General features: G+C 41.9%; 1 protein-coding gene across 1 annotated transcript; it reads left to right on the forward strand.

Annotated features, from left to right (window-relative positions):
- The first annotated feature begins 15,997 nt into the window (after positions 1-15,997).
- On the forward strand, positions 15,998-58,179 carry LOC140197074 (reelin domain-containing protein 1-like). The gene is made up of 7 exons (XM_072256994.1): positions 15,998-16,175; positions 34,916-35,138; positions 38,471-38,640; positions 45,935-46,217; positions 47,901-47,976; positions 51,589-51,723; positions 57,529-58,179. The coding sequence occupies exons 1-7, from the start codon at positions 15,998-16,000 to the stop codon at positions 58,177-58,179; spliced, it is 1,716 nt and encodes a 571-aa protein (XP_072113095.1).
- The last annotated feature ends 2,769 nt before the right edge of the window (positions 58,180-60,948 follow it).

Here is a 60,948-nt window from a genome sequence, read left to right on the forward strand (position 1 = left end):
GCATCTGCAGAATTCCTGTTGTTTACTATTGTAACATTGCCCTTTTTACAAGCCTTTTCTATCTCCCATTGTAATTTGTATCCTGGCAACAGTTTGGAGGCCAGTATATAACTCCCATCAGAGTCTTTTTGCCCTTGCATTTTCTTAATTCTATCCACACGGATTCTACATTTTCCAATCCTATGTCATCTTTTTCTAGCCATTTGATTCAGTAATATAGCCACCCCAGCCCCTCTGCCTACATCAGAATCAACTTCATTATCACTGCCATGTACAGTGAAATTTGTTAACTCAGCAGCCCCAGTTCAATGCAATACATAATATAGAAGATAAATAAATAAGTAAATCATTTATAGTATATGTATATTGAATAGAATAAAAATTGTGCAAAAACAGAAATAATATATATTAAAAAAGTGAGCTAGTGTTTACAGGTTCAATGTCCATTTAGGAATCGGATGGCAGAGGGGAAGAAGCTGTTCCTGAATCGCTGAGTGTGTGCCTTCAGGCTTCTGTATCTCCTACCTGATGGTAACAGTGAGAAAAGGGCATGCCCTGGGTGCTGAAGGTCCTTAATAATGGACGCTGCCTTTCTGAGACACCGCTCCTGGGTTTGTTGCAGGCTAGTACCCAAGATGGAGCAGACTAAATTTACAACCCTCTGCACTTCTTTCGGTCCTGTGCAGTAGCCCCTCCATACCAGACAGTGATGCAGCCTGTCAGAATGCTCTCCACGGTACGTCTGTAGAAGTTTTTGACTGTTTTTGTTGACATACCAAATCTCTTCAAACTCCTAATGAGGTATAGTTGCTGTCTTGCCTTTATAACTGCATCCATATGTTGGGACCAGTTTAGTTCCACAGAGATCTTGACACCCAGGAACTTGAAACCACTCACTCTCTCCACTCTGATCCCTCTATGAGGATTGGTATGTGTTCCTTCATCTTACCCTTCCTGAAGTCCATGATCAGCTCTTTCATCATACTGACATTGAGTGCCAGGTTGTTGCTGCGACACGACTCCACTAGTTGGTATAGCTCACTCCCGTACACCCTCTCGTCTCTATCTGAGATGCTACCAACAATGGTTATATCATCAGCAAATTTGTAGATGGTATTTGAGCTATGCCTAGTCACAAAGTCATGGGTATATAGCGAGTAGAGCAGTGGGCTAAGCACACACCCCTGAGGTGTGCCAGTGTTGATCGTCAGCGAGGAGGAGATGTTATCACCAATCCCCACAGATTGTGGTTTTCCAGTTAGGAAGTCGAGGATCCAATTGCAGAGGGAGGTACAGAGGCCCAGGTTCTGTAATTTATCAATCAGGATTGTGGGAATGATGGTGTTAAACGCTGAGCAATGAAGAGCATCCTGACATAGGTGTTTGTATTGTCTAAGGCCGTGTAGAGAGCCATAGAGATTGCGTCTGCTGTTGACCTGTAGTGGCAACAGGTAAATTGCAGTGGGTCCAGGCCCTTGCTGAGGCAGGAGTTACAGTCTTGTCATGTCCAGCCTCTCAAAGCATTTCATCACTGTCGACGTGAGTGCTACCGCGTGATAGTCATTAAGGCAGCTCACATTATTCTTCTTAGGCACTGGTATAATTGTTGCCTTTTTGAAGCTAGTGGGAACCTCCACCCATAGCACAATAATGTTCTTCTTTCATCCATGACTCAGTGATGCCCACAACATTATGCCTGCCAATTTCTAACTGTGCTACAAGTTCCTCTACTGCACCATTCTGTATATATCCGTATACTGAGTGCATTTGAATATATACTCCTTCAGCCCTGTATTTATCGCCTTCTGCAAATTTGCCCCCTTGTTACCAGAAGTTAAATTATTTTCCCTTTTTAAACTTTTTTGTCTTTTTCTTATTCTGGAGACTTTTGTAAACTCTCCTGCACTCTCCTTGCCTTTCACTTTATCCACACTTTTCCAAACTTTTGAACTACTCTTTCATTTTAAAATACACTTGCTCCATCAACTAGCTATCTTTCCTTATAGTCTCATTCCATACTGCATCTACTTGTTACCAACTGCTCAATCCTCAGCCCCATCACCTTGGTTCCTATCCCCTCCCAAATTAGTTTAAGCACCCCCCCACCCCACCGCCCATCAGTTCTAGCAAACCTGCCCACAAGAATATTGTTCTCTCTGGAGTTCAGGTGTAAACCATTCTTTTTCTACAGGTCATACTTTCCCCAGAAAAGATCCCAATGATCCAGAAATCTGAATCCCCGCTCCTTGCACCAGCCATGCGTTCATCTGCCAAATTATTCTATTCTTACTCTCAGTGGGGTGTGGCACAGACAGCAATCCAGAAATTACTACTCTTGAGGTCCTGCTTTACAACTTTCTACCTAACTCCTGATCTCCCTTCAGGATCTGATCCCTTTACCTACCTTTTGTCATTGGTACCATTATGTATATCTGCCTCTGACTCTTCATTCTCTCTTTTAGAGTGCTATGGACTGACTCTGGCACTTGGGAAGCAAGTTGAGTTATTTCTGAGCCAAATCTTACAAAATCTAGAACTGTGTATCAGGTCATGAAAGAGGTTAAAACATGCCAGAAAAAAATATTTGGGAAAGGAATTGAAACTCTTGAACAGGCTCTTATGTATTTACATACTACTGTCAGTGACTTATGTACTGGTGTCCCAGCTATTCGTTTTTTTTTTAATAAATTACTTTGATGGAGAAATAAAGATTGGAGAGGCATTAACTTTGGTGGCAAAGTCAATAATATGGATATAGAAAATTGCAAAGAGGCAAAAATAGATGAATATAATATGTGTAACTGGCAAATAGATTCAATGTAAAGAATGTATTTGGTAAAGAAGACAATTAATCAGTATTTTTAACAGGTGGGAATTGGGAATGGTGAGATCCAAGTACAAAATCGTTAAAACTAATGGACGGACACAAAGAATAAACTGACAGTCGGGCATTGTCCAGAGAGAGCTGGGATACAAAGCCATGGGAGCTACAGCTGGACAGAACTCTGGCCAGACATCACTGAAGTGATGTATTTAGATTTGGGCAATACCTCAGGAAGGATATCCTGGCCTGGGAGTGGCCGCAGCACAGATTTTGCAGCTGTAAAAGGTTACACAATGGGGATTGATTTTACAGGATATAAAAGATTAAATGGTTATCCTTTTTTTTTGGTATACAATTTGATTAAAGGATTGATGGGGAGGTTTCGGACCAAGGGCCCAGAAGTAGGGTTGGACCATTGGGGTTGCTACACATTAAGCCTGGTGGAAATCTGGAACTCTTTCCAACCCCAGAGAAGGCTGAAGTAAAGCCAAATGAACATAACAGAAAAGATTGTTAGATGTGAGCCAATGAAAGCTTAATTACTTTATGGGAGTTAGATATTTCTTACAAGAAATATGTTATAACTCTCACCCAAAGAAACTTGCCCAACTATCATTTAGAGTGGATTTGTTTTTTGCAGGGTAGCAAAGGAAGTGCTTTAGTTGAGTAACTGTATTAGTAAAAGGACTCGTGCACTGTTTTATGCACTAATTAATTGCATGTAAAAGTTGTCTTCCATATATTTCAGTCCTTATAATTATTTCCTAACAGAGTTTCCTGCCAATCTGGAAAGTGGACCAGGCATGTCCTGTTGTAATTTACCTTGTCTTGGTTATCATTTCCTTAATGTATTTTCCACCTGATGACATCACCAGCATCTGCAGTGTGTGATTCTGACTTACGGACAGATATTGGGCAGAAAACTCATGACCTTCCACCTTTGTTCTTCACTCACAATAAAACAAGCAGCATATGATGGGGAAGGTTGGGAAACATCTGTGATTTAAAGTGACCTACTGAGGCATGTTTGATTTTTTTTACATTCTCTCACATTCTGCTTTCCAGAGAGTGCTGGCAAGAACATACAGTAGATGCTGCAATCTGTGGTCCTGACCTTTGATGAAAACTGGGCAATGACTAATACGAAAGAGCATTGCGTTGAACTTCTGAACTCATGTGAAAAGAGGTATAAAAGCACCAGAAACATTGTAAAAGGCATGAGGATGTTACCAGACAATGAGATTTGGAATACCTCTATCTGGACTTTAGTGTGCATTTATTAGATTGAATAGGCCAGGTGTCTTTCTCAGGAAAGAAAGGCACCTGGCCTGAACAGATTAGATATGGCAAAGTTATTCTCCATGGTAGGGGAGTCTAGGACAAGAAAGCACGACTTCAGGATTGAAGGAAATCCATTTAGAACAGATACGTGGAGAAATTACTTTAATCAGAGGGTGGTAAATCTGTGGAATTTGTTGAAATGAGCGGCTGTGGAGGCCAGCTCATTAGGTATATTTAAGGCAGAGATAGATAGGGTCTTGATTAGCCAGGGCATCAAAAGGTATGGGGAGAAGGTAGGGGGGTGGGGATGACTGGAAGTATTGGATCAGCCCATGATTGAATGGCGGAACAGAGTCAATGGGCTGAATGGCCTACTTCTGCTCCGATATCTTATGGTCCTGAAGAACCTCGGAGCTGATAAAATCTGCAACTGGCTACTGCAAATTGACCCAGGGCTTCAAGCCAGAGAGAACAGCTACTTTCCCACAATTCGGATTCTTGGACTGACCAGCACAATCTTTTTCTTCTTTTTCCTTCTCTGTCTTTTTAAATTTATGTATTATAAATTCTGGGGTTAAGGGCATGATCACATAAATGGTCAGGAAAAGGGAATTCAACAATCAGGTAATTAGCTGTAGTAGGTGGGGTATGGCTCTTATTTGGAGACTGGTGCCTTCAAAAGAGGGCAATGGAGGCTCGGAGGCTTCCTGGACTGTAAATTAACTGTACATTTACATACCTCAGGGGGAATTGTGATAATAATTATTTCAGGATTGTGTCAAGTCACTCCTGAAATTTGACTGGGCACCTTCTGGCATGAGTGGTGCCTCGCAGGAGTGGGGCTGGGGAAGGAGACGGTAAGACCAAAGGATAAAAAATATTGAGTAACAATGTAAATTCCAGTTTAGAAAGTGCTGTTATTCCAGGAGTCCCAAATAGTTGTCGCTCCTCGCTTATTGGGGTCTAATGTAACTTGTTGTAAGTGGAACTTGGATCAGCTGTTTGAGCATTACTCACATGTGATTACAATTCAAATGGAAATAGACTAAGAAAGTGGAAGGACTTACACAACCTTGGAGTCCTTGCATACCAGTCACTGTAAGCAAACACTCAGGAAAACAAATGTTATGTTGGTCTTCACTGCAGGAGGAGCAAGGTTAAATTACTGCCGATGCTCAAGGCTTTGGTGAAATCTCACCTGGAGTTTTGTGTGCAGTTTCCCTCTCATTTGTGGAAGAATGCTCTTGCTATGGAGAACATTTGACAAAGATTTACTTGAAAAATCCAAGATCCTGCAGAAGTTAGAAATCAGAGTAGCACACACTTCTGGTCAAGATGGCGTCCACGTACAACGCTCCCTCAATCAACATCTTCCAGATAGCTCACAAAGAACTTTTTTACTTCTTTTATGTCTGTTTTTCACCTTAAATGTGTTTCAGGGACTCTAGTTTGGAGATCGTCTGAGTGATCCAGCGCTTTGATGTCTCTGAGAAGATTCTGGGAAGCAAGCGCTAACTCAGAGGGCCTCGATGTGAAGAAACTTCGAGATGGGGAGCGAGCTGATGTCCAACTCCATTTTGCCGGTTAAAGCGTCCGTTAATCTCCGATTAAAGTGTCAAGGGAGACTGAGACATCGAGGCAAACGCAGAAGGCGAGCGTGAGTTTCATCGCCAACTGCCTGTCTTTTGATCGTTGCTGGAGAAGGAGACTGTGAGTGGCAGGTGGGTAGGCCTCTCGGCCTCGTGTGGTATGTCTCTCTTTCGATGAATGTCGGTGATATCACAGGCTGGTATCATGGCTCTGCGTTTTTGGATTGGACTGTTGCGTTTATGGACTGTGGATTTTTTTCAGACTTACCGTTTTTATCGCTGGTCCCTTTCCCGTCTTGTTGTGTGAGGGGAGGGTGTCTGGGGGTTGATGTTATGTTGTATTCTGTTAGTTTATTTGTGCAGGGGAGGGGTTGTTTTTTGGGGGTTAATGTTCCTGTTCTGTTTTGTGCAGGGGGAGGAGGGTTTTGGGTTGGGGGGGGGAGGTTGATGATTGGGATGCCATTCTTTTTTTGTGTTGGGGGGGTGATGTTGATGTTTCTCTCTGAATGATTTTCATGTTCTTTCTTTGTTTCGTGGCTCTCTGGAGAAGACAAATTTCAGAGTTGTATTTGGATAGGTGCTTTGTTAATAAATGAACCTTTGATCAAAATACCAGAAGAACTCAGCAAGTCAGGCAGCATCTATGGAAAGGAATAAAGAGTTGCCGTTTCAGGTCAAGACCCTTCACCAGAACCTGGGATAGCAGGCCTGAGCAGTGAGAAGAGATTGGGTCAGTTAGATTTATATTCACTGGTGTATTGAAAAATGGAAGTGGATCTAACAAGAACCCATAAAATTATTACAAAGCTAGACTATCTAGATACAGGGAAGATGTTCCTGATAGCTGGAGAGTCTACATTCAAGATTCATGGCCTCAGGAAATAGGATATGCCACTTAGAACTGAGTTCAGGAGAAATTTCTTAGTAAAGTGGGTCAAAGCTGATCAAGTATTAGCACCAGAAATACTGGTTTCGTTCAGCTCACAGTTACTGTAAATCTGATGATTGTAGTGCTATGATTTCCTGCTTGCTGCATCACTTTTCAGAAACTGAATCCTCTGTGTAAAGGGAGACTCCTAAGGGAAGTCAATGTAAGCTAGACATTTCATCAAAGCAAGGATTCTGCCTCAGATTTGTCTGCCTCTGGTCCACTGGAAGTAGTCATATTAGTAATTCTAGGTGCAAAACAAGAAGAAGAAAGGAATCAAAAGATATAATTAAAAATGTTATTTACTCTAAATGAGAATGCTTCTGCATATTGCAGATGCCTTGAAAAATCTAATAAAGTTACATCAAATGACCCAATAGTTTAAAGTCTTATTGTTGCCCTACATGAATGTATTATTTGGTACACAAAGACACTAAGGTTTGTAACCTTTCAAGGTCCTAATATTACTCTGTAAAGTCACACACCGTAGTGCTTTTTATGTTCCGCAGCTTAGATGGTGGGTTTTGACGTCCCAGTGCTACACCTCAGCTCCCCTTTTTGCTTGTGGTTCAGCCACATGCAGTCAGTCACTTTGAGTCCACAAGGATGATCCATCCTCTTGCCGTAAACGGGCTGGCTTCAGACACTGCAATCCAATTGGGATGGGTGCTATGGGATACATATGAGGATGCTGCCTCATAGCTAGAGATGAATTGGTTTCTTGTGGGGGGGGCACCGATATTCTACACTTGTGCATTGAAGAGTTATTGAGGCTCTGAGAATCTACTAGTACTCAGACTGCAGCCGAGCTCTGCACCATTAGAGGTACAGTTCCTTAACCTGGATTCACACGCTCCGAAGCTAACACTCATACACAAACTTATCACTATATTAATACACCCTGCCTTTCCACCATCTCCTTGGTAACTTATCCCTTCAAGCACCACTGTAAGGTCATGAAAATCCTTTCAGCATTGTGCCACCACCCTGTCCTTTTCACTCCTGGAGGGTACATTCAGCCAGGTTGCTCTATTGATGGCTCTGGTGGGTCTCATACCCTCCCTTCCAAGGCATACAGCCTCCTTCAGACGTGTATTTCACATACCGGAATTCTGTGCCTTTCTGGAAACTTGGGGATCTCCTCCCACTCCCATGGAGATGCCCTTTCTTCAATGGCAGCCATCATTCGCTGCTGGTACTGTAAGTCTGTAGTGGGGAGTGTGACTTTAAAGTTTAAAACCCCTAACTGCTCCACAGCAAAGTGTTGTCAGATGCATTCAGTTAAGGCTGGTCCGAACAAGAACCCATTGAATGTTTTTCTGACCGATTTCTCCATTATTAGAGAATCTGGCAGAAGTGCAGAATCTGGCAGTAGAAATCCCTCAGTGCACCAAAATGCCTTTTTGAAAATTGCAAAAGTCACTCAACTTTTTAAGGTGGGAGGGAGGAAGAAGAAAGGAAATTATAGGCTAGTTAGCCTGACTTTAATGATTGGGAAGATGTTGGACTCTATTATTAAAACAGGCCAAAGTCAGCATGGTTTCTTTCAGGGGAAATCTTGCCTGATAAATCTGTTGGAATTCTTTGAGGAAGTAACATGCAGGATAGACAAACAAAAGTCAGTGGATGTTGTTTACTTGGATTTTCAGAAGGCTTTTGACAAGGTGCTGAACATGAGGCAAGATAACAAGATAAGAGCCCATGGTATTACAGGAAAGATACTGGCACACTCATGGTTAATAACAATCAAAAAAGAACAACCACCGTTACCAAAATAAACCGAGGCCTCTCCCAGGACGACTCTCTAAGCCCACTATGGCTTTGTCTAACTTTAAACCCACTCTCTAATGTACTGAATTGGATGAAAATAGAGTATCAAATCAGAGACAACCCAACGAATTATACCTTGACACACCTTATGTACATGGATGATTTGAAATTATACGCTCCTTCACCAGTAAAGCTAAAGCAAGTAATTCAAATAGTAGAACTATTTTTGAAAGATATAAACATGAACTTCGGACTAGATAAGTGCAGAACACTAACCATAAAGGAAGGTACAATAGAGCTAATAGAGTACAAAACAGAGCAGCATACCGATGGATGAATACGAAACATAAATATCCAGGATATCAGCAAACAAGGAAAATAGATTATATTATGATGATGGGAAAACTTTCAACAGAATTTATTTCAAGGTTTAAGACAATCTTCCAGAACTCAATAGTAAAAATATAACAAAGGCAATAAACACTTTTGCTATACCCCCCTTTTGTTATAACATCTTAATCCGAAACCCATCTGGAAAATTTACCAAGAAAAATAAAAACTGGAGTGACAAATTTTAGAAAACATTATGTACGCTCAAATGCACTTAGATTAACATTACCCAGGGCAGAAGGAAGAAGGGGGAATACAGACATTAAAAAAAATACAACAGCCAGATAAAACTTTTAAGGATATACTTTCATCAACGAAACCAAGATTCAGTGCTCCACACAAGCATATGCAATTCTGATAAGATGGCCACGCGACTAAACTTGAAACCACAACTCAGAAAAATGAAGTAATTATTACTACAGGAGAAAAGGTTAATCAATAGAAGAGCATGACCCTCCACGGAAGACATCTCCGCGACCTGAGCAGACTAGATATCAATAAGGAAGCACTGAACGCCTGGCTCAGAGTTGGAGATCTCTTCCCAAAAACAGAGGAATTCCTTGTGGCAATACAGGATCAGGTGGTGAACACACAAAAAAATTCAAAAATACATAATAAAACACCAACAAATTCAAGATGATAAATGCAGAAAATGCCAAGACAAAACCAGAAACAATCCAACACATTACAGGATCCTGCAGCAGTTTAACTCAATCTGATTACTTACAAATGCGCAATCAAGTGACAAGCATCTTTCATCAAAATCTTGCTTTAAAATACAAACCCATAAAAAATACCATAGCTTACTATAAATTTGTCTGATTCAGTTTAAGAGTCAGAGTCCAACGAATTATATTATGACCGATCCGTTATTACAGATAGGACAATTCATAATAACCATCCAGATATACTAATACACGATAAACAAGAAAGAACAATGTACTTAATAGATTAAGCCATTCCAAACACACATAACACAGCAGTCCTTAACCACCGAACCGCAAAGCATGTGCTACCAGGCTGCGAGGAAACGATATGAGTCAGCTGCACTTTTCCTCATTCCCTGTCACGCACTGTTGAACTTGAACATAGGGTTGCCACCTGTCCCGTATTTGCCGGGACATCCCGTATCTCGGGCTAAATTGGTTTGTCCCATACGGGACCGCCCTTGTCCTGTATTTCCTCTGCTAAGGTAGAGCATTCTTATGAAACTGTTCGTGCTGAAAGGGCGTGACGCGAAGAAGCAATTACCATTAATTTATATGGGAAAAATTTTTGAGCGTTCCCAGACCCAAAAAATAACTTACCAAATCATACCAAATAAACCTAAAATAACACTAACGTATAGTAAAAGCAGGAATGATATGATAAATACACAGCCTATATAAAGCAGAAATAATGTATGTACAGTGTTGTCGGGAAGATTAAGCTAAAACCGATTTGTGGGAAAAAAAATCAGCGCGTATGCGCATGCGCACGTCACACATGCGCACACAGGTGCCCGTGTAAGGCTTCATGGTCATGGTAGTCTCTCTCGGGGGAAACACAAATGTCCCATATTTGACCGCTAATTTTGTCCCTTATTTGGGAGTTAGAAAGTTGGCAACCCTAACTGTAAAAGACATGTTGAGGTGAGTTTAACCCTACTTGAACACCCTCCCCCCCCCCACCCCGGTCGGTCGGTCTGCAAGAATATTGTCAATATTAAACTGGTCCGCGGTGCAAAAAAGGTTGGAGACCCCTGACATAACATACAGAAATCAATAAGTGAAAAACACCAGAAATATGATGAATTAAAAGAAGAAACTGAAAGACTATGGGACGTGAACAGGGTAAACATTATCTCAATAGTAATAACTACGTATGGTGTCATCGCAAAGTCACTACCCAATAACATTAAACAATTAGGCCTTCATAGCAATACCTATGTAAATCTTCAGAGAGCCACAATACTAAACACCACTAGAACAGTCTGAAAGTTCCTAGCAATTGACAAATGAGCATGCTTGGCTATGCCCGTAGCTCAGGTTTTACCAGCTTGATCTAGGAAAAATAAAAATAATAATAAAGGTTGTTATAGCTGCTGGGAGGTAATAGGGATTGCTCCCAATAACGTGTGTCTCAAATAGCCTCTGACAACCAAATCCAGCTCCTGGGCTTCACAAGTGGCTTAGCTGCTAAGACCAACAGAGTGGTTTCTACTGACAGGAGAAGGGGCAAAGGCTGGCTATTGGTGCCCTAAAACCAGTCACTTTGGCTCAACAACTGTGGTTGTTAGCTCATCTAGGAGAAGGAAAACTCTGACCTTAAACCTCTGACTGCTGCCTTGCAGCCAAACCCACCCAGGGGGAGGTCTTTGGGAGCAAACCCGAGGAAAAATCCAGAGCTGGAGTCAACAAGGCAATCCTACATTGAGTTCTACACTGGCAAGTAACCCTCGTGACACTGCTGGTGCCAAACTGTGTCGGTCTCCGCTGTACCTTTTGTTTCCTCAGCTGTGTGGAGAGGGGAAGCCTGATACATGGTCAACAACCTGCTCTCCATATGGTACTGCCCTGGCTTGTGTGTCACATAGACAGCTGGGACATAACAACCATGGTCAACTCCGACCGATGCAGGGTCTCAATAATAATGATAAGTAAGCAGTACGTAACACGAGATGAAGAGTCTACTTTCGGGTGCTTGGACTCCCATGCCTTTGTTTCCAATGTATTGAACTGAAACATTGCAGAATGAGAAACAGAATACAAGAAGGAAACAAATGAAGAGATGGCAACAAAATAAGAAAAGCTGTTGAAACAGAAGAATTATCAATGTGATTTTTTAGCATGCACCCATGTTTAAATTCAAAACATCATGCATGCTTTCCCAGTTAAAGTAAGTTAGTGAATCTTTTGAATTGAACTTTAACAAATGGCACTATTTCTGAAGAACTAATAACTCGTTTGAAAAATCCTGTCTGGAACTTTCACGGTTTTTTCCCAGAATGAATATTAGAGGCAGGTATTTCTAAGACAAATGAAATATATTCATTTTTATTGGTAAGTTTGAGGGTAAATTCTTTCCTGAAAAATTAACAATAGAGGTATTTGCTGTTAAAAGAAGAACTCCACTTCGCTGTTGGGGAAACAGTATTATCGACAGTATTGTGATCTACAGTGCACATTGTCTGTGATGAGAATGGCATGAACCAGATGTACTGATTTCATTGGAAGACAATAAAGAATTTCAACCCTTTAATAAGAGATCAAACAACTGAAAACTATAGCCCACAGGAAAGGAACATAGAGATCAAAAATTTAACCAAATCTCCTTTCTTTATGCAACACGGATAAGACAGACAGAAAGAAAAAAGTTTGCTCTCAGTGGGATTAAAGAGAGAGAGAGAGCAGATTCACAAAACGTTTCACTGTTATTGAAGCGACAGCTGCTGGGCTTGCCATTAGAGGGAAGATTTCAGTCACTTTTTGGAGATGGGCTTTCCTAATCAGAACCTCTCGCTATATTACATGTGGCTAATACACAGCTCGCCTCAGAGCAAAATGCCCACCAAGGTCAGTCTGTTTAATGATCACGCTTTACTTTTCATATGTATTAATAAGGTAAGTGATCAGTAACTGTGATCAGTTCCATGGATTGTAGGAGGTACGTTGTTTCAATAGGTTGCACATCCGCCCCGAGGCGGATCTTCAGTTTTTTGTTAAATGGATGAGATGTGGGCTGCTGGTGGGGGCAGGGTGCTGAAGCTTGTGATACTATGTTGGCATAATGAATAAAGATTTACTGCCATAATTTGCCTATGTTTATAAAACAAGTGGAATGTAAAACTGGTAGCACTAAATAGGCAGCAATAAATTTGCTGCCCAGTTTAGATCTTAACAGATTTTCATCTCTGTTGAAGAAATTCAGGTGGTTGGGATATTGTACCATGCTTTACAATGTACTGAACTGAGGTTCGGCATTTGTTGTGATCTTCCTTTATTTTTTAGTATTTAATTAAAGCTCTTTCAGAGCACTGACTCCTGCAATATCTTCTGCCTTTCTGAACACAGCTTTATATGGCAGAGATCATTGTTGTGGCCTTTCTTTGCCTTGCTCTTTGATTCTGCAGCTTTAAATTGCAAACGTGTAAGTGAACGATAGGCTGAAAACTCACACTGTGAAAGCATGTTCTTCTACTGAGACCAAACATCTGGCCAAGTTACTGAACATGGGAACATGTCTGACAGCGTTTTCAGGGGATCTTCCGACGAGTAATGTATCATTTATGTTACCTCATTAATGGACTATATTTGAAATATGAATAGATCTAGTTTTAGATGCAAATGAATCAAAGGAAAGCTAAATTCTTACTTGGAAAAACTGCTAGCTTGACGTCTTGCTCACTATGATGTTTTCTGCGCTCCCTTCAAGCAGATCTTGGCCCTATTTCCCATGCTTCCCTTAAACTCACCAGGGACCTTATTCGTCCAATAGTTTTCTGACGATTACCATTGTCCCTTCAGACTCATTAGGTGATGGTCCTTTTGCTCTCTTTAAACTCACCGGGGCCGTGTTTCCTGTACTGCTTCCTTTGAAGCAGCTGGGGCCCCATTTTCCACACTCCTTTTATTCACTGGGATTTATTTGCAGCAGGTCCCATTAAACCAACCAGGGGCCTGTTTCCCATGCTCTCTTTAAATTCTAGCACACATTGAAAAAGAGAAGTGTGGTGGGGTATCAACACAGCCCTGAAATCTGCTTGAGCTGCATCACCAAAGTCCTGACAGTATTGGATTAACCAAGTTCTACTGTGGTGTATGGTTTCCCTGATGGTCTCAGTTTGAAAAGCAGTAAGTAACGGAATGAGATGAACGAGAGGTATCTCACACCCTGACCCTGATTTCTGCAATGATATTTGAGCTTGGTGGAAATGTGAAATTAGCCTTTGCCAAGGAGAGTACTTTGGCCTGGTTGTCCTTCCTGTTAGGAATGTTGGGAAGTCTGGGAATGAGGACAATATTAAATGGCTCTAATGCCACATATAGATAAATAGTCTGCCAGCTAGGTAAAACTCGAAGATTGTCCATTTGAATACCCATAAGACCATAAGACATAAGGGCAGAATTAGGCCATTCAGCCTACTGAGTCAGTTCCACCACTCAATCATGACTGATTTATATTCCCTCTCATCCCTATTCTCCTGCCTCTCCCCATAACCTGCAGCAATGGATTCTGGTTAAAGAAATTCGTTTGCATCTCTATTCTAAAGGGAAATCCTTATACTCTGAGGCTGTGCACTCTTGTCTTGGGATCTCCCAGTATTAGAAATATCCACTCTACGTCCACACTATATAGGCTTTCACCCTTCCACAGGTTTCAGTGAGATTCCCCTCTCGTTCTGCCAAATTCCACGAGTGCAAGCCCAGACCCATCAAACACTCCTCATATGTTAACTCTTTCATTCCCAGAATCATTCTCGTGAACCTCCTCTGACCCTTCTCCAATGCCTGCATATCCTTTCTCAGATATAGGACCCGAGACTGCTCATAATACTCCAAATGTGGTCTGACCAAAGCCTTATAAAGTCTCAACATTATATCCTTGCTTTTATATTTCAGTCCTATTGAAATGAATGTTAATATTGCATTTGCCTTCCTTATCACTGACTCAACCTGCAAGTTTAGAGAATCCTGCACTAGGACTCACAAGTCCCTTTGCACTTCCAATTTCTAAATTTGCTCCCTGTATAGAAAATAGTCTACAGCTTTACTCCTTCTACCAAAATGCCTAACCATACACTTCCCTACACCTGCCATGTCTTTGCCCATTCTCCTAATCTGTCCAAGTATTTCTACAGTCTTCCTGCTTCCTCAGTACTACTTACCCCTCCACTTAACATTATATCCGCCACCCAATTGCACAAGGGTGTATCGAGGCCCAAGTTTTGGAATTTACTAATTAGTTTAGAGGGGATGATGATGTTAAATGCTGAGTTGTAATCAATAAAGAGCATCCTGATATACGCATTAATGCGGAGGTTGTCACACCGATTTATATTCAAATATCTATTTCTAATCTAAACCATATTTCAGCCAAGTAAAATTACTGCTCCTCCACTTTACAAATTTCATTTTTGCTCTATTGTTATCCTTTTCCTTAATTATACTAAATGTAAATGAATCATGATGTCTCCTTCCAAAATACCATAATCCTTCCCATTTGTTACTAAGTTTGGTACTGCCACCCCGTTACTCATCGTGTACGTACTGATAAAAAAGAGTCTGCAGTAGATAATTCAGCATCTTATTTTCCTTTATTTCTGTCCTAGTTAATGTAGTGTAGATGAAATCTCTTGCCATTATTACAGGTACTATGTTATTTTTGCACCTCAGAAAATTACCAAAGTTTTTATTGTTTTTCTCTCTCTTCTGGCTACTTGTGGTCCTTTAGTGCATTTCCAGTAACATTTCCAGCACATCATTCCTCCAAAAAGCTGTACTCGTACTTATAACCAGTAACCACAGCCCTCTCTTTTGCCCACGCAGCCCCCAAGACCATTTTGTCTGCAAACACCACAACAGGAATGCCAGAATCCCTGTCCAGCCCATCATTCATGTGATGTTTCAGTCATATTTCTATGTCTATCTATGTCTTCAATTCATTGATCTTATTTCCAAGATAGGCATTTCCTTTGCCTTCCAGTCCCATTTACAAAATGCCTCTTTGTGCATGACAATTTGCTTGTTGTCCTTCTGAAACAGTTAGGTTTCTTTCCTCTGCCGGCCCCACTTAATCCTTTCCCAATGGCACAAGCAAAGTTCCCCACGAGGACATTAGTTTTGGTCCTCTTGAGATGCAGGTGGTCTGGTCTAAACACTTCCACTTTCTACAGAATAAGTCCCAAAGCCCCAATCCTCCCTGCAGTCACAAACCCATTTATGTAACTCACTGAACTCACTACTGCGTGGCACTGGTCATAATCAGGAGATTATTATCAACTCTCATCTGTTAAAATGAAACAACCTAACTAAACAAACCTGAGTAACAAGACAACTTGGAGGAGAAGATCTGAGACTGACTACCTCACTCGACGGTCCAGTCCAATGTCACTTGGGGGAAGTTGTGCCTTGATTGATTTGCTTCCTGTTCCTTACTTCCTTTTTCTTTTATGTTTCCTGCCTAATGCAGGTAACTTTGAAATTGTTAAGAGACTGGGACACCCTGCTGGCGTGGATGCTAGGTTCACTTTGCCTGGTCTCCTTCGTCAGTGGATTTTCACATGGTGCCAGTCCATCTGCTTGTGCTGACATGAAGCCGAACCACATCAGTGCTCACTCCCAGGACCCGCGCAGCAGCTTCATCACAGTGCACACCAATAAGTCTACCTACCTCCCTGGGGACCAAGTACCAGGTAAGGACATCCCATTATCTGTTGCTTTAGGATACATACTGTTCCATACTGAGGCTTTAGGGTGGCTCCAGAGAAAGGGAATGCATTGTTAGTAATCTTACAGTAGTTAATGGATTCTGCAAAGGTTCCAGTGAATTCAGAAAGCATAAATGTAATGGCCCCTCTATCCCTATTCGAGAAAAGAAGAGAGAATGCAGCAAATTAGGTGCTCAGTGGACACTTTACCAGATGCCTTCTGTACCTAATAAAGTGGTCACTGAGTAGTCTTCAGGGTTCAAGGTCCGATGCATTTTGCATTCAGAAATGAACTTCCGCACACCACTGTTGTAATATGTGTTTATTTGAGTTAATGTTGCTTTCCTGTCAACATGAACTAGTCTAGCCCTTCTCCTCTGATCTCTCACATCAACAAGGTTTTTTTCATCCACAGAACTGCCACCCACTGGATTTTTGTTTTACTTTTGTTTTTCACACCATTCTCAGTAAACTCTAGAGGTTGTTGTGCATGAAAATCCCAGCAAGTCAGCAATTTCTGAGAAACCTAAACCATCCAGTCAGGGATCAACAATCATTCCATGATCAAGGTCACTTGGATCACATTTCTTCCCCATTCAGATGCTTGATCTGAACACCAAATGAACCTCTTGACCATGTCCGCATAGTTTTATGCATTGGGTTGCTGCCACTGAATTTTTCAGTGACCTTAAGAAAATATACAGTTGTGTTTTTCAGGGATTATCTCTCTGTCTCTTATTTTTCATGTATAGATCAATGACCTGCACGAACATAAGGGGCATGATTAAGAGATCAAGATATTTGCAATTGATGCTAAATTGGACTTAGGGTTGATGGTTTGAAAGAAACTTGCAGACAGGAAGATATTAATGAGTTGACTTGTGGGTAGGAAGTTTCAGCCTATGTCCTGATCATATTTGCCAAAAATTGAGCTTCAGAATCTTTTCAATCAATGAGAAACTGGATGCACAACACTAGCATCTTTGATGTCAACTACAATTGAACTGATAAAAGCATTAATTACAGTAAAGAAGCACATTTTTTCTCACAAAATTAAAAAATTTATTAAGACGACATTAGAAAAAAGATCTTTCTTGACAGTTCGAGCTTCAGTTTCATTATTGGCCATTGTGTCAGATGTGATCTTCTAGTGTCCTTTGGCTATTACCACTAAGTTTCCTCAAGCTGGACTCAGTGAGATATTGCTTTTGTTGGACTTATGGCAACATCTAGAAATAGATTCTCACCTGTGAGTGAAGTGAAATATCTACCAATGCAAGAATCTGAGGATTGGAATTCTAATATCTCCTCTGCTGATAGGACAGTAATATTGGATTTGGAGTAGATACTAAATCCCAGAACTGTAGGTTTCTTCTCCATTTATACAACTAAGCAAAATTCCAGTGTTGAGTAGAAAGGCAAGCAGGTCACTTTATTTGCTTACTTCTTCCTTGCCACAGTTTCAGCCATTCCCATTGTCACCTGTGGAACACAGGATATTGTGACGCACAGGATGTGGCAGAAGGTGTGTAATTGGAACTGAGGCTTTCATTGGAATTATCTGGCTCAATGCAATTGCATCTGATGGAGTCTGAGCAGCAGAGTGGACATTCTAACAAGTTGAAAGTGTTGGGGACCCTCAAAATTTTGAGAGTGCAGAGTTTGTATGTTCCTGTCAGGATTAAAAGCAAATTGAATAGGAATAAGGGACCTTGGTTCTCAAGGGATATTGCAACTCTGATAAAGAAGAAGACAGAGTTGTATGAAATGTATAGGAAACAGTGGGTAAATCAGGTGCTTGAGGAGTATAAGAAGTGCAAGAAAATACTTAAGAAAGAAATCAGGAGGGCAAAAAGAAGACATGAGGTTGCCTTGGCAGTCAAAGTGAAGGATAATCCAAAGAGCTTTTACAAGTATATTAAGAGCAAAAGCATTGTAATGGATAAAATTGGTCCTCTTGAAGATCAGAGAGGTCGGCTTTGTGTGGAACCAAAGGAAATGGGGAAGATCTTAAATAGGTTTTTTGCCTCTGTATTTACTAAGGAAGCTGGCATGAAATCTATGGAATTGAGGGAATCAAGTAGTGAGACCATGGAAACTGTACAGATTGAAAAGGAGGAGGTGCTTGCTGTCTTGAGGAAAATTAAAGTGGATAAATCCCCGGGACCTGACAGAGTGTTCCCTCGGACCTTGAAGGAGACTAGTGTTGAAATTGCGGGAGCCCTGGCAGAAATATTTAAAATGTCGCTGTCTATGGGTGAAGTGCCGGAGGATTGGAGAGTGGCTCATGTTGTTCCGTTGTTTAAAAAAGGATCGAAAAGTAATCCGGGAAATTATAGGCTGGTGAGTTTAACATCAGTAGTAGGTAAGTTATTGGAGGGAGTACTAAGAGACAGAATCTACAAGCATTTGGATAGACAGGGGCTTATTAGGGAGAGTCAACATGGCTTTGTGCGTGGTAGGTCATGTTTGACCAATCTGTTGGAGTTTTTCGAGGAGGTTACCAGGAAAGTGGATGAAGGGAAGGCAGTGGATATTGTCTACATGGACTTCAGTAAGGCCTTTGACAAGGTCCCACATGGGAGGTTAGTTAGGAAAATTCAGTCACTAGGTATACATGGAGAGGTGGTAAATTGGATTAGACATTGGCTCGATGGAAGAAGCCAGAGAGTGGTGGTAGAGAATTGCTTCTCTGAGTGGAGGCCTGTGACTAGTGGTGTGCCACAGGGATCAGTGCTGGGTCCATTGTTATTTGTCATCTAATTCAATGATCTGGATGATAATGTGGTAAATTGGATCAGCAAGTTTGCTGATGATACAAAGATTGGAGGTGTAGTAGACAGTGAGGAAGGTTTTCAGAACCTGCAGAGGGACTTGGACCAGCTGGAAAAATGGGCTGAAAAATGGCAGATGGAGTTTAATACTGACAAGTGTGAGGGATTGCACGTTGGAAGGACAAACCAAGGTAGAACATACAGGGTTAATGGTAAGGCACTGAGGAGTGCAGTGGAACAGAAGGATCTGGGAATACAGATACAAAATTCCCTAAAAGTGTCGTCACAGGTAGATAGGGTCGTAAAGAGAGCTTTTGGTACATTGGCCTTTATTAATCGAAGTATTGAGTATAAGACCTGGAATGTTATGATGAGGTTGTATAAGGCATTGGTGAGGCCGAATCTGGAGTATTGTGTTCAGTTTTGGTCACCAAATTACAGGAAGGATATAAATAAGGTTGAAAGAATGCAGAGAGGGTTTACAAGGATGTTGCCGGGACTTGAGAAACTCAGTTACAGAGAAAGGTTGAATAGGTTAGGACTTTATTCCCTGGAGCGTAGAAGAATGAGGGGAGATTTGATAGAGGTATATAAAATTATGATGGGTATAGATAGAGTGAATGCAAGCAGGCTTTTTCCACTGAGGCAAGGGGAGAAAAAAACCAGAGGACATGGGTTAAGGGTGAGGGGGGAAAAGTTTAAAGGGAACATTAGTGGGGGCTTCTTCACACAGAGAGTGGTGGGAGTATGGAATGAGCTGCCAGACGAGGTGGTAAATGCGGGTTCTTTTTTAACATTTAAGAATAAATTGGACAGATACATGGATGGGAGGTGTATGGAGAGATATGGTCCGTGTGCAGGTCAGTGGGACTAGGCAGAAAATGGTTCGGCACAGCCAAGAAGGGCCAAAGGGCCTGTTTCTGTGATGTAGTTTCTATGGTTTCTATGGACCCATTATATCTTTAGGTTTTTGATCCTTCCCTTGAAGTGGTGAAATGCCATTTCCTGACTTCTTTGGGGCGGTGGGGGGGGGGGGGGAGGGCTCCTTTGTTCTCTACTCATAATTGATTACCTTGCCCCTGGGATTAGGTGGCAGCAAAGCAGTCAGGGGAGCCTGTCCTCATCACCCAGGCAGCAGAGCAAGTGTGTACAGTCCATGGTCAGAAGCAGTTTCTCTACATTGTTAGATGGATGTCACTTTCAGTTAATTAAACATAAATACCAAATCTTACATATGAGTGGAAAGGAAAGAAGCAACTGGGTAATGCCCTGAAATCTACCACAGCTCAGTGAGCTTACAAGATAGAAAAGCATGTAAAAGGGGCAGTGTTGTGGTGGTCATGGGGAATTTCAATATGCAAGTAAATTAGGAAAATTGGATTGGTATAGAATCTCAAGGGAGGGAATTTGTAGAATGCCTATGATATGGATTTTTTAGAGCCGCTTCTAGCTGAGCCTACTAGGGTAAGGGCAATTTTGGAATGGGATTGTGTAATGAACTAGATTTGATCAGGCTGCTGAGGGTAGAGGAATTCTTAGGAAGCAGTGATCATAATATGATAGAATTCACTCTGCATGTTTGAGAGGAAGAAGCTAAAGATGTGTCAGTGTTATAGCGCAAAGGAATAAGAGAGGTGCTGGCCAGCATTGATTGGAAGGGGACACTAGTATGGATGATGGCAGACCAGCAATGGCTGAAGTTATGGGAACAATTTGACATGTGCAGGATAGATTCATCCTGAAAAAAAAAGTATTCTAAAAGGAGGATGAGGCAACCATGCTAACAAAGGAAGTTAAAGACAGCATTAAAGCAAGAGAGAGGGCACAAAATGTAACAAAAATTAGTCAAACCTGGAGGATTGGGAAGCTTTTTAGAAACCAACAGAAGGCGGCTAAAAAAAGCAATAAGGAGAGAAAATATGAAATGTGAAGGTAAGCTAGCCACTAATAGCAAAATGAATACTAAAATTTTTTTTCAGATATATAAACAGTAAAAGAGAGGCAAGATTGGATATGGGACCACTGGAAAGAAATGCTGGAGTGGTGTTAATGGGTGACAAAGAAATGGCAGACAAACTCAATAAGTATTCTGCGTCATTCTTTACTGTGGAAGATACCAACAGTATGCCAGAAATTCAAGTGTTGGGAGTAGAAGTGAGTGTAGTCATTATTACAAAGGTGCTTGGGAAGCTGAAAGGTCTGAAGGTAGATAAGTCATCTGGACTACACCCCAGGGTTTTGAAAGAGGTAGCTGAAGAGATTGGGGAGGCAATAGTAATGATCTTTCAAGAATTCTGGGAGCGATTCTGGAATGGTTCCGGAACACTGGAAAGTTATGAATGTCACTCCACTCTTTAAGAAGGGAAGGGGGAAAAAGACAGAAAATTGTAGGCCAGTAAGCCTAACTTCAGTTGTTGAGAAGATATTGGAGTCCATTATCAAGGATGAGATTTTGGGGTACTGTACTTGGGGGACATGATAAAGTAGGCCGTAGTCATGGTTTCCTGAAGGGGCAATCTTGTCTGACAAATCAGTTGTAATTCTTTGAGGAAATAGGCAAGAGAGTTATTGGATGTTGCTTACTTGGATTTTCAGAAGGCCTTAGACAAGGAGCCACACATAAGGCTGCTGAACAAGATAAGAGACCATGGCTTAACATGAAAGCTATGAGCATGGATAGACGATTGGCTGACTGGCAAGAGGCAAAGAGTGGGAATAAAGAAGACCTTTTCTGGTTAGCTGTGACTAGTGGTGTTCTGCAGGGGTCAGTGTTAGGACTGCTTCTTCTCACGTTGTATGCCAATAATCGGATGATGTAATTAATGACCAGGTTTGTGGACGATAAAAGATCGGTGAAAGGGCAGGTAGTGTTGAGGAAGCAGGGAGTCTGCAGAAGGACTTGGACATATTGGAAGAATAGTCCAAGAGGTGGCAGATGGAACACAGTATAGGTAAGTGTGTGGTCATGCACATTGGGAGAAGGAATAAAAGTGTAGACTATTTTCTAAATGGGGAGCAAACTCAGAAAACAGAAGTGTAAAGGGACTTGGGTGCCCTTATGCAGGACTCCCTGAAGATTAATTCGGAGTATGAGTCGGTAAGGAAGGCAAATGCAATGTTAGCATTCACTTTGAGAGAACTAGAGTATTGAAGCAAGGATGTAATGTTGAGGCTTTATAAGTTATTGCTCAGACTGCACTTGGAGTATTATGAGTGGGTTTTGGGCCCCTTATCTAAGAAAGGATGTGCTTGTTCGTGAGTGTGATCTAGGAATGAAAGGGTTAATGTATGAGGAACGTTTAACGCCTTTGGGTCTGTATTGGTTTGAGTTTAGTAGAATGAGGGGGTGAATCTCATTGAAACTTGAAAGACCTACAAAGAGTGGACGTGGAGAAAACGTTTCCTATAGTAGGGAGTCTAGGTCCAGTAGACACAGACTCAGAATACAAAAATGTTCCTTTAGAACAGCGACGAGGAGGAATTTCTTCAGCTCAAGGGTGATGAATCTGTGAACTAAAGAACTGATTGTGGACTTCAGGAAGCGTAAGACGAAGGAACACAGACTCGTCCACATGGAGGAATTAGAAGTGGAGAGAGTGAGCAATTTCAAGTGTCTGGGTGTCAACATCACTGAAGATCTGTCCTGGGCCCAACATATCGATGCAGTTACAAAGAAATTATGGCAGCAGCTATATTTCATTAGGAGTGTGAGGAGATTAGGTATGTCTCCGAAGGCACTCACAAATTTCTACAGATGTACTGTGGATAGCACTCTAACTGGCTGTATCACCATCTGGTATGGGGTGGGGGGGGGAGGGGTTATGTGGCTACTGCACGGGATCGAAAGAAGCGCAGAAAGTTGTGAACTCAGTCAGCTCCATCATGGGCACCAGCCTCCCTACCACCCAGGACATGCCCTCTTCTCATTGCTGCCATCAACGAGGAGGTACAGGAGCCTGAAGGCACACATTCAATAATTCACGAACAACTTCTGCCAATCTGCCTTCAGATTTCTGAATGGACATTGAACTAATGAACACTAAGTCACTTTTCTGCACTACTTATTTAATTCAACTATTATATATATGAGACCCGGCTGGAGGCGTAGTGGCATCAGTACCAGACTTCGGGACAAAAGGTGCCGAGTTCGAATCCAGCCGGCTCCCCTGCACGCTTTCCAGCCGTGCTGGGTTATGAGCTGGTGATCTCTTTGGAAACTCATCCGGCAGAAGGCAATGGCAAACCACTGCTGTAACTTGCCTCGTACGCGGTTCGAGGGAAATCGTCTGCTATCCGGAGAAACTCCGGATGCGATGTACCTTTCCTTTATTTTATATATACATATATTTTTACTGTAATTCACATTTATTAATTATTATGTATTGCAATGTACTGCTGACACAAAAGTAAAAATATTCATGACATATTAAACCTGATTCTGATTCTGAATTCATTGCCACAGAGGCTAGGTCATTGGGTATATTTAAGCAGAGGTTGCCAGGTTCTTAATTAGAAAGGGCTTCAAAGGTGACAGAGAGAAGGCAGGAGAATGGGGTTTAGGCAGGTAATAGATCAGGTAAGATGGCAGCGTGTTCGAACACAGCGGCCTCTTAGGGGCCAACCAAAGGTGTATTTTTCTTTGTTAATTATGTTTTTTTATGATCACAAGCCAATACTGGACTTCAAGAACTTTGGGTACTGCGGGTCTATCCCATCAGTGAGCTGCTCATTGATCGGATTATCTGGCTGGGGTGTCGGAGGAGCTGGTTGGTGTTTCGCTGGAGCCAGACTGGGTTCGGAGGAGCTGGCTGCCACTCGAAGACATAGGAGTTGGTGCATGAAGGTGATCTACAATGTAACTACGGATGATTGTCTTGGATGTTTCTCTCGTGATCGCAAGACCCCGTTGGACATTAATAATGTAAGATGCCACAGGCCTGTTTCCCTTGTTTGGTGTGCAACAGGCAGTGTGGAAGCTGCATAGTCTTGGTTCTGGTGAGGACTAGGCCTCAAGCTGCGGGCTAGCCTGCTGCTGCATTCCAGGAGAACAAACACAGGGGGTGGTGTAAGTAGCTCAGGGTCTTGGACTATATATGTGTTTTTTTGCCTGACTATTTTTTTTGCTTGCTATTTTGAATGTGCTGAGTATGTTTTGCACCTTAGCGCCAGAGGATTACTGTATCATTCGGCTGTGTCCGTGTATGGTTGAATGGTAATTACACTTGATTTGATTTGAGTTGATTTGATGATGGAATGGTGGATCAGAATCGATGGGCCAAATAGCCTAATTATGGTTCTATACTCCCCCCCCTCTCAGGACACCAGTCCAGGTGCCGGCACCCAATACTCCCTTAACATCAAAGTCTCCCCTCCTCCCTCCCCCCCCACCCCCCAGTTCAACATGTAGATGAACAACACAGGTTGCCACTGTCTACATTCCCTCCGTGCCCTACACCTACCATCCACGCCTCCACTTACCAACTGCTATTGTCCTGATCTTTACCTTCTCCAGCCCCACCTTCCATCAACTCCCCAGTCATCATGGACTCACCTTCACTACTGAGCAGGTGAGAAGGACCCTGGAGAAGCTCAGACACGTCAAAGCATTGGGACCAGATGGTGTGAACCCCAGGGTCCTGAAGGAGTGTGCTGAGCAGCTGTGTGGAGTTCTCCAGCGCGTTTTCAATCTGAGTCTCAGCCTGGAAAGGGTCCCGACTGTGTGGAAAACGTCATGTCTGGTCCCAGTACCCAAGAAAGGCCAACCGAAAGACTTGAATGACTACCGTCCAGTGGCCCTGACCTCACACGTCATGAAGACTCTAGAGAGGCTGGTCCTGGCTCACCGCTGACCCCTGGTCAGATCAGCCCTCGATCCCCTGTAGTTTGCCTACCAGGAGCACGTTGGAGTTGATGATGCCATCGTCTACCACTGAACAGAGTCCACTCCCATTTGGGTAAGCAGGACAGCACTGTGTTTTGCTTTCTCAAGTGCCTTCAATGCCATACAGCCCTCATTGCTGGGGAAAAGCTCAATTCAGTGCAGGTTGGCACTTCCATTGTATCCTGGATAATGGATTACCTGACTGGCAGATCACAGTTTGTGCGGCTTCAGAGTTATGTGTCAGACATGGCTATAAGCAGCACTGGGGCCCCACAGGGCACTGTATTGGCTCCCTTCCTGTTTACCCTGTATAGTTCGGACTGTAGATACAACACTGAGTCATGTCATCTGCAGAAATTCTCTGATGACTCAGCAATAGTTGGGTGTATAAAGGGAGGACAGGAAGATGACTACAAAACCCGGTGGAGGACTTTGTCAAATCATGCAAGTTGAATCATCTGCAGCTCATTGTCAGTAAAAAAAAGGAGATGGTGATAGACTTTAGGAAGACTAAGTCTGTACTTCTCCCTGTTACTGCTGATGGTGAGGACCTATAAGTACCCGGGATACACCTGGATGACAGACTTGAGTGATGACAGAGGCTGTGTACAAGAAGGGCCTGAGTCACCTTTACTTCCCAAAGGGACTGAAGTCTTTAGGACCACGCAGGCTTCTCCTCAACATGTTCTACCAGTCTGTTGTCACCAGTACAATCTTCTATGGGACAATAGCATCAACACTGGTGAAGCCAATAGGCTGGACAAATTGTTTAGAAAGGCTGGCTCTGTTATAGGAGTCAAACTGGACATACTGGAGGCTGTGGGAGAACAAAGAACCCTACGGAAAATCCTGGCAACTCTGGACAATGTTTCTCACCCTCTGCATGCCACCTTGGCTGAATGGAGGAGCCCTTTTGGTAATAGACTAAGACAACTGCGCTGCTCCAAAGCGTGCTATATGAGGTCACTCTTACCCTCGACCATTAGGCTCTATAATAGAGTCAACCTACAGCCAGGGAAGTGATGACCCCCTCCTGTTAGACTGTCTGAGGTAACTTATTTTCTATTCTTTCTTACTTCTCTTTTAATATTTGTATACTTACATACCCGTGCACGCGTAATGCTGGTGTGACACTGTAATTTCCTTTGGGATCAATAAAGTATCTATGGTCTTAAAAGGTGTCTTGGATTTTAATTCTGCAGAGAAGGCTGAAGTTGAGAGCCACATGTATCCTCAGATAAGGAACATTGTGTGGGGGAATATGGTACGCAGTAAAAGTGAAATGAAGGTTAGAACTTTAATAATGAATTTCACTTAGAGGGAATCCTGTGCAACACTGATTCTTGCCACTAGATGTAGATGGTCACCTTGGAAATATAATTGATTTCAAATTATGGACAGCATACTGTATGTGAACGTCTCTGCATGTTATTTGGGATTTCATGGTGACAAAAGGGGATTATAATCTTGACCTTAAGTGATGCAGAGTTGAAATTATTATTTTTTTTGTAGCTTGATTTGATAGGAAGTTAATTCCTTTTCATTCACGCGGTTCTGCCATTTCACAAATTAGCCTGCCACTTTACGCTTGTGGTTTTTATCTATAGATGCTTGGGTTGGAAATGGCCACACAGTTATAAAGTACACATTTTTAGAGACCAAGGAAACAAAACTGCAATGTCTTCCATTTATATGGCACCTTAAATGTAGTTAATTCTCAGAAATACAACCTGAAACTCTTAACAATTCAAAGTATTAAGAGGTGTGAACAAAAACATTCCTGAAAGGGATCAGTTTTATAGGGGATCATAAAAGAAGAGAGATTTATGAAGAGGGAATTTCGAAGTGCAAGGTTTAAGTCATCTGATGGGGGAAGCAACAAATAAAAGAGAACTGAAGACTGCTAAGTATTTGTGCTCAAGGCAATTAGGTAATTATGTTTTCATGAAAAGCTATGTGCAAAGGAAAACCTCGGCTTACTACAATTTCTGGAATATTCCTTTCAAGTCTGTGTACCTGACACAGAAATAAGTTGTCGACTCAGCCAGCTCCATTGTGGGCTCTAGCGTCCCCATTATTGAGGACATTTTGAAAAGGCAATACCTCAAGAATTTGGCAAACATCATTAAGGTCCCTCACCAAACAGGACATGTCCTCTTCTCATTACTACGTCAGGACAGAGGTAGTAGAGCTGGAAAATGTGCACTCAATGTCTGATTTCTGAATGGTCAATGAACACATGAACTTTACCTCATTATTTTGTTCCCTTTTTGCTCCAATTTTTTCTGTATTTATTGTAATTTATGGTAACTTTGTAGTGCATTCACTGTCCTGCCGTCATAAAGCAACAAATTTCATGACAGATCAGTGACAATAAATCTGATTCTGATGCTAACACATGGAGCATAGATGTACACAGTGATGGTCCAAATGTCACATCTAAGAGCAACGAACGCAAAATGCTGAGGAACTCAGCAGGCCAGGCAGCATCTGTGGGAAAAGAGTAGAGTTGACGTTATTCTGTCCCGTGAACTCTTTTCCAGAGATGCTGCCTGGCCTGCTGAGTTCCTCCAGCATTTTGTGTGTGTTGTTCTGGATATCCAGCTTCGGCAGACTTTCTCGTGTTTGTCACATCTAAGACTTTATTTTGTTTACCATACTTGCTCCACTTGTAGAAAATCGTTCTTTCACTGCCATTGTGAGTTTTACCTTGTTGATTCCAAAGGGGAAATTGCCTGAATATTTCCCAGCAACTCACATCACCCCCTTCCCTCTCCCACCCTCCTTCATCCTCACCTGCTCTCACATGTCACCCCTCAGACTATACCCCCTCCCTCCCCCGCCTTATTCTGGCTTCTGCCCCCTTCCTTTCCAGTCACGATGAAGGGTCTCGGTCTGACGTGACAACTCTTTATTACCCTCCATTAGGTGTGTCATCACAACAGCACTCCTTCGGGCCCATAGGAACTCTTTCCTGACCCACACACTGACCCTGACCTTCCACCCAAGCTGTACCCACACCATGTATTTCCCAATCTGCATGCGATGTCGTGCTGAACTCATTAAACTAGTAATTAAATGCCAAACGAAGCAAATCTCTTCTGCCTCTACAATGTCCACCTTCTCGCTCCCTCAGTAAGGCAGCCGATGTAATCAAAGACCCCACACGCACTGAACATTCTCTCTCATCAGGCAAAAGGGACAAAAGACTGAAAGCATGCACCACTAGGCTCAAGCTTTCTATCCTGCTGAAATAAAACAATTGAACAATCCCCCAGTATAATAAAATGGAGTCTTGACCCCCTCAGTCCATCTAATCATTGCCTTGCACTTTATCATCTGCCGGCACTGCACGTCCTTGGTAACCGTGACTCTTTATTCTGCACTCTGTTAACGCTTTCTCTTGTCTTACCTCTAAGCATTGTTGTAATGAAATAGTCTGAATGGATGGTTTGCGAAACAAAGTTTTTCACTGTGACATGCCAGAATCAGGTTTCATATCACCGGCATGTTGTGAAATTTGTTAATTTTATGGCAGCATTACAATTAAATGCATGATAAATATAGAGAGAAAAAAAGAATTACAGCAAATATATATATATATATATAATGTTTATTAAATAGTTAAATTTAATAAGCAGTGCAAAAAATAGAAATTAAAAGGTAATGTTCATAGATTTAATGTCCATTGAGAAATCAGATGGCAGAGGGGAAGAAGCTGTTCCTGAATCACTGAGTGTGTGCCTTCAGGCTTCTGTACCTCCTTCCCGAAAGTAACAATGAGAAGAGGACATGTCCTGGGTGGTGGGGCTCCTTCATAATGGATGCTGCATTTCTGAGGCACCGCTCCTTGAAGATGTCTTGGTACTACAGGGGCGAGTACCCATGATGAAGCTGACCAATTTTACAAGTTTCTGCAACTTACTTCAGTCCTATGCAGTAGCACCCCCCCCTCCATACCAGACGGTGACGCAGCCAGTCAGAATGCTCTCCATGGTACAGTTGTAGAAGTTTTTGTGTTTTATTTGACAATAATAAACCAATTTATCAATATATCCCTCCAATGTCATGGCTGAAGGGCCTGTTCAAGTACCGGACTGTTCTATGTTCTATCATTTCCAGCAGCTGATTGCCATCTCCCCTCTGCCTCCAGTGACTAGGCCTGACCCTCCATGCCCTAATCCCACCTAAATGTGCCTTGACGTGCCTCACCCATAATATGGATTGGACAGAGAGAAACCCCTTTCCTTTCCCTTTCAACCTTAAATATTGAAGTCCTTTTCATTCCCTATATCATCATTCCAGTCTCCTCAGTGATGAATTTGGGAATAAAAAGGATTTAAAGCATTTAAGTTTAAGGCCTGTTCTGCAGAGCACAATGGTCTGGGCCTTGCAGGATGGTAAATGTTGCAGTGGGGTGTCTTTGATTACAACAATCACAAATACAGCAATAGTTTAGCACATCTTTTCCTGAGCAATTCTGGTTCTGAGCCAAAGATTTAAGGGCTGTGGGAGATCACAAAGTTAGATATAGGCAAAATTATGGAAACATTTAAAATATAAACATAAGTATTTACATTTTAATTTAGGGAAATAGAGCAATTTAGTTCAATGAAGATAAATTTAATGGGACTTGATGTGGGATTGGACATGGGCAAGAGAACTTTTAGACGAAGTAGTGTTTATGGAGGCAAATGCAATTTAATAAATAAATGTGTGAGTAATGCAGCCAAAATGGATAAAAACCAATGGGAGTTTCGACTTAATGGAAAGATGGTGCTTCTATACGTAATTTCTTAACACGTGAAGGCAGAGAGTTAAACCTTTGGAAAAAAAATTGATGTCTTAGGTTACACAAACACAAGAGATTCTGCAGATGCTGGAAATTCACAGCAACACATAAAAATGCTGGGGGATCTCAGCGGGTCAATCAGTATCCATCGAAAGGAATAAACAGTTGTCATTTTGGGCCAAGACCCTTTATCTGGACTGGAAAGGAGAGGGTCAGAGCTAGAGGAAGGTGAAGGAGTACATGCTGGAAGATGATAGGTGAAGACATAGAAACATAGAAAACCTACAGCACAATACAGGCCCTTCGGCCCACAAAGCTGAGCCGAACATGTCCTTACCTTAGAACTACCTAGGCTTACCCATAGCCCTCTATTTTTCTAAGCTCCATGTACCTATCCTGGAGTCATTTAAAAGACCCCATCATTTCTACCTCCACCACCGCCGCCGGCAGCCCATTCCACGCATTCACCACTCTCTGCGTAAAAAAACTTACCCCTAACATCTCCTCTGTACCTACTTCCAAGAGGGCTGATGGGAAGTGAGGGTTGGTGGGGGAGAGGGGACGGAATAAGAAACTGGGATGTGATAGGTGGAAGAGGTAAAGGGATGAAGAAGAAAGAATTTGATAGGAGAGAAGAGTGGACCATAGGAGAAAGGGAAGGAGGAGAGGTAACAGAGGGAGGTGATGGGCAGGTAGGAGAAGAGAATGTGTAAGAAAGGAGCCAGAATGGGAAATGGAAAAAGTGTGGGGGGGTTGGTGGAATTACATGAAGTTAGTGAAATTGATATTCATGCTGTCAGGTTGGAGGCTACCCAGATGGAATATGAGGTGTTGCTCCACCAACCTGAGAGTGCTGAAGTAGAGGAGTTCTTGGACTGATGTGTCGCTTATGTGACACAAGTTAGGGTATAGACTAGGGTACAAGAGTAAAGATTCAATGAAACATTTGTATAAGTCTTTGGTCTAATCACATTAGAATGTTCTGAGGAGCTTTGGACTAAAACTGTATTATCAAATGAAACTAGAAGCAGAGATTCAAGAAGCTAGTATAGCTTCCAAATCAGATTTGTTAAAGACTTTTACAATTTTGGGATATTTGAATATGGAAACAATACTTCCTTTGTTTAAGTTCCCAGTAATAAAGATACTTTAGGAGATTACAATAAATTTCTCAATAGAATTTTTAAGCCATCAATGCTTTCTAAAGGAGAAACCATATGATCTTTTCATGAAAAATTTGAAGAAAATTGGTTCAGCTCTACAGAGAAAGATTGGGCAGTTTAATAAAGAGCAGTGATACAAGGTCAATGATTTCTCTGTAACCTTACATTGAAGAATGTTGATGATGAGATTTGAAGCTGGCAATGGGGAAATGTCCTATGTGTTGAGTTGACACATAGAACCCCAGGATTCGGCCATGGTAAATTTAATCAGAAACAAGTAGGAGAGATCCCACAGTAAGTGAAATGAAACCTTCAAAGTCTCAAATGTAAGATTATACAGCAATATATATTCTGGGAGGACCTTGATGATCAATAGCACAAAAGATTCTTAAGATGCTGGAAGCCTTGAGCAACACACACAAAATACTGGAGGATCTCAGCAAGTCAGGCAGCATCTATGTAGGGGAATAATCAGTAGGTGTTTCATGCTCGGATCTTTCACCAGAACGTGTATTTTGTGTGTGTTACTGAAAACGTAATGGTTTTTTAACATGTCAATTGGTTGTGCCTATCGACACAACTGATCGACAGATGACACAAGAGCCATTGCTCTACATATCATCCTTACACATCTGGAGAAGAAGGATGCTTATGTGAGAATGCTGTTCTTGGACTACTGTTCAACATTCAACACCATAGTTCCATCCAGGCTCAACTAGAAGCTCAGAGACCTCGGCCTTGACCCTGCCTTGTGCAGCTGGATCCTGGACTTCCTGTCAGATCGCCAACAGGGTGTAAGAGTGGGCTCCCTCACCTCCAATCCTCTGACGTTCAACACAGGAGCCCCTCAAGGCTGCGTACTGAGTCCCCTCCTTTACTCCCTGTATCTGTATACCCATGACTGTATCGCCACTCACAGCTCTAATCTGCTAATTAAATTTGCCAATGACACTATATTGATTGGCCTTATCTCAAACAATAACCAGGTGGCCTACTGGGAAGAAGTCACTCTCTGACACAGTGCTGTCAAGAAAATAACCTCCCCCTGAATGTTGCAAAAACAAAGGAGTTGGTTGTGGATTACAGGAGGAATGGAGATGGGCTAACCCCTCTTGACATCAATGGATCTGGGGTTGAGAGGGTAAACAGCTTCAAGTTCCTCAGCATCCACATCACCGAGAACCTCATGTGGTCTGTACACAGCAGCTGTGTGGTGAAAAAGGCCTCCAGGAAATGGTACCGCAGCATAAAAGCCAGGACCAACAGGCTCCAGGACAGCTTCTTCCACCAGGCCATCAGACTGATGAACTCACACTGATTTGAGTGTACTCTATATTACATTGACTGTTCTATTTATTATAAATTATTATAAATTACTATGGTTGCACATGGCACATTTAGAGGGAGATGTAACAAAGATTTTTACTCATGTATGTGAAGGATGTAAGAAATAAAATCAATTCAATTCAAGTCAGAGATACTTAAAGGGATATAAGTTCTGAAGTTCATTTCTAGTTTGAAATTGATGGCAAGCTGTTATATGGGGTAGTTTAACTTTAGTATGTTCTTGGGCATGGGATATCGTAGTTATCATCCAGAATGGTCCTTTTTAGTGGAGACTTTAGCATACTGATGTTCAATGGGAAACATTTTAACTTAGATGTTGGAGAGACAAGCAGGCAGCACAAAGCCAGTTGCAGGATTAAACACAGAGGTGTAGGCAGAACTACATGACATCAGCATATGTAAAGAAGATGACCTTGTGGTTAGGCATCATACTGAAAGGGACTGGACGGTGAGAGATCCTGTGGTTGCTGAAGGAGTGGCAAGGGAAGAATTGTTAGCGGTGTGCTGTCTGCATTCAGATTGGTAAGGATGGAAACATTTTGAGGGAATCCACTGAACTAGATATTTGAAGAAAAATGATAAAGCCACATTTAACCTCACCCAATATTTTAAAGGCATTTAATAGGGATTACATACCCATATAGCCTGAAAGAATGCCTTCATTGATTGCGACAGATTAAATACCCATGGGAGGTTGGATGGCAGACTGAAGTGGTCCCAATAAAGATTTCAGGAAAAGAAGAACTTGGAGTTGGGAAGTAACAATGCAATTGAGAAACCTTGGGAAAAAACCTTGGCCCGGACAAGATATTCCCTAGGACTTTGAGGGAAGTTAGTGTAGAAATAACAGGGGCTCTGACAGAAATACTTCAAATGTCATTAGAAACGGGAATGGTGCCGGAGGATTGGCGTATTGCTCATGTGGTTCTGTTGTTTAAAAAGGGTTCTAAGAGTAAACCTGGCAATTATCGGCCTGTGAGTTTGACGTCAGTGGTGGGTAAATTGATGGAAGGTATTCTTAGAGATGGTATATATAATTATCTGGATAAACAGGGTCTGATTAGGAACAGTCAACATGGATTTGTGCGTGGAAGGTCATGTTTGACAAATCTTATCCAATTTTTTGATGAGGTTACTAAGAAAGTTGACGAGGGTAAAACGGTGGATGTTGTCTATATGGACTTCAGTAAGGCCTTTGACAAGGTTCCACACGGAAGGTTAGGTAGGAAGGTTCAATCGTTAGGCATTAATATGGAAGTAGTAAAATGGATTCAGCAGTGGCTAGATGGGAGACGCCAGAGAGTAGTGGTGGATAACTGTGTGTCAGATTGGAGGAGGGTGTGTAGCGGAGTGGCTCAAGGATCTGTACTGGGTCCAATGTTGTTTGTAATATATATTAATGATCTGGATGATGGGGTGGTAAATTGGATTAGTGAGTATGCAGATGATACTAAGATAGGTGGCGTTGTGGATGATGAGGTAGGTTTTCAAAACTTGCAGAGAGATTTAGGACAGTTAGAAGAGTGGGCTGAAAGATGGCAGATGGAGTTTAATGCTGAAAAATGTGAGGTGCTATATTTTGGTAGAACTAATCAAAATAGGACATACATGGTAAATGGTAGGGCATTAAAGAATGCTTTAGAACAGAGAGATCTAGGAATAATGGTGCATAGTTCCCTGAAGATGGAATCTCATGTGGATAGGGTGGTGAAGAAAACTTTTGGTTTGCTGGCCTTTATTAATCAGAGCATTGAGTATAGGAGTTGGGATGTAATGTTGAATTTGTATAAGGCATTGGTAAGGCCAAATCTGGAGTATTGTGTACAGTTCTTGTCACCATATTATAGGAAGGATGTCAATAAAATTGAGAGAGTACAGAGGAGATTTACTAAAATGTTGCCTGGGTTTCATCTCCTAAGTGACAGAGAAAGGTTGAACAAGTTAGGTCTTCATTCTTTGGAGCATAGAAGGTTGAAGGGAGACTTGATAGAGGTGTTTAAAATTATGAGGGGGATTGATAGAGTTGACATGGTTAGACTTTTTCCATTGAGCGTGGGGAAGATTCAAACAAGAGGGCATGGGTTGAGAATTAGAGGACAAAAGTTTAGGGGTAACATGAGGGGGAACTTCTTTACTCAGAGAGTGGTAGCTGTGTGGAATGAGCTTCCAGCAAAAGTGGTTGAGGCAAGGTCGATGTTGTCGTTTAAAGTTAATATGGACAGGAAAGGAATGGAGGGTTATGGGCTGAGTGCAGGTCGGTGGGAATAGGATAGGGTAAGAGTGTGGCACAGCCTAGAAGGGCCGAGATGGCCTGTTTCCGTGCTGTAGTTGTTATATGGTTATATGGTTATAAATTGGGAAATTAGAGTTGTAACAGGAACTGAAAAGGATGATTGAATCAATGCCTTTTTGTGAGGAGGTGATAAGATTTGGAAATGCAAAGACTTTGAGGCAGTGGTGTTGTATGAGGTGTCTGAATGGAGTAAGATAAAGGGGAACTGGAGCTGAGTCTTATGTTATGACCTGTAATCAGGATGACAAAAGACTACTCCATCTACTCAAACCCATCAAAATGCTCAACATGTTCACTGAATTAGGAATGGCATCTGAGAAAGTGGCTCCTTAATGTCCTTGCCTGGAGAGCTGTGAAATCCAGAGAAAGGGGGGAAATAAAACCCATTGGTGATGCACCCAGCTAAGCTCTTATAAAAGAGGAACTGGAATTCTTCCATAAAGTGTGTTACCACTGTATGTTTCTTATGCTTCAGTGACTGTAAGAAGCACACAAGACTTCATGGGCTTCCTAATTCAAGCTCGGCGAGTGGCTGATGACCAAGTGGCTGGTACATTCATTCACATTTCTCCTGGGTCCAAACTGCTGAAGTGTTTTGAGGATGGAGATACAGTGACCCACTCGGACAAGTCACTGAAGAGAAACCTCTCCTTTGTCTGGAAAGCACCAGACCAACTCACCGGAGACATCAAGTTTTTGTAATTATATTTTTAATATACACGTGGAAAAATGTAAAAAATATTAAAAGTATGCAAGGAAATTAACAAAAGTGAAGAAGGGTTGCAATGTTGTTGATGTGTGTGTAACAAATACACAGATCTTCCATCCGTCAGAATCTCTCTGAGTAATTTCTGAAACAGTGTTGGGACAGACTTGTTAAGTTCAGGCCTTTGTGTGGGTACGTAGCCAAGTGGTTAAGGCATTCGTCTAGTGATCTCAAGGTCACTAGTTCCAGCCTCAGCTGTGGCAGCCTGTTTGTGTCCTTAAGCAAGGCACTTAATCACACATTGCTCTAGTGTCTGTGCGAGGAGTGGCGCCCCACACAGACTTCCAATCTGCGCCTTGTAAGGCATGAAAATACCCGACACAGGCCTCTCATGGTCTGAGTCGACGTTCCCTCCCTCCTCCCCCGCCCCCCTAAATTCAAATGACATTAGCTTTTGTCAGGCATTAGTCGGTAAACTTTACCTCCAGGTTGAATAAAAGGGGATGAGAAAAGGAAAAAAGGAACTGTTGACAACATTAACATTGTCCTAAAAAAAAAATCAGAAAATGCAGGAAATACCTAATGGCTAGGTATTATCTACACAGCTAAATTGTTTGTCAGTGACCTATTTGCTATTCAAAGGTTCAAATGTCAAATTTAATATCAGAGAAATGTATACAATATACATCCTGAAATGCTTTTTCTTCGCAAAACATCCACAAAATCAGAGAAGTGCCCCAAAGAATGAATGACAGTTAAGATCACAAGATCACAAGACAAAGGAGCAGAAGTAGGCATTCGGCCCATCGAGTCTGCTCCGCAGCTCCCCCATGAGCTAAACTATTCTCCCATCTAGTTCCAATTTCCAGCTTTTTCCCCATATCCCTTGATACCCTGACTAATTAGATACCTGTCAATCTCCTCCTTAAACATCCTCAATGATCGGGCCTCCACAGCCATATGTGGCAATGAATTCCACAAATCCACGACCCTCTGGCTAAAAAAATTTCTCCTCATCTCTGTTTTAACTGGGTACCCTCTAATTCTAAGACTATGGCCTCTTGTCCTGGAATGTGAGAACCCTAAAGTCATCCCCAGCTCCCTGTCCTGCGTGTAAGCGGCGGCTAGCAACAATCCCCCCTCCCCCCACCAGCAAAAATAAACGTGCATCGGTACCGTCACCGTGCCCAAGTGTGTGCTAAGCAATAGCAAAGACACAGACTGAGGTTACCCCAAAGGCTTCGCTTTTCATCCAACATTCGACAAACCACAGGTTCTCTCTCTCCCTGGCAAGGGAGAGGGAGGTGTTCCCCATTTTCACAGCGAGCAGGAGACAACAACAACCCGCAGGTTTATGATGTTACAAGTCTGTTTCTTCGCTTTTTACGAGCTCTGTGCCTGAAGATCGTGAAGATTTAGGGTCTTCGGGCCCACAGCAAGAGACTTTCTGGCCTCCCCGATGACACGTAAGTCTCCTGCCGTGACACTGACCCTCGATCCGCCTGTCTCCAGAGCCCCGAGATCTTAGGCTTCTGAACATGATCGAAGCTCTCAGGCCAAACCCTTGGCATGTCGAATAATGGCCAATCACGGAACCCTGAGAACGGGTCCCATTCCCGCAAAGAACAGAAGCCTGCATCTTACTCCAGTTTGAGGTCTTCAAAAGAACCCTGAAAGGGAAAAATAAAAATATTAAAGGTAGAAATAGAGCTGTTTCCAAAGATGCAAGCAAACGAGTCGCTGTTAGGTGCCATCATCCTCCTAAGCTCTTATTTTACTGAGATATTAGAGTCATAGAGAAGTACAGCACAGAAACAGGCCCTTTGGCCCATCTAGTCCATGCTGAGACCATTTAACTGCCTACTCTCATCGACCTGCACCAGGACCATAGCCCTCCATTCCTCTACCATCCATGTACCTATCCAAACTTCTCTTAAACACTGAAATCAAGCTCGCATGCACCACTTGTGTTGGCAGCTCATTCCACACTCCCACCTCCCCTCATGTTCACTTTAGGCATCTCACCTTTCACCCTTAACCCATGACTTTTGGTTGTAGTCCCACCCAACCTTAGTGGAAAAAGCCTGTTTGCATTTACCCTATCTATACCCCTCATAATTTTGTATATCTCAATCAAATCCCCTCTCAATAGTCATTGTCATAGTCATACTTTATTGATCCCGGGGGAAATTGGTTTTCGTTACAGTTGCACCATAAATAATTAAACAGTAATAAAACCACAAATAATTAAATAGTAATATGTAAATTATGCCAGGAAATAAGTCCAGGACCAGTCTATTAGCTCAGGGTGTCTGACCCTCCAAGGGAGGAGTTGTAAAGTTTGATGGCCACAGGCAGGAATGACTTCCTATGACGCTCTGTGCTGCATCTCGGTGGAATGAGTCTCTGGCTGAATGTACTCCTGTGCCCACCCAGTACATTATGTAGTGGATGGGAGACATTGTCCAAGATGGCATGCAACTTGGACAGCATCCTCTTTTCAGACACCACCGTCAGAGAGTCCATTTCCATCCCCACAACATCACTGGCCTTACGAATGAGTTTGTTGATTCTGTTGGTGTCTGCTACCCTCAGCCTGCTGCCCCAGCACACAACAGCAAGCATGATAGCACTGGCCACCACAGACTCGTAGAACATCCTCAGCATCGTCCAACAGTTGTTAAAGGACCTCAGTCTCCTCAGGAAATAGAGACAGCTCTGACCCTTCTTGTAGACAATCATCGACCTTCTAAAAAATACAGTCCTAACCTATTCAATCTTTCCTTTTAACTCAGGTCCTCCAGACCTGCAACATCCTTGTAAATTTTCTCTGTACTCTTTCAACCTTGCTGACATCTCTCCAGTAAGTAGGTGACCAAAACTGCGCACAATACTCCAAATTAGGCCTCACCAACATCTTATACACTTTCAACATAACATCCCAAATATTAGAGTCATAGAGTCCTAACATAACATAGCATATCGTTCCTTACATACTTCCCCCTGTCTTTCAAAGGAATTTGTAGGTAATGGTGGGAGTAGGGATGAGGGAGAATATGGGGATAAATTGAAATGTTTATTTTGACTCCAACAAAATGGATCAGGGTGACATTGCATCTTACCTTCTATTTTGCTTCTCCTTCCTTTCTATCCCCTGTCTACATTTTAAAACTTGTTTAAACTCTAATATTTTATAAATTCTGATGAAGGTCCATTGACTCTTTAACTCTTTTCCCCCTCCGATCTCTGATCTGTTGTTTCCCGAATTCTCTATATTTTTTTATAGTTGGAGTTAATCTGTGCCTTATTGCATCTAACCTACAGTGTTTCGGCTGTCCAGTCATACTTCATATACTGGAGTAGAATTGAGTCTGGTCTTATTTCTGACCAAAAGCATAATGACTCTATATTGACCAAAAACGAGGAATTATTGGAAACTCTCGAGGCATCAGTATATAACAATGCAACTGTAAGGACTACTCCTTTTACTGAAGGTACAACAAATTTCATTCCTATCATTGTAATAATTATTTAGAATTATATTGATGTTGTTTTAATATGGCACCAAATCCTGAGGCCATTTAGCTAACAAAGTTAAAACATTTTGTCGCCAATTCTTCCATTAGTAACTGTAACCAGAGAGTAAAATCCTGTTAACAGTAAGCAAACACTTCCTCTGGAATTAATAAACACATTGGGGTGGTCTTGAAATACAGAAGCCTCCAGTGCAACTTTCTTGAAGGGCCATTCAGTACTGAAAGGTAAAATAGACCTTTTTGTGGTTATTTTTAGGAAAGATATTCCCTTTACTTTATCATAGATAAATAATAACTCTTTTTACCAAAACCTCACAATCTGTGGGATGTGTCTGATATGATGCATGATAGACCTGTGCCCTTAGCAATGTAGTCATTTGTTTGGGGGAGAATTCAAGAGAAATCGAGTGAAAGGCTGAAAATCTGTGAGGACATTAACGTCTCGTTTTTCTATTTTGAACGGTTAAATTCCAGCTCATCCAGTTCAGGTCAGAAGGTTTTCTAAAGCACCATTTCACTCTGCCTGTCTTTATGATCAGTTGGTTTTGTAATAGGCACAGACATGAATGATAGAACCTCAAAGTACACATCAGTATCTCACTGCAGAACACTTTATTTCCTATCGTAACTGCATAGTCCAATGTCAGTCATGTGTAACATTCATTTATCAAAGTTTTCAGTTCCAGGAACTTGAAAACCTATCAATAACAAGGAATCATTCCCTAGAAATTGAAGTACATAAGGTTGTCTTTTTCAGGATTAGCAATTCAAAATCAATACTTTACCCTTTTCTTCCACATTTATAAAGTGAGTTCATAAGACACTGCATGGCCTTTTCAGAGAGGAAGTTCATTTCAAAGGTATCTTTATCAAATTTGTGCTGAGAGCAGGATGTGATGATATGGTCCATTGCTTGATTTTGGACATCCTGTAATTCACAAGCAGAGGAGAGTTGATGTTCCAAGTGTTCGGTGTTACATTGCCCATGTCTCATTTGGATTCTGTTTAGAACCGTCCATGCCATTCGAGATCCGTCACATCCAGGAAACCTAGTTGTAGGGTTATCACTGTCTTTCTTACTTTGACTAGTCTTTTTAGTCCAGGTTTTATTTGTTGTGGCTGCTAAAATGAATGATATTGTAGAAGTAGCAATCACGCACAATGCTGGAGCTTCAGGGAAATTTAGGTGGCTGAGTAGTAATCGAATTGGAATTAAATGAATTTATTATTGTCAGCCGTAGTGAGATACAGTGAAAAGCTTGTCTTGCATACTGTTCATAGAGATTAAACTTTAACATAGTATTAAAGAGGTAGTACAGGGTAAAACAATTGCAGAACTCCAGATAAAGTGCAACAGCTACAGAGAAAATGCAGTGAAGGTAAACAATAAGTGCAAGGTCATAAAAATGTGGATTGTGAGGTCAAGAGTCCATCTTATCATTCTAGGAAACTGTTCAATAGTATAATAACAGCAGCATAGACGATACCCATGAGCCTGGTGGTACATGTTTTCAGGCTTTTGTATCTTCGTATCTTTGCGTTTTGTGAGAATGCCCGAGGTAGGTGGGGTCTTTGATTATGCTAGCTGCTTTACTGGGTATAGTCAGAGCCTATGGAAAGGAGGCAGATTTCTATGATGTGCTTGGCTGCGGCTATCCCCTGTAGTTTCTTGTGGTCATGTGCAGAGCAGTTGCCACACTAAGCCGTTATACATCTCTAGCTATGATGGCGCATCAATAAAGATTGGTAAGGGTAAAGAGGAACATGCCAAATTTCTTCAGATTCCTGTACGAGTAGAGACACTGGTGAGCTTTCTTGGCTGCAAGTTGATAATAACTTGGAAACAAGGTGCAGATTAATCTTGCTATGTTTCACAGCATCCCAAGAGTGGTGGGTCATGGAGGAGGGGTGATTTTTTTAAGGATCTGGTAAATGGTCAGCTCAGAGTTCATGGAAGACATAATCAACAGCATCAGAGTAGAGATCCATCCTAGCTAGTCCCTGTGAATGAGCAAAATGTGCTAATCCATGTTTTATTCTTGGCCACTGTCTTCCTCAGGGTGGCCATAATAAGTCATCTGTGAAGGGTCATTCCAAATTACAAAGTGAATTTTCTTTCCACAGAGGTTACATTGGTTTTTGTGGATGCTGGGTGGTTAGTAAGGTAGAATGGTGACCATGGATTTTACCAAGTTTGGTTGCAGCCTCCAATCTGGAAGTATTCCGATATCTACTGTCAGTGTGTTCTCCAGGTCCCTTAAGGTGATTGGCCTATTGAGATTAATTACAACCTTTCTCTACATTTTGTTCTGAATTCTCTGCCAATGATACTTACGGCTGGTCACTGGAAGACACTGAACATTAGACAATTTATTTTTCTTCCTGGACAGTTGGGAGCCCTAGGTCTCTTTTTTAGAAATTCCAATACCATTACTTCTAAGATTAAAAACCCTGCAGCATTGATGCAGACATTTGAAGGCCAAGTCTTAATGTATATTTAAGGCAGAGGTTGATAGAGTCTTGATTGATTCAGGGTATGAAGGGATACAGAGAATAGGCTGGAGACTGGGCATGAGAGGACAACTGGATCATGCATGATGAAATGGTGGAGAAGACTCAATGGACAAAATGGCTCCTATATCTCATGGTCTTATGATACTGTGTTGGCTCATGTTGTACAATTATACAGAACATAGAACAATACAGGTCATTCAACCCACAATATTGTGCTGAACCAGTTAAAAAGAAAATCGAAAATACCTAAACACTAATCCCCCCTTGTCCATATCCCTCCACCTTCCTCACATCCATGTGCCTATCCAAACATCTCTTAAAAGCCTCTAATGTATTTGCCTTCACCACCATACCAGGCAGCACATTCCAGGCATCCACCAGTCTCTGAGTAAAATACTTACCCCTCACATTCAATGCATGCCCTCTGGTATTAGACATTTCAACCCCGGGTAACAGATGCTTTCTGTCCACTCTATCTATGCCTCTCATAATCTTGTAAACCTCCATCGGATAGAAACATAGAAAATAGGTTCAGGAGTAGGCCATTCAGCCCTTCGAGCCTGCACCACCATTCAGTATGATCATGGTTGATCATCCAACTCAGAACCCTGTACCTGCCTTCTCTCCATACCCCCTGATCCCTTTAGCCACAAGGGCCATATCTAACTCCCTCTTAAATATAGCCAACGAACTGGCCTCAACTGTTTCCTGTGGCAGAGAATTCCACAGATTCACCACTCTCTGTGTGTGAAGAAGTTTTTCCTAATCTCGGTCCTAAAAGGCTTCCCCTTTATTCTTAAACTGTGACCCCTCATTCTGGACTTCCCCAACATTGGAAACAATCTTCCTGCACCTAGCCTGTCTAATCCTTTTAGAATTTTATATGTTTCAATAAGATCCCCCCCTCGATCTTCTAAATTCCAGCGAGTATAAGCCAAGTCGATCCAGTCTTTCATCATATGAAAGTCCTGCCATCCCAGGAATCAACCTGGTGAACCTTCTTTGTACTCCCTCTATGGCAAGGATGTCTTTCCTCAGATTAGGGGATCAAAACTGCACACAATACTCCAGGTGTGGTCTCACCAAGGCCTTGTACAACTGCAGTAGTACCTCCCTGCTCCTGTACTTGAATCCTCTTGCTATGAATGCCAGCATACCATTCGCCTTTTTCACTGCCTGCTGTACCTGCATGCCCACTTTCAATGACTGGTGTACAATGACACCCAGGTCACGTTGCACCTCCCCTTTTCCTAATCGGCCACCATTCAGATAATAATCTGTTTTCCTGTTCTTGCCACCAAAGTGGATAACCTCACATTTATCCACATTAAATTGCATCTGCCATGAATTTGCCCACTCACCTAACCTATCCAAGTCACCCTGCACCCTGCATCCTCCTCACAGCTAACACTGCTGCCCAGCTTCGTGTCATCTGCAAACTTGGAGATGCTGCATTTAATTCCCTCGTCTAAGTCATTAATATATATTGTAATCAACTGGGGTCCCAGCACTGAGCCTTGCGGTACCCCACTAATCACTGCCTGCTATTCTGAAAAGGTCCCATTTATTCCCACTCTTTGCTTCCTGTCTGCCAACCAATTCTCCATCCACATCAATACCTTACCCCCAATACCATGTGCTTTAAGTTTGCACACTAATCTCCTGTGTGGGACCTTGTCAAAAGCCTTTTGAAAATCCAAATATACCACATCCACTGCTTCTCCCCTATCCACTCTACTAGTTACATCCTCAAAAAATTCTATGAGATTCGTCAGACATGATTTTCCTTTCACAAATCCATGCTGACTTTGTCCGATGATTTCACCGCTTTCCAAATGTGCTGTTATCACATCTTTGATGACTGACTCTAGCATTTTCCCACCACTGATGTTAGGCTTACCAGTCTGTAATTCCCCGGTTTCTTTCTCCCTCCTTTTTTAAAAAGCAGGGTTACATTAGCCACCCTCCAATCCTCAGGAACTAATCCAGAATCTAAAGAGTTTTGAAAAATTATCACTAATGCATCCACTATTTCTTGGGCTACTTCCCTAAGCACTCTGGGATGCAGACCATCTGGCCCTGGGGATTTATCTGCCTTTAATCCCTTCAATTTACCTAACACCGCTTCCCTACTAACATGTATTTCCCTCAGTTCCTCCATCTCACTAGACCCTCGGTCCCCTACTATTTCCGGAAGATTGTTTATGTCCTCCTTAGTGAAGACAGAACCAAGGTAGCTATTCAATTGGTCTGCCATGTCCTTGCTCCCCATGATCAATTCACCTGTTTCTGACTGTAAGGGACCTACATTTGTCTAAACCAATCTTTTTCTTTTCACATATCTATAAAAGCTTTTACTGTCAGTTTTTATGTTCCCTGCCTGCTTTCTCTCATAATCTTTTTTCCCTTTCCTTATTAAGCCCTTTGTCCTCCTCTGCTGGACTCTGAATTTCTCCCAGTCCTCAGGTGAGCGGCTTTTTCTGGCTAATTTGTATGATCTCCCCTCTGCCTCTGGTACTCCAGTTTATCCAGTCTCTGGTGATAACACATTCCCTCTAAACCAGGCAGCATTCTGTTAAATCTCTTCTACACTCTCTCCAAAGCCCCAGCGTTCTTCCTACAGCGGGGTGACCAGAACTGTACACAATTCTCTAGAGGTGGCCTAACCAGAGTTTTAAAAACTTGCAACATAACCTGCTGATTTTTGAACTCAATGCCTCAACTAATGAAAGAAAGGATTCCATAAGCCTTCTTCACCATTGACCTGTGTAGCCACTTCCATGGAGCTATGAACTTGGATCCCAAGATCTCTCTGCTCAGCAACACTGTTAAGGATCTAGTCTTGCTCTACTGAGTTGCATTACCTCACATTTATCTGGGATATGTTCCATCTGCCATTTCTCTGCCCATATCTGCAATTGATCTATATCATGCTATATTCTTTGCCAGTCTTCTGCAACTCCACCAATCTAGGTATCATCCGCAAATTTACTAACCCACCCATCTAGGTTTTCATCTGGGTCATTTATAAACATCACAAACAGCAGAGGTCCCAGCGCAGATCCCTGCAGAACACCATTAGTTACAGACCTCCAGCACAAACAATTCCCTTCAACCACTATCCTCTGTCTTCTCTGCGCAAGTCAGCTTTGAATCCAAACAGCCAGATTGCCGCAGACTCCATGCATCCTAATCTGGATTAGTTTCCCAGGAGGGACTTTGTCAAACTCCTTAGTAAGATCCATGTAGACAACTTCCTCTGTCCCACCTTCATCAATCTCTCTCATCACCTTGTCACAAAATTCAATCAAGTTGGTAAGGCATGACCTGCTACGCACAAAGCCATGCTGGCTCTTCCTAATTGGACCATGGATTTCCAAATACTCATATATCCTATCCCTAAGCATTTTCTCCAGCAATTTCTCACAACTGACATGAGAGTCACTGATCCATAGTTCCTAGGATTTTCCCTTGTTCTCTTCTAAAATAGAGGTACAACATTAGCCAGTCGCCAGCCCTCCGGGACCTTGCCTATAGACAGAAAGGACACAAAGGGCCCAGCTATCTTGTCCCTTTCCTCCTTCAATAACCTGGGGATAAATCCCTTCAGGCCCTGGGGAGTCATCCACCTTAATACTCATTAGGTTTTCCCAATTCCCTTCTTTAGTTCTTTTCTGGCTTTATAATCCTCATGTGCTCCATTTTATCCTAACTTCTGAAGCTTTACATGCTTCTTCTTTTTCTTCTTGACTAAATTCATCACCTCTCTGGGCATCCAAGTTTCTCTTATCTTTCCATTCCTGTTCTTCCTTCTAAGAGGAGTATACCTTTCCTGTACTGTGTAATTGATCTTTAAACATCCTCTAAATGTCTGATGTGGACTTGTCAGAGAAAGGTGTTCCCTATTAACACTTTTTAGTTCCTGACTAATGCCCTCATAATTTGCCCTACTCCAATTTAAAACTTTCCCACAAGGACCATACCTATCCTGAAAGTTAAGGAGTTGTGGTCACTGTTCCCTAACTGTTCACCCACTGAAATGCTAGTCACCTGGCCAGGTTCATTACCAATACCAGGTCCAGTACAGCTCCTCTCTCATTGGACCGTCCACATATTGAGTTATGAAACCTTTCTGAAACACTTAACAAGTTCTGCCCCATCTACACCCCTTACACTAAGAAGGTTTCAGTTTATGTTAGGGAACTAGAAATCCCCCATGACAACAACACTATTATCTATGAAGAAAAAAGGTTATGGGGGTGGTACAGCTTAGAAAGTTGCAGGGATAATACAACTTGGATGTAAAGTATAACTTACAGCTTAACTCAAAAACTTTGTGAAAATTCTTCTGTTTTGTACTTAGATTTGACACACACCGAGCCTGCTTCCAGTACATGATATGGGAAGAGCATGTGCAGAGCAGTTTGTCCCAGACCTTCCCAAATATATTCAGCATAAAGTAGCATAATATTCTCCTAAATAAAACATACCTGTGATGGAAAGGCATGATGGACATATCTTTAAACACCAAGATTTAAGTATTCAAATGTTCAACATGATACTGCATTAAGTAATTAAAAGATTTGATTTTGTTGGCTCACAAAGTTTCGATACAAATATGAATAAATATTTTTTACTTTTTAAAATATATTTGAGACTTTGATTAACAATTTTTAATAAAATGTGTATTTCTATCTGGTAAATACTATATCCACCTTACCACCTCTGAAATTCACAGACTTCATTAATCCTCAAGTAGTCACTCAGATGCTGCAGGATTTTTCACAGACTCTAATGATCACCAAGGAACGGTCCCTCAGATTGCAGTCTACATATGCGGAAAACTATTTGTCCGAAGTGGATCAGAACCTTGCACCTGAGGAGTCCAGCCTGGTTCTGGGTGAAAATGATAGACGTTTGCAGCCATCCTTGAACTCCATAAGCAGAGGGAAACTTACTGCACTCCTGTCAACTGATAACAGCTTCCTGTTGAAATCCTTAGAGCTTGAGGCCACGGAAAGGTAAATTCAATCTTGTCTTAGCATTTGCTTCAAAATGTTAAAAAAATCTACATTAATATATCAAGTCAAGTTTATTGTACATGTATACAGTCAAATGAGACATTTCTATAGAACAGGGTGTAAAACAGTAGTACACATAATTTAGGAAAGTAAGAATAAAATTTATAGATGAATTTTGCATAAATAAACAAAGTAAAGTGCATTAAATAAATATTTTAAGGTCCAGAACAATTAACTGGTGACATTTTGAATGTGATGAGGCAGGGAGTTCAGAAGCCCAATGGCCTGAGGAAAGAGGCAGTTTCCCATCCTAACCGTTCTTGTTTTTATGCATCAGAATCTCCTGTCCGATGGTAGAAAGTCAAAGAGGATGCTGGATGGATGGGTGGGATCCTTGATAATACTAAGGGCCCTGTGTATGCTACACTCCTGATAAATGTCCCTGATGGATGGTAGGGACACCCCTGTGATCCTCTCGGCCATTCTCACAGTTCTTTGTAGGGACTTCTGGTCCAATGCTTGGCTGCTCCCATACCAGATGGAGATGCAGCTTGTCAGGATGCTCGCAATCGTGCTCCTGTAAAATTCCATTAAGATGGAATTGGGGAGGGGAGCCTCGCTTGCCTCGATCTCCTTAGGAAGCAGAGGATGTTCTCAAAGGAAAACATCTTCAGGTAGAATGGATAGTACATTAATTTGTATGTAGACTCATGGACTGCATTTTTTCCTCTAAGAAATTCACTCTTCTTCAAATCTTGTTTTCTTTACATACAATGTTGTTATTCTACTCCTGTTTTTTTATTGTTATCTAACACTACGGGATATTAAACACTGACGTTGCTACCTAAACCCTATTCGGTGGTATCTGTTGGTTAATGTCACTATGATCCTCTTGTGTAGTGTTCTAACTCAGAAGCATGCCACACAGAATTTATTGTTGGAAGTTCAATTTATGATACTTGCCTGGCTCATTTCAGTTACGTAGTGCTTTGCTTGGAAAAGAGGCATCCGGCCTTTTCCTGTGATCTGGGTACACATACATATGTTTAAAAAAAAGATCAGTGTTCAGTATAATTAAATATAGTACAAACTGTAATTAAATAAGTTATTCAAGTAATGCAGGTCCTAATATATAAACTATTTCTGCTGTTCTCTTACTTGGAGGAGGCAAGACAGTTTTCAGCTCTCTAAATATCCTAGGCACAGGGGAAGAGTAAAACTGACTCACTGATTGAGGAGGAAAAAGCTTTAGAGTGATGGTTAAAGATTTTCCAAGTCTCGGAGTATTAAAGAGCTGAACTTGCTGATATTAGCTTCCTGCATAAACATTCTGTGTTTGATGGGAAGAATTAATGGAACTAATCTTCAATATCAGTAGCTTAGAATATTCAGCAGAGGACAGAGCAATGTACAGGCATTTAGAGTACTTACACTGTGCATTTACAGTGGACCTTTTGTGGAAGCTTAAATGAAACTGGAAGCAAATTGTACTGAGGAAAGAAAACTGCATGAAAGGATCTTTGATGTGATTTCACTTTGTAACTTAAAAGAACTAGGATGGATTCATAAAGAGAGAATACATGGTTTTGGACCATTTTACATAATTGAAGATTCTTTTTGAACAACATGTTTATTTACACATGTTACAAAAATTAACTATTGTCTTACAATTTCATTTTATAGCAACCATATTTTAAATACTGAGAGTGACTTCAACCTAACTTCTCAGTCTTGCATCAGCTGCAGTGATAATGAACAAGTAAGTATATATTTAACTTTCACATTGTAACAACTACTGTATTTTATAGATTACATATCTATTGATTTAATGTGCTCAACCCTGAGGAGTACAAGTCACCAGGACAAATAATTAAAGCAATTGCATTCAGCGACAACTCTGTTCAAAGACGGGTAGATGAAATGTTTGAGAATGTGGAAGACACATTGTGCATTATACTTTGGACAACAAAATTTGCTCTGCAGTTGGATGTGTCAACTTTGCCAGGCAACAAATCTTTGCTTCTTGATCTTGTTCGCTTCGTAAAAGATGAAAGCTTGGTTCAAGAGCTGTTATTTGCAAAGGGACTAGAAAGAGATACAAAGGGGGAGAAAATATTTTGGGTTTTTGGGCAATATTTCAAACAGAAGGACATTCTGCTCATTAACATTCTTGCTTGTGCAACAAACAGGGCCCCAGCAATGACAGGATGCCACCATGTGGTTATTTCTTTCTTGAACAATTTTGTATCTAACATATTACCATTCACACACACAAATACCTAAGCAAATGATTGCACAAATCACTAAATACTGTTATCACAGTGGAAAATAAAATCCAATCGCATGCTCTCAATTCGTGACTATTCTGAGATCTTTGTATGGAGAATGATAAAGAGTTTGAATGCTTGCTGTTGCACACAAAGATCGGATGGCTCTCTAAAGGAAACTGGGTGAGCTGCTTTTATGTGCTTTTTGAAACTGTGATAAAATTTGTTGAAGTCTTAGATGTTTCATTCAGTCATCAACTCAAGAATATTAGGCACGACATTGCTTATTTGTCAGAACTATTTGCCCAGTTTAATGAAATCAATCTTCAATTGTAAGGAAATATGAATCTTATCTAAATCAAATTAGATGTCTCCACATTTCTGTCCAAGTTAACCTATTTAAGTTCAACATTAGCTGTTGTGACATTTTCCAATTTCCAAGCCTCACTGAGTTGGAAGAGAAAGAAAGAATATCAGCAGATGATCTTCATTATCTGCACTGTGGAAAAAGGTCAGGATGTTCTTTCCAACATCATACTTAGTGGAGTGCAGTTTCAGTGAAGTTGCCCAACTTCCTTCAAAGCAACGAATCAGACTGCAAATTATTGAATGTGGGGATCTGAGACTCCTTCTGATTGACATTCAGCCTGGTGTTGAGGAGCTGATATCACTGCACCAAGCCCATCCATCTCATTGAAAGGTGAAAAAGCAGTGACATAGTGAATAGTTGGACTACTAATGCATGCTCTAAAATTGTTGTTGAAAATTGTTTTTACTGCAATTAAATAATTCCATTTGTAGCTTTAAAAGCATGTGAATAATTCTTGCAATTATTTGTCACTGCCTTGAACTTGCAGTTCCTATTTTCTCTCACTGTGCATTGTAAATGAAAATGTTTTATATAATGGATAGAAAGGGAGAGGGGTCGCTGGGGATGTGGTCTGGGAGCCACGGTGGTGGTGGTGGGGGGGTAACCCAAAAGAATTTTGGAACCACTGAGCTAGACAGTTGCAAGAACACGTGATGCTGGATAATATGTTTTGAAAGCCTCTCAGAAAAGGTGTACACATCAATATTTGGATAGTAAACAGTTACAATGATATTACTATTTAGAAATTATGTGATTTTTCAATGGCCTTTTTAAAAGATGAATATTAATCATTTTTGAACAGGTTTTCTAAAATGTTTCATTTATTTCAATCTGTCTCTGTTATACTTCTATTAAAACAATGAATATACATAAATAAACAACACACACAAAATGCTGGTGAACGCAGCAGGCCAGGCAGCATCTCTAGGAAGAGGTACAGTCGATGTTTCGGGCCGAGACCCTTCGTCAGGATTAACTGAAGGAAGAGCTAGTAAGAGATTTGGAAGTTGGAGGGGGAGGGGGAGATCCAAAATGATAGCAGAAGACAGGAGGGGGAGGGACAGAGCCAAGAGCTGGAAAGTTAATTGGCAAAGGGGATACAAAGCTGGAGAAGGCAGAGGATCATAGGACAGGAGGTTTGGGGAGAAAAAGGGGGAGGCGAGCACCAAAGGAAGATGGAGAGCAGGCAAGGAGTTATTGTGAGAGGGACAGAGAGAGAAAGAAAGAAAGAAAGAAAGGGGAAAATAAATAAATAAATACATAACATAAATAAGGGATGGGCTAAGAAGGATCGTTCCCTACGCAAATCCCTTGTCCATTCACTCCCCCCATCCCTTCCCACTGATCTCCCTCCTGGCACTTATCTTTGTAAGCAGAACAAGTGCTACACCTGCCCTTACACTTCCTCCCTCACCACCATTCAGGGCCCCAGACAGCCGACTCCCGGCGAGACCCGACACAGACTGGGAGACTGTTTCACTGAACACCTATGCTCTGTCCACCAGAGAAAGCAGGATCTCTCAGTGGCCACACATTTTAATTCCGCGTCCCATTCCCATTCTGATATGTCTATCCGTGGCCTCTCTACTGTCAAGATGAAGCCACACTCAGGTTGAAGGAACAACACCTTATATTCCATCTGGGTAGCCTCCAACCTGATGGCATGAACATTGACTTCTCTAACTTCCATTAATGCCCCTCCTCCCCTTCTTACCCCATCTTTTATTTATTTATTCCCCCTTTCTTTCTCTCTCTTTTTTCTCCCTTGTCTCTCTCACTATATCTTCCTCTGATGCTCCCCTCCCCTTTTCTTTCTCCCTAGGCATCCCGTCCCATGATCCTCTCCCTTCTCCAGCCTTGTATCTTCTTGCCAATCAACTTTCCAGCTCTTGGCTCCATCCCTCCCCCTCCTGTCCTCTCCTATCATTTCGGATCTCCCCCCCCCCCCACGCTTTCAAATCTCTTACTATCTCTTCTTTCAGTTAGTCCTGATGAAGAGTCTCGGCCCGAAACTTCAACAGTACCTCTTCCTATAGATGCTGCCTGGCCTGCTGCTTTCCACCAGCATGTGTGTGTTGCTTGAATTTCCAGCATCTGCAGATTTCCTCAAGTTTGCGTACATAAATAAACAACAGGATTCACTTTTTTCCTTGAAGTCCATAATTATTGTTAATAATTAATTAATCAATGATAATCTCTGCTGAAAATTACCATGGCATGTGAGAGAATTTTTTTTAAAAGATTGTCGCCAATTTGGGCACACACTCCCAAAACAGTTCGCCACCCCTGCCTTAGAGCATAGGAGACTGTGAGGTGATAGTATTACATAATTGCAGACAGAGGGTAAATGCAATCTATCTTTTTCCTAGGGATGGGGAATCAAGGGCACAGGGTTAAGGTGAGAGGAGAAAGATTTAATAGTAACTTCAGGGTCAAAACTTTTACATGAAGGATAGTATATAGGTGGAATTAGCTGCCAGAGGAAGTGGTTGAGGAAAGAACAATAAAAACATAAAAGAAAGTTGGACAAGTACGTGGATTGGAAAAGTTTAGAAGGTTGTAGGTCAAATGCTGAGGTGGAGGTGATGTTCCTGCTCGGATGGGGCCTCTTGGTCGACATGGACCAGTCAACCTATTTCCGTGATGTATAACTCTAGGACTCGATGCCTTGTGCATGGAGATAAACTTTGTGATGTAGCAAATGAGCTAACTTTACCCTTGTAATACTTTAAAGGTCCAGGTGTCTGAGATGGTGAAGGATATCGAACGTAGTGAGGGGTGGGCAATGGTGGGTGGCGAGGGAGTCTTTAGAGGCGGTAAGGGGGAAGTGCAGGGTGATGTGAATGAGATGCAAGAAAGCGGGTTCAATGTAAGTGATGAGAAGGAGCTGCAGACAGCAGTAAAGGGTGGAATGAATGGGAGAAAGTGGCAAGCAGCAGGCTGCCAACCCCAGTGGTCAGAAGGGCAGTAGGGGTCAGTAAGCCACGTACATCCACAACAGTGTGCAGCCGCCAGGTGGCTGGGATCTGTGTGCAATAATACAGAGGCTGATGGTGCTCACATATCCACAGCGTCTTAAGTTCAGCTGGCATTCCTTACGTGGAATTCCACCATCTGATTTCTGAATGGTCCGTGAACCCAGGGACACGACCTCAGTATTTTCATCCATTTTGTATTATTTATTTACCTTTTTACATATTCTTATTGGAACATGGTATTACTTACATATTGCACTATACTGCTTCCACAAAATAACAGATTTCATGACGTATGTCGGTGATAGTAAATCTGATTCTGATTCTCAACACTGCACAAAAGCCTTTTACACAACCCATCTGTCTGTGTGCACTGTCCCATTCCATTCCTGCTGTATTTCCTTCAACTTCACCCCTATGGAGCTTGTCCAGCTCCAAGCAAGAAAGGACCTTCAGTACAGGTTCCAGGGCCAGGCATTACCAGCTCTGGGCATGCGTGAGACACACGGGTATTGAGAACTACCCTGTAGAACAGCAGCCAGCTGCTCTCTCCACTCCCCCCCCCCATGCCTCCCGAAGAGTGTCGATGCCCAAGCCAAAGCCAACTGGCCCCCAGGTCCACTCAGAGCCCTTCTTGTTCTTTAGTAGGCCACGGACCTTAATGGCATGCCCACAGTGGGAATACAACTCGCAGTAGTAAGACATCAGTTCAATAACTTACCCATTATGCTCCCTTATGTCGGGTTGCTTCAGGCACCTGGCTTCCAGCTGAAAGCAGTTGAGGGGATGTTTGAAGGCTGAATTCCTGGACCTGGTAGAGTAGTGCCAAAGACAAGGATGAAGGGCACGAAGCCGATGCAAGCTATAGAGGTGGAGTGTAGGGGTTTTACTGGCTGCTTGCTGTGCAGAACCTGCTCTCTCCTTGACATTAATGGGGATTGCAGAGAAAAGAGCCATCAGGATCGTCACAGGGGCTCCAGATGTCTATGGATCCAGAAGTGTGACCCGAGGACCAATGCTGCTGGGACACAAGCCAGGGCCTGATCAAACCTGGATGGGTCGGCTGGAAAAGAGTGTCCGAAACACCCGATGACCCAGTACGTCCAAGGATGTATCTCAGCATCACACAGAGGCTGTGCCCCAGGGAGGTGCCAGTAAAAAGGAAAGTTTCCTCTGTTGCACTGATTCTACACCCACCCCATCCTGCTTGCTGTGGACGTTCAGGGCATGAATAATGTAAAATTTATTACTCCTTGTACCATTGTCTCCATTCTATCATGTGTTCTTGTTTCTAGTTTATTACTCAATTACTGTTGTTACCTTTGTCACTGATGTTAAGTGATTTGGTGAAGGAATTTTCAACAATTGAACTTTTTAAAAATAATTAAATATATACAGTACATTTGCAATTGACAATCGACAGATGATGCAATAGCCGCTGCTCTACATACTGTTCTTACACATCTGGAGAAGGATGCTTATGTGAGAATGCTGTTCTTGGACTACAGTTCAGTATTCAACACCATAGTTCCATCCAGGCATGACAAGAAGCTCAGAGACCTCGGCCTTGACCCTGCCTTGTGCAACTGGGTCCTGGACTTCCTGTCAGATCGCCAACAGGTGGTAAGAGAGGGCTCCCTCACCTCCAACCCTCTGACTCTCAATATAGGAGCCCCTCAGGGCTGCGTACTGAGTCCCCTCCTTTACTCCCTGTAAACCCATGACCCTATCACCACCCACAGCTCCAATCTGCTAATTAAATTTGCTGATGACACTACATTGATTGGCCTTATCTCAACGAATAACGAGCTAGCCTACAGAGAAAAAGTCATCTCTCTGACACAGTGGTATCAAGAAAACAACGTCTCCCTCAATGTCGCAAAAACAGAGGAGTTAGTTGTGGATTACAGGAGGAATAGAGACAGGCTAACTCCTATTGATACCAATAGATTTGGGTTTGGGTTTGAGAGGGTAAACAACTTCAAGTTCACAAGATCACAAGACAAAGGAGCAGAAGTAGGCATTCGGCCCATCGAGTCTGCTCCGCAGCTCCCCCATGAGCTAAACTATTCACCCATCTAGTTCCAATTTCCGGCTTTTTCCCCATATCCCTTGATACCCTGACTAATTAGATACCTGTCAATCTCCTCCTTAAACACCCTCAATGATCGGGCCTCCACAGCTGTATGTGGCAACGAATTCCACAAATCCATGACCCTCTGGCTAAAAAAATTTCTCCTCATCTCTGTTTTAACTGGGTACCCTCTAATTCTAAGACCACGGCCTCCTGTCCTGGACTCACCCACCAAGAGAAACAACCTTTCCACATCTAATTTGTCCAACCCTTTCAACATTTGAAATGTTTCTATGAGATCCCCTCTCATTCTTCTATACTCTAATGAATACAGTCCAAGAGCCAACAAACGCTCCTCATATGTTAGCCCCTGCATTCCAGGAATCATCCTCGTAAATCTTCTCTGAACTCTCTCCAAGATCAGTACATCCTTTCTAAGATAGGGGGCCCAAAACTGCACACAGTATTCCAAATGAGGTCTCACTAATGCCCCATAGAGCCTCATCAACACCTCCTTACTCTTATACACTATTCCTCTTGAAATGAATGCCAACATAGCATTCGTTTTCCTTACCGCTGATCCAACTTTAGGGTATCCTGCACGAGGACCCCCAAGTCCCTATGCACTTCCGATTTTTGAGTTTTCTCCCCATCTAAATAATAATCTGCCCGATTATTTCTTCTTCCAAAATGTACAACCATACATTTGTCAGCGTTGTATTTCATCTGCCATTTCTTTGCCCACTCTCCTAAACTGACTAAGTCTCTTTGCAACCTTTCCGTTTCTTCAATATTTCCTGCTCCTCCACCTATCTTGGTGTCATCCGCAAACTTAGCCACCAAACCATTTAATCCATAATCCAAATCATCGATATACATTGTAAAAAGAAGCGGCCTCAACACCGACCCCTGCGGAACACCACTGGTAACCGGCAACCAATCAGAATAGGATCCCTTTACTCCCACCTTTTGCTTTCTGCCTATCAGCCAATGCTCCACCCATTTCAATATCTTTCCTATAAATCCATGGGCTCTCATCTTATTAAGCAGCCTCATATGCGGCACCTTATCGAAGGCCTTTTGAAAATCCAAATACACAACATCCACAGCCTCTCCCTTGTCAATCTTATTCGAGATTACCTCAAAAAATTCCAATAGGTTGGTGAGGCAGGATCTTCCCTTCATGGAACCATGCTGGCTTTGGCCTATCTTGTCATGCACCTCGAGGTATTTCATAACCTCGTCCTTGAGGATTGACTCCAATATTTTTCCAACTACTGATGGCAGACTAAACGGTCTGTAATTTTCTTTTTGCTGCCTCCTTCCTTTCTTAAATAGCGGAACTACATTTGCAACCTTCCAGTCCTCCGGAACCATGCCAAAGTCTATTGATTCCTGGAAGATCATTTCCAATGCTTCCACAATCTCCAAAGCCAACTCCTTCAGAACCCTTGGGTGCACCTCATCCGGACCGGGAGACTTATCTATTCTTAGTCCACTTAGCTTCCCAAGCACTTTCTCTCTAGTAATCTTGACTGTACCTAATTCTATTCCCTGATACTTCTGGCTATCAGGTATATTGCTCATGTCTTCCACTGTGAAGACTGATGCAAAATACTCATTCAGTTCCTCCGCCATCTCTTTGTTATCCATTATAATTTCTCCAGCATCATTTTCAATCGGTCCCGTATCTACCCTTGTCACTCTTTTACTCTTCATGTATTTAAAAAAACTCTTAGTATCCTTTTTTATGTTAATCGCCAACTTTCTTTCATAATTCATCTTTTCTTTCCTAATGACTTTCTTAGTTTCCTTCTGTAAGTTTTTAAAAGTCTTCCAGTCCTCATTTTCCCCACTAATTTTTGCTTCCTTGTACGCCATTTCTTTTGCTTTTATTTTTGCCTTAACCTTTCTCGTTAGCCACATTTGTGCCGTTTTTCCATTCATGATTTTCTTTTTTCTTGGAATATATTTTTCCTGCATTTTCCTAATTTCATGTAGGAATTTCATCCAATTCTGCTCTGCCGTCCCTCCATTTAGCTTACTTTTCCAATCGACTTGGGCCAGTTCCTCTCTCATACCACTGTAATTTCCCCTGTTCCACTGAAATATCGATACACCTGATACCAGCTTCTTTTCAAATTTGAAACTGAACTCAATCATATTATGATCATTACTTCCAAGGGGTTCCTTTACCTCCAGCTCCCTAATCGCCTCAGGTTCATTACACAGCACCCAATCCAAAACAGCTGGCCCCCTGGTGGGCTTCTGGAAAAGCTGCTCCAAAAAGCCATCCTGTAGGCATTCTACAAATTCCCTCTCCTGAGATCCATTACCTTCCTGACATTCCCAATCCACTTTCATATTAAAATCTCCCATAATTATCTCAGCATCCACATCACTGAGGACCTCACATGGTCTGTACACACCAGCTGTGTGGTGAAAAAGGCACAACAGCATCTCTTTCACTTCAGACGGTTGAAGATGTTTGGTATGGCCCCCAAATCCTAAGAACTTTCTACAGGGACACAATTGAGAGCATCCTGACTGGCTGCATCACTGCCTGCTATGGGAACTGTACCACCCTTAATCTCAGTATTCTGCAGAGAGTGGTGTGGACAGCTCAGCGCATCTGTAGATGTGAACTTCCCATGATCCAGGATATTTACAAGGATAGGTGTGTAAAAAGGGCCCGTAGGATCATTGGGGACCCAAGTCACCCCAACCACAAACTGTTTCAGCTGCTACCATCCCAAAGTGGTACCGCAACATAAAAGCCAGGACCAACAGGCTCCGGGACAGCTTCTTCCACCAGGCCATCAGACTGACGAACTCACGCTGATTTGAGTGTACTCTATATTACATTGACTGTTCTATTTATTATAAATTACTATGATTGCACATGGCACATTTAGATGGAGACATAACATAACGATTTTTACTCCTCATATATGTGAAGGATGTAACAAAATAAAGTCAATTCAATTCAATTGTCTCTTGAATTGGCTCAGCAAGTGAATTGTTGGACTGAATAAATATTCTGTCTTTTTCACTGTTAATCTTGCCTGCCACACCTTTTGTGATCTGTGGTAGTTGTGGGGATGAACGAATGATAAATTCTGACTTGGATAGGATTGTGCAGCCATAAATCACCAAAAACCAAACCAATGCAGGAACATTTAGACATAAATCCAGCGTTTTATTGGCAAATAAGGAATCTGTGCAGAACGATATTCCAATGTTTTCAATTTTGTTGAGGCTAATGTCAAATAGAACTTATGCTGTTTCTCTATTTTCACCACAAAATGTTATGTTTGTGAGGAATTATTAATGATAGCTTCTTTAAGCACTTAATTTAATGATAATTTTAGGAGTTAATGTAAAATGTTGAATATATAGTTGGCTCTATTCCCTCCCACCTCCAGTTTTTGGAATTCATTTCCAAATGAGGAAGGAAGGAAGATCAAGATAATTAACGTGGGATTCTACAACATCAAATCTGAAGAATTTCAGTTGTGATGACATTATCATGAGTTTATCTTTTACTAATCAGGAGATAATACCAAGGCAGCAATTTGGTTGGCTGCTGTGATTTTCAACTGCTTTGTTTTGTTTTATTTTGAAGGTCACCATATGGACCACTTCTACAGTCGTTAATTTAAGACCTTCTGATGCAACTTCTGGACAAGGTTATTCTACCTTCTTGTCTGCTAACTTCTCTACAGACAGAGAAATGCAATGGGTGTCTTCAGATATGAGCGATCACGAAAAACAAGCAGGAGCAGCAACAATTCTGGGCACAGGACCATACCCAGAGGTGGAGGATGTAAGGCCAACGGGGACTATCAAGCAGCTGATGTCACACCGTGCATCAGCAAATTTCCTGCAGTCTTCAAAAAATTCAGGTTCCAAAGTTAATGTGGGTAAAATAGTCAGAAACATGTCGGTCAGGGTGACACAGCATGAACAGAAAGATAATGGCCCAGGTATTGGAGATGATCCTGCTGAAGGTGCAGAGCTGGGCATTCCTCAACTGGGAATCCTGCTTGGCTGCTCTGCTGCTCTTGGCATGGTGCTTGCCGTGGGGACACGCCATTTCCTCTCCCAGCACTGTCGGAAACGTACGGAAGTGTCCTTCCGAGATCCTAACGGTAGCATCACGGGAGTGGGAGACAGCGGTGAGTTGGTGCACGTCAGAAAGATACGTGAAAATAGCTTTGTGCTTGTTCAAGCTGAATACAATGTGATCAATCCACCAATCACTGTTGGAAAGTAATTGCAGTTTAAAATGTGCAAGATTTATATTATTGATTATACAATGCACCCTCATTATGATACACCCCTTTGTAACACTGACCTTCATTAACTTTTCTACGAACAAAAGAAAAATATTTTCCAGTTAGTAAATGTTCCCTTTTGATGTGCAGGTTGTGAAGGCACATTTCACGGGGCACAGTGCCTTGGTTTTTCTGTGCTGTGCACTTGTATAGCAACACCAGTACTCATGAAACACAAAGTGGAGAGAGGTTTCCAAATTGATTTTAAACCACAGTAGCAACACCCTCGGTTAATTGTTAAACATAGAACATAGAACTGTACAGCACAGGAACAGGCCCTGTGGCCCACAACGTTGTGTCAAACCAGCTAAAAACTAAATCAAAAACCTCCAAACTCCAATCCCTCCTACCTACACCTATCCATATCCCTCCATCTTCCTTATACCCATGTGCCTATTGAAATGTCTCTTAAAAGCCTCTAATGTATTTGTCTCTACCACCATCCCAGGCAACGCATTCCAGGCATTCACCATACTCTTGAGTAAAAAACTTGCCCTTCACTACCCGTTTGAACCCACCTTCCTCTCAGCTTCAATGTATGCCCTCTGGTTTTAGGCATTTCTACCCTGTGAAAAAGACACTCCCTGTCCACTCTATCAATGCCTGCTCCTGGAACATACACAAGTCCTTGGCTTCACTCATTAGAATAGGGTTAGACTGCATACAAAAAGTCAAACAGTAAGACCACTCCTGAGCACCACCACCACCATCCCCCCCCCCCACACACACTTTTAGTGCAGGTCTGGAATAATTTCCTGCTCTATCAAGAGATAAAGTGATATTTTCCAGCATGTAAGTCACAATAAATACAGTTTTTAAGTATATTGTATACATATAGATTTTCAGACCATCTTGTGTCCATACGGAAAAATCACACCTTCTCGAGCACGGCATGGACCTATTTTACCCACATTAGTAAAAACTTCTTATCTTCAAAGCCCTAAAAGTTTTAGTACTTTAATTTCTTTAAAACATGCAAAATATTTGTCCCCAGAGAGTGCATTTTAGTGAGGGTGGAGAGTAATGTTGAGCACACAGAGCACCTTGGCTTGTAATTGCTTAAACTAGATAAGTTCTTTCTGTTGTTAGAGTATTAATATTTTTGTAAATGAACGGTCTCTTGTAATCAATTCCCTTGAGGAAGCTTTGTCATCTTTTGGAATGGATTAATGTCTGTCTGATCTTTGGTGGATAATTGTTACTAAACAACACATTCTATAAATTTTGCAGATTGCTAAGATGTAGTAATTGATGCCACAATTATTAAAGATGCCTATTTGCAGTGAAATATATTTTAGAGTGTTTACTTCTACTATGAAAATCATCTTCTGCAAATATGTCCTCTGTTACACACAGTGTAATAGAGGTGTATTCCACATATCAGCATGTATGGGGGGGTGTGTGTGTGTGTGTGTGAGGAATAACCATTCGTTCCTTTATAATAAAAGTAACCATTGAAGAAATGAATCCTGTTTTAAGGAAATTTTCCAAAATAGTTCTTAATCATTCCTACAGTTAAATAGGACAACATAATGGTTAGATTTATTATATTTATTTTGAGAATGTGCTGAGAGCAGCCCACAGTTTTACCATGGTTTTGGTGCCAACATAGCATGCCACAATGCTTGGTAGAGTATTTTAATCTGACAGGCTTCATTTCTAATTTATCCAGAGATCTCTTTCATCCAATTGAATTTGCCTGGACAAGTAACTGATAACCTCCTTACACTTTTGTGAAGGCATCTTTTCCCAGTTAGTCCAAAACTCATGATATTATAATTACTGTTGACTAAATATACCTGATCTAATAATTGCTCCATTGGCCTGATCAAATCCCAAAACCAATGTTGCTATTCACATTGGGCCAGAAATATACTGATCAAGACAATTCACCCGAATACAGGTTTCATTGAAAACGAGTGAATTTTCTCCCCTCCTTTGACTGTCATTTAGTGTTATCGTAGATATGGAAGGTTACAAAAAAACTTTCTTCCCAATTTCACTTCTCCATGACTTTTACACACGAATTCTCCTCCACGATCTCCATCAGCACAGGTGCACCACAAGGCTCCCTGCTCTACTCGCTTTATACTTATGACCGTGTGGCTACGCACAGCTCCAATGCCACATTCAAGTTTGCTGATGACAACACTGTCATGGGCCGAATCAAAGGTGGTGATGAATCAGCACACAGGAGGGAGAATGAAAATCTGGGTGAATGGTGCCACAACAACAACCTCTCACTCAATGTCAGCAAGACCAAAGAACTGATTATTGACTTCAGAGGAAGAAACTGGATGTCCATGAGCCAGTCCTCATCAGGGGATCAGAGATGGAGAGGGTCAGCAACTTTAAATTACTCAGTGTTATCATTTCAGAGGATCTGTCCTGGGCCTAGCACGTAAGGCAATTATGAAGAAAGTACAGTAGCCGTTCCTTCTTTCTCAGTAATTTGCGAAGATTCGGCATGGCATCTAAAACTCTGACAAATTTCTACGGGTATGTGGTGGAGAGTATATTGACCCAATGTTCTTGAACAGAAAAAGTAGTGAATACGGCCCAGTCCACCATGGATGAGGCCCACCTCACCACTGAGCACGTACGCGGAGCGTTGTCACAGGAAAGCAGCATCCGTCATCAGAGACCCCCATCACGCAGGTCATGCCCTCTTCTCACTGCTGCCACCAGGAAGGTGGTACAGGAGCCCC

The sequence above is a fragment of the Mobula birostris genome, chromosome 4 (assembly GCF_030028105.1).
Source record: "Mobula birostris isolate sMobBir1 chromosome 4, sMobBir1.hap1, whole genome shotgun sequence".
NCBI classification, from domain to species: Eukaryota; Metazoa; Chordata; class Chondrichthyes; order Myliobatiformes; family Myliobatidae; genus Mobula; species Mobula birostris.

What these genes read in the sequence shown, in the direction of transcription:
- LOC140197074 (XM_072256994.1), top strand. Translation starts at nt 15,998, where the DNA reads ATGCTAGGTTCACTTTGCCTGGTCTCCTTCGTCAGTGGATTTTCACAT. An exon ending in ACCGGAGACATCAAGTTTTT is followed by an intron (nt 35,139 to 38,470) that starts GTAATTATATTT and finishes TCTAACCTACAG; the next exon opens with TGTTTCGGCTGTCCAGTCAT. An exon ending in TGCAAGAAAGCGGGTTCAAT is followed by an intron (nt 51,724 to 57,528) that starts GTAAGTGATGAG and finishes TTTATTTTGAAG; the next exon opens with GTCACCATATGGACCACTTC.